Genomic DNA, 72089 nt, shown 5'->3' with positions numbered 1-72089 from the left:
CAGAGACCACAGTTTCATCCTCCGCCAGGCTTCCTTCTGCAACAGGCTCGGGTCTCTTGCTCACTGTCTTTCTGCCACCATCTTATTTCTACATTCCCTGCACAAAATGCCCGGTGAAGCCACAGAAACCTTCCCTACTACAGAACAGGAGTTGCCACAGCCCCAGGCTAAGACAGGGTCTGGAACAGAATCTGACAGTGATGAATCAGTACCAGAGCTCCAGGAACAAGATTCCGCACTGGCAACCACACAAGTCCAGCTGGCAGCAGCCGCTGAAATCGATGAAGAGCCAGTCAGTGGAGCAAAAACAGCCAGAGTGAAAAGAAGGCTCAGAAGGCTATGTCCAAACTGGGTCTTTGATAGGTTTCAGGGATTACTAGGGTCCCTATCCGGTAATCTAAGAATATCCACTTTGTCATCACTAAACAAGATGTCTACAAGAGCCCAGCTTCAGATACCTCCATACATAGTTTTGAGGAAAGCCAAGATCAAAGATTTACCTCAGTAAGCACAGCTAGCAACTGATTAAGAAATTCAAAGGTCAAGGTGAAGCTATCTCAGACATTCAAGAAAACACACAGAGTCCAACTGTACAAGAGGAGAGCGAAGAAGAAGACGTTGACGAACCAGATGTGGAACTTAAGAACATAGAACTGGTCATGTCACAAGCAACTGTGTCGAGAGCAAAGGCCGTCCGAGCCCCTAGGAATAACAGGAATGATATTGTAAATGCTATTATGGAGTTCATGTAACCAACTAAAAACAAAGACCTTTTTCTTGGTGTTTCCAAAGAGTAACTGCAGCTTGGTTTGAAATTTGTACTGTGTCTATTATTAATAAAGTTATGGCTTCTTATGGGATGGGGGAAAAAAGAGAGCACAATCTCCAAAAAATGTTTTAATTTAAACAAAGTAGACCATTGTCTCTCTACTCTTCATTCTTCTCTTAACTTGAGTTTCTTGTTTTGCAAAATCAGGTGGTTAGACATGATGACCTCTAAGATGACCACTATCTTTCTAAGTGTCTATGATTTATGAGTCCATATTTCCATACATAGGACCTGAAATATGGAGAGCTCTAGAACTGCCTTCTGATCTCTTTAAAGACTGCTGATATGCTCTCAAGAGCCCTAAATTTTTTTTTTTTAAAAAAAAGGTATAATATAATAGAAAGATTTAAAGATTTGCTAATTCCACAAATCACAATTTTTTAAATGCTCAATAAAATTCATAAAAACCACTGGTACATTTCTCTACCACCCTGTGGTTAAAAATCATCATTTAAGTCAAATGTTAATTCCTAAAGTTGTTTTAGCTAGATGGAGTCCAAAGGTTTGTTTTCATTGTTTAACCCATGTGTATACATAAAAATAGTTATTTTCCATATACAATGACCAACAAAGTTGCAAGCAAACAAATGAACTCCCCAAAGGTTGTTATGATTTGTGTGTTGTTTCAGATGTGGAGAAAATATTCTTGTTCCAAAAATCATGCTGAAAAAATGATTCTAACAGTGAAAAAAATTTACAAGTAACGAAATGAATACAGTAGATGCCTCTGAAGATTAGACTGGAAAATATGTTAGAAATGTGTGCATTCAGGAAAATTACATAGAACTTACGAAAGAATACGCTGCATCTTAAAAAAAAAATAAGTAAACAACAACAGCTGACAAGAACTTGACAAATAGTGGTATGAAGGTAACTGACGTCAGATAGTTACAGCCCAACGGCCCAATTCCCCTATGAAATGTCTGTGCCATTGTCAGTATCAGAGTCCCCTACTTACATCTCATTTTTGTCCTGAGGGCCATTGTTCCTTCCTTGACATAGTCTAACAATGGAAAAATGGAGAGGAAAGGGAACTCAGAGCATAGTGAATCGCAGGGAATGGGAAAGGAAGAATTGGGGCTGATTTAATGAAGTGCCTGCTCCAGTGACCCAGTTACTTTTTGTTTATCTAGGTTAGGAGTTGGCCTTAGAACACCACAGGATACTGTTCCAAAAAACAGTAGTTTTGGTAACTCACTGTACATTTCTGTTTTATTAACTCAGGGAATAAACTTGAATTGTCCAACACAACAGCCCACTAAGCAATACATGGCCTATTAGTATCTATCAGAAGGTAGCTATGCTCACCACGATACCACCAGGCTACACATATTAGTGTCTGTTTTGGATGAATTGTTTTTTCCTTCCCTTCAGTTTGTAAACACTGGAAAATAAATTTTAAAAGTCAAACACATAGTGCTAAAGATTTAATGTTTGAAACTTGATTGTTTAGAGGTGGTACTAGCCCGCAGAATTGCAATACCCAGAGTTAACTAAATAGCCGGAGTGCCTTTTTAAACATTTGATCTCTTCCGGGCCATCTTTCAGTGGGATTTTATCTGAAAATGCTGGAGGGCATGGACACACACACACACACACCATCTCTGAGGTTCTTTTCTTGGAAGGTAAACGAGGGATAAGATAAAAAAGCAATCACAGAATGCAGCCCAGGAGAATGAAGGGAGAAAAATAATATCCTTAATTCTATATGGAAGCAAAAACAAGTCATAGACGATCTAGGCTCTGAACCAAATAGGGGTGGGTAATTCAGAGAAAACTTTGGATATCGATATTTAATTAAGGAGAACAAAAGTATTGTTGTTGGGAAACATTTTTCATATCAGTTTGGTCTGATAGTTCTAGACTTATCTCAAAGAAATAATAATTCAAGATGAATGTATTCTACTCAAATTTACAGGAAACTCAGATTAAGCAATGATGAACAATCAAAACTTACTGATTTGAGTCACTAATTGGGCTTAGGTATTGGCGTTTCCTTGAATCTTCCTCTAGATTGTCTATCTTATTTTAAATTAATGTGTTAATATGTTTTTAGAGTAAATAGCCTTTTAATGTGTATCTTAAGTAGACACATGTAGGAGAAACCTAGCTATTTACTGTAAGGCAGCTTAGGCAACACCATTCACCTAGGGTTCCAACCACCTTCTAGCCCTGTAACTGGAGGCACTGGCTTGAGCCGTGCCAGCCTCACAAAAACACATAAAAGCAAAACCACAGGCAATACTGGACGTGCAGATCACACAAAGGAGATGAGGGAAAGCTGCTGACAGACCTTTGTATTAGTTCCCTATGGCATTGTAACAAATCACAAATGTAGTGGCGTAAGACCTCACAAATGTGCTATCTTACCGTTTGGGGGGTTCAAAATTCTAAAGTGGGTCAGCAGAGCTGTGTTCCTTATGCAGGCTTTAGGGAAGACTCCAGGGCCTTGCCTTCTCAGTTTCTAGAGACTGCCTGCATTCTTTGGCTTGTGGCCCTTCCTCCATCTTTAAAGCCAGCACTACAGCCTCTGCTTCTGTGCCTGCCTTCTGTCCCTCTTCCAGAACTGTTGTGATTACATTACCCCTGGATAACCCAGGCTAATCTCCCCATTTCAAAACCCTCAATTTAATCACATCTGCAAAGTCCCTTTGCCATGTCAAATAGCATATTCACAGGTTTGGGAGATTAGGACATGGGTATCTTTTTTTTTGGGGGGGGGGACATGATTTAATTGTCAAAATGCTAATGAGAATATAAAGTTGGTTATAAAGCTCATTGACAATAAATTATTAAAAAGAAAAAGGAAATTATTAGCCCAGGATACTTAAATTCACCCTTGATTTAAGTTTGAGGAAAAAGCGTAACTAGGCAAAGATTCTGAAAATGAAATCTGGAAGGAAAAATTAAAGAGTGCTGACTCAATAAATTCAAAGGTCTAAGTTAGTCATGCTGTGTATATGTTTAGAAAGATAAGGAAGAAAGAGATAAAGAACAAAGAATATTTAGCCTTCATTTACCATAAAAAGTAAATTTAATCTATATTAAGTCTGTTCCTTATTATCCTAATGTGAATATCTTAGTCTGCTTACTAAAAGAAATTTTTCGGGGAATTTTTTGGGAATTTTCCCCCAAAATTTCAATTTTTAATATGTTTATTATATTTATATTTAATATTTGTTTTATTAGATGTGCTCTAAGCACTGTTGACCTTAACACTATTTTGTTTCTGGAAAGCAGTGTTTGTGAAAATATTTGTTTTAGAGAATGTTCTTCACTTAAAGTAGTAAACAATGTTTGTCTTAGGAGGTTGACTTTTCTCACCAGCCTCATGATAATTACTGTGATTTCATTGATCCTGTTGGAAGTAACTCAGCAAAAAAAAAAAAAAAAGTTTAGTTATTTAAATTAGAAGAGTCTTCTAGCCTTCTTCTTTGTACAACTTGATTTTGCAAGTAAATATTCTGTTGATTTTAAAAACTGTTATTTTTTAAATGCAACAAAAAATTCTTTATTCCTCAGGAGCCCAGTTTTTATGAGCCTCCTGATCCTGCTGTTAACGCTCTCAGCACTGTGCAATTAAATCTTAAATGTGGGTATCCAGTTGTCCCAGCATCTCTGTTAGTTCTTTATATATTTGAATGTTTTCATAAATATAAATGAAAAACTTTAAACTATGTTTATAACTGTTCTAAAATATACATTTGAAATTATATTTTCAAATCTTAATGGCATTTCACTTCTTCCATTGACAAATGTAATATTGAAATTTCTGTGAGAATGCAAATGGACTTCAAATCCATGCCAATATTTAAAATATCAAGTATTTCTAAATAATATCGAAGCTTTCATTTACAACATGGATTTTAGAGCAGCAACATTTCAGCTAACCTACACCACATAATGTATACCATCAGCCATAAATGGAGGGAACACACAAAACATAGGATATCTCAAAAGTCTTGGTGAGGTTTTAAGTTTTAATAATCTCAGAAGTATAAATGATTCAAAAAAAAAAAGAAAAGGTAATTGTTTCTATTTAGTCCACTTTTATTCAGTTTTGAGAAAGTTTGAATAGTAAATTTTTTATTGTGGTAAAAACCCATAACATAAAATTTACCATTTTATCCATTTGTTAATGTGAAGTTAAATAGTATTAAGTATGTTTGCATTGTTGTGCAACTAATTGCCAGAAGCTTTTCATTTTGCAAAACTGAAACTCTATACCCATTAAATACTAACTACCCTTTTTAACTCCTTATACCCAGCCCCCGGCAACCACCATTCTACTTTCTAATTCTATGATTTTAGCCACTCTAGATACCTCATATTAGTGGAATCATACAGTATTTGTCTTTTTGTGACTTAGCATAATGTCCTTGGGATTCATCCATGTTGTAGCATGTGTCAGAATTTCCTTCCTTTTTAAGGCTGAATAATATTCCATTGCATGCATAAACCATATTTTGTTTATCAATTTATCTGTCCATATTTATGTGGGTTTCTTTCTGGATTTTCAATTCTATTCCATTGATCTGGATGTCTGTCTTTCTGCCAATACCATGCTGTTTTGATTAGTGTTGCTTTACAGTACAAGCTGAGGTCAGGGAGTGTGATACCTCCAGCATTGTTCTTTTTTCTTAGGATTGCTTTGGCTATTTGGGGTCTTTTGTGGTTCCATAGAAATCTGATGATTTTTTGGGTTCTATTTCCTTAAAAAATGCCATTGGGATTTTGGTGGGGTTTGCATTACATCTGTATATTGCTTTGGGTAATATGGTCATTTTAACTATGTTGATTCTTCCAATCCATGAAGATGGAATGTCTTTCCATTTCTTTGTGTCTTCAATTTCTTTTAAAAATGTCTTATAGTTTTCAGTGGATAGGTCCTTCACATCCTTTGTTAAGTTTATTCCTAGGCAGTTTATTCTTTTTGTTGCAATTGCAAAAGGAATTTGTTTTTTGTTTTTTGTTTGTTATTTCTTTTTCTGAAATTTCATTGTTAGTACATAGGAATGCAATGGATTTTTTAATGTTGCTTTTGTAGCCAGCAACTTTACTGTATTCATTTATTGTTTCTAATAGCTTTTTGGTGGGTCTATTAATTTTTCCACATTCTTACCTACACTTGTTATTTTCTCTTCCTTCTTTCCCTCCCTCCCTATTTCCCTCCCTCTTTCCTTCTTTCCTTCTTCTCTCTCTCTCTCTCTCTCTCTCTCTCTCTCTCTCTCTCTCTCTCTCTCCCTCCCTCTCTCTCTTCCTTTCCTTACAGTAGCCATCCTAATGGGTGTGAGGTTGCATACCATTGTGGTTTTGATTTGCATCTTCCTAATGAGCCTCTTTTCATATGCTTGTTGGCCAAATAATGCATTTTTAATTTAATCTTTTGTTTTAGTTAGTGTCTGCCATCTTCCAAGGGACTAAAACAAACAAACAAAAAATTAAACATTGATTTTTCAAATATTTCAAAACTATGTAAGTGTAAGAAATTAACTAGTCTTCCCAATGTTGCTCATTAAGTTTGTAACATCTATTCTACTGAAGATATTAAAACTTAAATAGAACTAAGACTTTTGGGATACTGCGGATGCGGAAAGAGAGATTCAGGTTGACTGAAGCTGAAATTGGCCAGAGCCCCCACTGTGCCTCTGGGCTTCATGGCCCCAAACGGCTACACCTGGAATTACCTGTGTGACTTGCTTCCACCTAGATATACCAAAACTCGAGCTCCTCCCTGGGCAGCTTGTCCACAATGGGCAGTGCCACCTCTGTAGCTGTCCACTTGTCCCGGTGGGAGAACACCTCATGGACATCCTCACGGTATCAGAGAGGAGCTGTGAGTACCCAGGTCACTCATTTTGCTCATTGGTTTGGCGGACCATGGGCAGGCCCTTGAACTCTTCTTACTTCAGAAGCCCCTGAGGCAACCACGCAGGGCTGAGGCCACCAGATTGAGGACTCCAACACCCTCAGAGCCTGCCTGGTCACAAAGGAGCTACAGATGTCCTCTTGTATTACATAACTGAGTCCTCTTTCTTTCCTTGTGATTATTACTTAGCTCTTAAATTTTTAAATTATCAACCTAATGCTTCTCTTGCAAGCTGGGAAAACTTTTAGAGCTTGAATTTCTCTAACCTTTTGAATGCATATACAGAATATTTCCAGCATCTTCACGGCTTTTGATCTCATCAGAGACCAGATTAACTGGCAGCTTTCTCTAAAGATGAATGGATACAAAAACCAAAGAAGTAAAACCAAAATAGTGTTTGAACTTACTCTGAGTCATTGTGTGCCTGTGGGCCCAAATCTGTAGAATGTTATTTGCTATTCTTTCTAAGTTATTTGAATACCCTGAGTGGTACATAAATAATTGAATAGTGACTTTTAATTAAGGCTCTGTAGTGAAAGCTGCTTTATGCAAAATTAAATGCTTTTTAATAGCTAATTTAGAAAGCACTTTTAAACACTGGAAGTACCATATTAGGAAACTGAGCAAATTGCTAATTTCGTTTGTCCAAGTGTTCTCAGATGACACTTAAAATTCTGTTTCTTTTGGTAAATGAATGTTCCTTTTTGTTCACCAAGCTTGGAAATTTATTTCAATATTGCCAATACTTCTTACAGAAGAGACAATACTAAGGGAGAAAACAGACTCCATAATATATCAAACAATATTTTATATTAACATGAAAAAATAATATAGCCTATGAATATTTGGGAGCTCAATAATGTTTCATATCCTTACCTTAGTTTTGTCGATATTAAAGGCATTATGAATTGAATTGTGTCCCCTCCAAATTCATGTTGGTGTCCTAAACCCCAATACCTTAGAATGTGACCTTATTTGGAAATAGGATCATTGCAGATATCATTAGTTAAGATGAAGTCATTCTGGAGTAGGATGAGCTCCTAATCGAATATGACTGGTGTCCTTATTAAAAGGAGAAACTTTTACCCAGAGACACAAACAGAGGAGAAATACAATGTGAGGATGAAGGCAAAGATCAGGGTGACGCTGCAGAAACCAAAGAATAGCAGTGCAGGCCAGCAAACCACCAGAAGCGAGATCGTGGCCTGGAACAGATTCTCCTGCACAGCTCTCAGCAGGAACCAACCTTATGGACACATCAGTCGAAGTGATTCTGTGCCAGTCTGGAGGACTACCTTTAAGAGGACTGGCGACTTCCACTTTGTCTCTTGGAGTACCAAGCAATTTTGTGGTAAATTCACACAGAGACCACGTGGCGTGGCCTTGAAACTACGTGGAATTAGGCCCAGGTGAATCCCAGACCAGCCTGGCCACCACCTGAATGTTACCAAATGATCTCGTCAACACCATATGGAGCAGAAAAACTGGCCAGTTAGCATGCTCAAATTCTTGACCTACAAAATTGTGAGATATAATAAAATGAATATTGTTTTAAACTACTAAATTTAGGAATAATATGTTATAGAGAAATAGGTAATGGGGGTTAGGGGTTTCCTGAAGTTTATGTTTCATTACCAACAAGGAATTGTGACTGTAAGTGTTAAAGCAGAAAAAAGTTCATCTAAATTATTGATAATAAAAGATAATTTCAATTAACTATGCTAGAGGAAAGATTGAAATATCTTTCTAGTCTCTCTGTGGAAAAAAATTATAGTATTGTTGTCATATAAAGAAGAGTAAGCATCCAAAAAAGTAGGAAAATGCATTATAATATTATGTAAGGCAGTTAATTAATAAAAATTATGTGATTTTTTTAAGGACTTTGTGAGGTTTTGTAGTACTTATTTATCTTGAAAATTTATAATTTGTTGTGTTTTCTTTATCCATTTTAGACAAACATTTATTTTTGCACTTTGGTATTATTTTTCTTAAAGAGTTTCTCCAAAATTTCAGAACACAGGTCAAAGAGAAAATTCTACAAACTTTCAAAAAGAAGAATAAAAAATACAAATTGTCATAAAGTATCAGGAATCAGAATGGCTTCGGACTTTTTAACAGCACTACAAGATAAAATGTAATAGCCCTTCAAACTTCCAAGGGAAAAACACTTCCAACTTACTCAATACACTGGGAAGCCCTCAATAAAATGAGAGAGAAGAATAAAAGTGTTTTCTCATCAATGTGTAAAGTCTCAAAAAATCTACCATGTAACTTATTTCAGGAAAGTGCTAAACAATGTGGTACAGATTATTTGATCTTGTGTAAATAGGATATGACTTAGTTCTGACACACTTTTATTTCCAAAAAAGATGTCTTTTTGCCCTAAATTGTACCTGGTAGAATTTGCCAAAAATATCATGAAGACAATTGGCACTTTATGGCAATAACAGCCAATATACAAAGCAATGACAGAGGTCACTTAATCGGTCACATTCCCTAATAAACAGTTACTGTTATAAAGAAAAATTTGCACAAGAAAAAATTTTGAAAAATACACAGTTTCACTATTTTTATATATATAATAACATTGTTTATATAATATAAAAATCTTAAATTATGGGTACTTCGGGCTATAAGTATTTATCTCCCCCCTTCAACTCTTTTATACTTGAATTACAACTTGGTCAACACCCCAGGCGAACCCCCCTCACCTTTTTTCAATCACTATTTCCTCAAATTCATGACTATCTTGAGCTTTACAGTTATCAATCCCTAACTTTTATTAATAATTTACTCTTTAGCATTCATCTCTAAATGATGTCATTAAAATTTAGGTTTTTGAGTTTTATATAAATGGAATCATACAATGTACATGCTTATATTTCTGGTTTCTTTTGTTCAACTCCATGTTAGTAAGACACATTCATGTTGTTGAGGTAGCTGTATTCGGTTCATTTTTGGTTTCGGATAGTCTTCCATTGTGTGAAGTGTACCAGGATTTCATTATCCATTTCTAGTATTGATGGATATCTGAGTTGTTTCCAGGTTGGATGCTATCCAGTGCAGAAGGAGCGCCATTAGACTATATCAATCTCACTTTTAGAACTCATAAACTGTTTATAAGGGAGAGGCAGAAAGATGTTTATATAAAATTTAAGAACACTTAGTCATCCTTATAAATGTCAGGTTTCCTTCCATTTTCTCAAACATAACGACAGCTTATTCTAATAAACTCAATTGACCACTCTAATTGCACCTTTTCCTGTTTATTCTGATATATTTGTATTAAGTAAGGCAGTATCATTACCTTGCAGATACAAAACATAAGGTATTTACTGAAGTAGCTATTAGACTAAATAAATACAACACATTGATCTACAATGCTCAAAATGGAAACTGACGCATGCCTCAGAATCAAAACAGGGTAGATTTCCAGGAAGTATTTTTAGGTGTGATGTAATATTAAAAATATCATCAATTCACTCTAAGTTGTAATCCCATTCATGCACTGTTAATATAGTGAATAAAGGCAAAATAGAAGGAAGAATGTGGGGGGGAAAGAGGCAAAGAGTAATCGGATTATCCTGTTTTTAAAGCTGATCACCCCCCTCAGTCAGCTGATAAGTGCTCAGGTTGGATTCGTCTGGCCATCAAGCTGGATTTGCCCATTAGGCCCTGGAATTGTACATAATGTGGGAATAGTGGAATATGCCACTAAAAAGAATCACTTACAGAAAGTCAGAATTGAGATTTTAGTGCCATATCATATGATTGTACAGTCATATATACGCACATGTTTTAGTCCCATGGGCATCAGATCGAGGAGGGAAAAAGCTGGTAACAGCAAGAAGAAACTTCAAGTTTAATTTGTGATTAAAAGAAAAACGTTCTGAAATTGAATTATGATTTGAAGTCCTTGGCGTGGATAGTGAAACAGCCTGCACAGCAAAAAGGAGGCCGAATATCATTGTAGGAGGGCAGAATGTGTTGCATTTAAATGCTAAAATTTGGCAAAACATCAAAAAGGATAACATAGAAAATATAGAGCAAGAGACAGACTTGGAAGGAGAGAGGGGGCTATTGATCCACTCCTTTGTCTTATTCTTGGCTAAGAAACTCTCTTCTCGTGATTCATTGAATCCAAAAGATTGCAAATCATTGCAAAGGAAAGTTTCTACAGTTCTTTCCTTTATTTCCCCGGGACACAGAATGATATCAGAGGAATAATGGACAAAAAAACTTGTAATAAAAAAATCTATTTGTCATTAGAAATAATTGAACTGGATCAGTTTTATTTTAAACCACTGACAAACATTTTTAAAACGGGCATTTAATTTATTTAATAATAAGATTTTATCGGCTAAGGAAATATACTAGGGTTTAGCTATGGCAAGGTGTACAGTTGTTGAAGCAATTTAAAATTTTTTTGTATCACGGATATTTTATGTGACTATAAATTGTGCATGAATGACTATGTTTATCTAATGTCACATTTATATTTCTGAGAAGTCTAGAAAGTCTTTTGGTAGGGTAGTTAACATGCTGTGCAATGGCTTAGGAGTGATTTTGCTTAGCATTTATGAAACACAATCAAGTCTTGGTGTTGAATTATTAAAAAAGAAATGTTGACCTTAAACTTGAATCATAAAAAAAGAAATTAAAGAAATTTGAGATAATATCAAGCTAAGCCAAAGCCATGAAGAATTTTTAAGTAAAGATTGTTAAAACCTGAAATGGATTACCCAAATGAAGTTAGAGAATTTCCTTCCCTCTTAAAATGGTGAGGGTTGAAAAATTGAAAGACAGTTTGAAATGTGACTAGGGTAATATTTTTAGGACACAAAGGAAAAATTTAGTTAGAATTATTTTTCAAGAAAACGCACCTCTCAGATCTACTATTGTGGGGAATGTAATTGAAGCCAGTCCCAATGTTATACTCTGACACCCATCATTGTGTTTGTACTGAGGTTTCCAGCCAGTGACTGAATGGGGCAGGGATGCTAAGGCAGGCTCATTACAGGGAGGTGTGTCGGATTTCTCTGATATCTGACTTCGGCCTAGATGCCCTGCTGGCCCTGCCAATTTTCTTAAAACTGTACTGCAGTCTAAGACCTTTCTCCCTTCCTCCCTCTCTCCTTTCTTCCTTCCCACTCTCCTTCAGGTCAGACCTGAATTGCACTTTAGCTCTCCCAGACTCCTACAGCTCCTTTCCTGTTTTCCCTCACAGATGATTCTCCCAATAAATCGCTTGCACATTTAATCCAGTCTAGGTATCTGCTTCTCAGAGGACCTGATTAATGCACAAGAATTCTGTTTGCCTTGGCTCAAAAAAAAAAAAAAAAAGTTAAATGAAGGAGAAATGACTATAGCAATCTCCTAAATTGTTAGAAATTCATCTCATAATAACGATTATTTAGGGACTAAGAAATTACACGTAAAACTGATTAGATTTAGTTTGTCTCTGTTATTCCTATTTAAAAACTATTAAAAAACAGTTTGCTTAGAAGACCCAATTTTCAAAAAATAAATTTCAATTATCCATTCTATTGATTTTATGGACAAAGACAAATTTATTGTACAAACATAAAACTTCCTTTTGTACTTACCAAAATGCACAGTCTTTTAGCTTAATCTCCATGTAACCCTTTGAGAACCACAGTTAAATGTTCTACTGTTTTTCTTATATTAAAACAGGCACTTTATCAGCAAAAGGGCAATACGGAGACATAATATGAAAAAAAAAAAAAGGACATTACCTGTGGCAGGTTTTATTTTTCAAAGATACAGTATCATCTGCCATCCTATGTGCTCTTCTGCAATGTGGCCTTGTAACCCTCCCATAAGAAGTGGAGTCTGTGTTCCCCTTACCTTGAATCTGGGCAGGTTTGTGTTCCTTGGACCAGTAGAGAATGAGAGGTAACTATTGTTGGATCTATGAGTTGGTATTTCTTACTCACATTGGAATATTCCTTACTATTATCCTTCACATATTTCTTATGTCCCATTTTCTTTCTCTTCTCCTTCTGGAACGCCAATCACACACACTACTTGATTTTGACCCACAGATATCCAGGGCTCTAATCCATTTTTTCACTCTTTTTATCTCTGTCTTTTAGTTTGAGCAATTTCTATTCACCTATCCTACAATTCACTTTTTTCTTCTGTGTGTCCAGTCTGTAGAAATCACATTTAAAAAAATCTGATTGTATTTTATTTTTATTTTTCCAATCATTTTGATCTTTCTGCTGAAATTCCCATGTGTCCCTGCATATTTTCCACTAAATCCTTTAACGCATTCATCAAGTTGAGTTTTCCGGACCTGTCTGATAATTCTGACATCTGGATCATCTCTGGTTCTGCTTCTATTGACCATTTCTTCTTTTGACTATATTTGTCTTGATCATCCAAGTCTTTTATAATGTTTCATGTGTGTCAGATCATGTGTAAAACATTCTGAGACTGAAATAAAAAATAGTTACCCCCAGAAAATAGTGCGTCCCTTCTTCTGTCAGGCTGTTACTATGCATGCCTAAGTCAGTCCAAACTGTAGTTGAGTTGGGTCATGATTTGTTACAGGCTTAGTTAGATTCAATTTAGCATTAGCTTCAACTATTTTTGAGGGCACTATCTATCAAGACTTTTCTTCTACAGGAAGGAGGTCTGCATAGAGATCGCTGTGTCTTATAGCCCAGCCACCAGCTTTCTGAGCCTTGGGAGATTTCTGTGCCTTACAACCTAGCTGTTATTTTTTTCTTTGCTGGGGAATATTCTTTGATCTCTAGTTATGTCCTTGGCTTTCAGTCATGTCCTGTATGTTCTCCCCCTATCCTGCTGTTCTATCTTAGCCTTGGAGGGAATCTTGCAGTATACCATAGAGGGAATTTTCTCTTCTGCTACTCCGTTAGCCTTTGGCAGCCACTGTCTTGGGTAAAGACCAGTTTAGGAAAAGACCCAGATTGCTTTGTAGAGATTTTTCTTGTCTTTCATGTCCTGAACCCTGATTTTAGCTACTGTCATGTACTTGGGGAAGGCCAATATGCCATAATTTAGCTGGGGAGGGAGCACTCTTTTCTGACCACAGCCTTTGGGATGTATAACCCTTGTACTAAGTGAAGACCCATGGGTTAGAGCTGGCAAGTAGTTGTAGTCTCACTCTGTCTGGGGATCCTTGTTTAACAGATCAAATGCTCCATTTCTCTAACTCTACCTTGTTCAAGCCTGCTTTGTTCCTATGGCATTCAGGCTAATAGCTCCTGCTTAGTCTTGCATGTAGGTACAACAATCATTAGAGGAATTCTGCTTGCAGCTTGAGGAGATAAGGGAAGTATGCACAAAAATAATGATTGTTTATCAAAGATTTGCAGGAACCTCTTGATCAGACTCACATCAACTAGCACAATCTTCCTCGAACCCCCATTGGCCCCCAGATAACTACGGTGGTCAACCTCTTCTTGCCCCTCCCTTTTCCCTCTCCCCTTGACATAAAAGAAGACTGAACTCTACTTTCTTCAGATGGATTTGAGGTAATCACTAGGGCTCCCATCTTCTCAGTTGGTGCCTTCTGGATCAATAACCCTTTTCCTACTCCAGACTCTCACATTTGACTTTTGGCTTTTTGAAGTTTTGGGCACACTGACTTTGGACTGGTAACACTTGGATTATAAATTGTCACACTAGTGCACATATGGGCATTAAAAGATGGTTAAATGATCAACTAGTTTCTCTTTATCCCTCTCTATAGCAGTCTTCCTTTGATAGCCAATCCACAAGAGATAAAAGCAACCGTGGCTTTTTCTTCCTAAGACTGTCTTGTTAATTCCTGGATTTTATTAGTTCCTTGAGATGTCTTTGGAGCCTCAGTTCTCTGACACGTTTTTTTGAAAAGCTAAGATTTTGTAGCTTATCTAGCTGCTTGTTAGCGTGGACTAAATGGTCTTTTGTAAAATTCTATTTTCCAATACTAAGGAGAAATCCACTATGGTTGTTTTCTTTACCAATTTGCAGTAGTTTCTCTATTTTCCTTATTAAAGGCCACAACTCCTGTCAGACAGCCCTCCTACAACTACAGCCCTTATCTAGCTTATGTAACTGCTGCCTTAAGTTGCCCCTCAGACTTAAGGGAAATCATAAGCACCTGTTCTTGCTAGGTCTAAGCTCATTCACCATCCATTGTTGACTTCCTTTAATCTTGTCCATACTTTTGAAAATAGTCCCTTAATTATACTCTTCTCAATTATGCTATTTGAATGATCTGTCTTCTTCCTGCTGGATCCCTGATAGGTGGCATTTCTTTGAGAAAAAGAAAGAGATTAAACGTACAGGGAGATCGTAGATAATATTATGAAGAAGGCAAAAAGAGAGTGGCTATAGTTGGTTGAGTAATGTTGAAGTGGTGGCAATGTTGGTGACATCCAGGAATGGGAAGAGAAAGAATAGATCTCCCTGCTAATAAGCCTTTTTTTAGTAAGCCTCTGGCTTTTAAAACGGAAAGCCAAGCACCAAAATATTGTTTGGGATAGAGGGTCATTTTCCAGATTGATTTTTGGAATACTTCTTGGTGTATACAAAAGGCTAATGTGGAAAACAAAAGCTAAAGAATCAGTGGAGGCTTCTTAATGTGGTGGGGTTTGGGAATGTAAGAAAGGGATAGAAGAGGGAGCAGAGAATTCCAAGGAGACAAATTACTTTAATAAGCTGCAGTGTTTTATTTAACATACATTTAACATTTGCTGTCATATAATTTACTTAACATGAACACTTAGGTTCCTTGTAAGATTCTGAAAATGCCTTTATAAGTACCTTTTCTGGTGGAAGGTACTATGAAATAATCAAACCTTTATTGGTTCCTGGAACACAGTTGGCATTCAAAAACTGTTAGATCTACTAATACTAGTTGACATTTATTGCCAGGCACTGTGCAAAAAGGTTGACATATTGTTATTATTCCAATTTATAGGTCAGGAATCTGAGGACATAAGATGCATTTCTACAGTAGACAATAAAGTGACAATGAATATACTGAGATGAAGACTGCCATTTAAAATTTTTCAGTTATTTGTGGAAAAAAAGTTTATTGAAATTCAGAATTGGATGACAAAGATAATCTCTTGATTTTCTTTTGCATGCACTTATTCATAAAGTTTATTAATATTTTGCAAATCCCTGTAGGATAAATCTGACCTGATAAGAGTCACAATTATCTTACCAGTTTTCGGAGTCAGGAATTTCATTTTCTTCTTTTATTCTTTCACTAATTACCTTCCTTTCATTTTTCTCCATTTCATTCTCTCTTTTAAATCTGACATTCATTCATTTATTGCTTCATTTATGCCTTCCTTCCCTCCTTCATTTATTTAAACAAGGCCAGGTGCTTAATTTTTAAATCTCATTCGAAATGGTGCCACGTCATCCGCCGGGCCGAGAACTGGGAGGTGCTGTCACGTTTCTCTCTGCCTGCTTGATCTCCGTCGAGCCCCGCCCTCTTCCCTTCACCTGCTCCCCAGGAAATGCCAGCGAGGCCAAGTCACAAGCTCTGGCCTCGGGCTTCCTACCCTTAGCCCCTGGGCCGCCCCGCCCCTTCCAGATCCCGTGTGGCTGAGCGCATTTATTTGCATATTTCTACCTTTGTTCCTGCTGGCGGCCAATCAGCGCGCGGGGCGAGGTGGGGGGGGGTGCTGGGCGGGGCTCGGGCTCCAGCTGCAGCGGCCGCAGGTTCCGGAGCGAGTCTGAGCCGCCACGGGTGCGCGGCGCACTGCTATCCGAGCCCCTGGCCCCCCACCGGTGGTCGCACTGCTGCCTCTCCTTGGCTAGGCCCGGAAGACAAGGACAAAGAGGCTGTCCGGGAGGGTCTCCCGGAGCCAGATTAACCTGCAGTTGCGGGAACTACAGGCTTCAAGATGGTTTGCGGGGGTTTTGCGTGTTCCAAGAACTGCCTCTGCGTGCTTAACCTGCTCTACACTGTGAGTATCTCGAGCCCGTTCCTGTGGGTCTGGGGGCTTTGCACCTGCTCTGGTGCTTCTTAGCTTCCATGTCTAGCCAGCGACTCGCTCACTTCATCCCGCGCCCCCTTCCCGTCTTCCCACGCTTTGCGCCCCCGGGCCTAGCCATCAGTCCCCGCCCGCGACCAGGAGCCGGCGCTTGTCGCAGTCTCCTGCTTTCTCTCATTGTGAAGCCGCGGTCTTTCTAGCTGGCTGGCCTGGTCTCTGCCACATTGCTTTACCCCGCCCCCTCACCCATCGCCTTGTTTTCAGTTATTTGACCAGACCTTCCCACTTTCCTCTTCTGCAACTCGCTCCTGGCTTCCAACCCCATCTGGGACGGGTTTGGAGGCGAGAGAGCCGCCTCGGGTTTGAGGACAGTTTTGCAAAATAGCTTGATCTGAAATTGGCAAGGAGGCTTGTGGACCCTGTGCGTTTAGCGTAGCTCTACGTGCTCCTGTGATTTTAATTGAGGCCGTAGAGGAGGTTCACAGGATATCCGTACCTTCCGAAGTTTGTTTCGTGCTTACATAAAAGGATGTCTGTGTTTTGTTTTTTTTTTTTGGACTGTTTTGCTCACACTGGATGCTTTTTCCATATGTCTTCCCCCCTTATCAATATCCTAACTCCATTTTAAGCAAAATCTTCTAGTAAATCCCGAGCCTCCACCCAAATCGTTTTCCCCCTGTTAACCAGCGTGGGCCTTTTAGTTTTAACGTTGCAGTCTATCTTTGGTTTTTGAGGAGCAATTGTGGTTGAACTGGAGGATGGGAAAGCAGGCTGCCCTTTATTGATTGCCTACCACGTCCCGGGTTTTACATTCGTGATTTTCGTCCATCATCACACCGAGGACCGACAAAGAGGCATTGTCTAAATTTTACCCTTAAGATAACACACCAAAAAAAAAAGGGTCTTAATAAAGTTTACATAGCTGGTAACTAGCGAGTCAGGAATAGAACCCAGGCTGTGGAATCCAGATCTTTCCACAGGCCCTACCAGACGGAAGAAACTTACTCTTCTGTCATCATCCCTCCATCATATAGTCTTGCTCCTTTCTATAAATACACCTGGAGTTTTGCAGCACCCACCCTGAAAACAAACCCAGCTCCTCTGCAATAGCGGTGAGCTAGGCCATCTGTGCAAGGTTAGGTTACATATTTGGAATGGAGGCTGCCTTGTGGTCATCAACAGGAGAGAGGCTGGGTCAGTTTACCATTACTGTATGTGAACAGGATTGCAAAGCTTTCAAGGCAGGACAGAAACTGGAATCACGTATGCTGTTCTGGTTAGTTAGGAATCTAATCAACATGGTCACTAATGGTAGACTTGGGGGGAACAATTCTAAAACACCTGGTGGTACAACTCCTTGTAACTGGAGATCCATGGCAAGTTTCAGATCAAAATCCACCTTTGTCTTATCTGAAGCGTGCTTATCACATTGATTATTTATTAAATGCTGACCAATTCTCCAGGTATTTTATTAGCATGGATGGCCTGCTTAGAACTTCAGATTCCCCATTTTGTGCCCTGACTTTTCACTCACCTCAATGATTTAGTGACCTGTTCACCACTTAACCTTGTAGTGTCTGCTTAACACACAGTACAAGGTCTACTTTGCATACTTAACTGGACCTAGGGATCTGTTTAGGTTAATTTGCGATATGTATATTCTTTAAAAAAAGGGAAGTTATTTTTAAATCTAGTTCTGTTGCTTTCAAGGTATATCGTTTCTTGCTGTATTGACTGTGTATCAGAAAAGCAGGAGAAAGGTGATTCTACAGGAACACATTAAGACTTTTATATCTATTCTTAATTATTGACCTTCAAAGTGTATCCTATTGATTTTAATAGCTATGCAGTAAAACTTAATTGGATATTCGTAATACTATAAAAATGGTTCGCCTTTTTAAATCCTAGACTTTTTAGACAAAAGGATATTTCTTTAAATGAATTAGTGTCTACTTCTTATACGTTGTGAACAAGCTAAAATAATTTCAGCAGTTTAAATTGGTAGTAAACAAAAGGTAAAAAGTTGAATCAGGTTTTAAATGGATGCTGAAAATGTTCCACAGTTATTATTTAGATTCTGTGTTTTTCCTGATCGTTCCTCAGCATTTTAAGATGAGAAATGTTAGGTGATTTGGGGTGAGGTTAAGGTTGAAGACTTGGGAGACATTTCTTTTTAAGGCAGGAATAGGAGAACCCTTTGTGGGTTTCAATCCCACCTGAGCCACTGCCTCAAAAATATGTTCCAGGTTGCAGGGTTAGGTCTGAGTTCATTTCTAAAAGTGTTCAGTAAAACCAGGGTTGCATACAGAGTGGCAGGGGTAAAGGCCACAGCCTCCCTTAAGTGTCATTTCTTTTGTGTTGAAGCATTTTCTTGAGGAACTTAGGACTCTGTTAGCCAGACTGTTCACATACTCTGGTGGCCTGCTGATGAGCCTGATAATAGAGCAGAAATTCTGATCCGTCCAGGAAGCATGTCACTAAAATAGGTTGGAAGGACCATTCCCCCAAACTTGTCATGGATCTTTGATCACAAGCCAAAGGTGCAGTTGATTTTTAATCTTTATTGTTGCTATTGTTTATGGTTTGGTTGTTTAATAAGATCCCTAGTACTGAGCAACTTTAAGTGTAGTGAATATAGTTTATAGGTATGGCAGGCTCTTCATGCACCTTCCTGGTGTTCAAAAAAAAGAGAATGACTTGCTTCAGAATGTTCCACGTTTAAAGAAACTGAAAGTTTCTTCACTCCGTGAATACTTATTGAGTGTCTACTATGTGCTAAGCACTCTTCTCAGTCTGGGAATACAGCAGTGTATCCAACTGGGCTTTAAAATTAATCCTTTATGCACCCTCTTTTTTATTTACTGTCTTTTCTACATATGTTCTCAAGAGCTTTATTCAGTCAATAAATATTTTCCTCCTGTGTGCATTCTGCTGAGAACTGTGGGAAATAATAAACACATACAAAGAAAAATACCTACTCTGTTAAGATAAGATCTAGTTGAGATTCATGGAGTGGGAAAGTTAAATGCTACCCTATAAGGGAGGGACTGACTCTAGGTGCCATAACATTTAGGAGAGTTCTCTGTGGGTCCAGGAAATCAGGGGAGTGAAGGTCTGATTGAATCGAGGAAATGTATAATAGAAGTAACGTGGATCTTTTTTACACTGTTTAGGGTAGAAATACAAATTAAAACTACTTTGAGAAAATGGTTTATTTTATCTTTAATAGATTATTTAAAAATTGATTGAAAATATTTTGACAAATAGTAAAAACCAACTTTTTAAAATTATGCTTAGTGATTTGTGGGGAATTTTAGGAAATATAAAGTAATGATATATTACAATATGTAACATTTTGAGATGTATAATATATCTCCTTGTACTTGAGCGAAGAAAAGACTTGTAGGAATTGCACTGTTGAGATATACAGAGGGTGCCAAAAAAATGTATACACATTTTAAGGAAAGGAAAACTATTAATATTGTAATACTCAATATACTAGTATACCAGTAACAATAGATGAATGCAAGTCACGTTTGACTTCTGCAATTATAAGAGATGCTCAAAGTGGTTACCATCAGCATCAAGACACTTCTGATTACAGTGAACTACTGCTTGAGCAACGTTGACCAACGTGTCCACTTGTATACATGTTTTTGGCACCCCCAGTGTGTGTGTGTCTGTGTGTATGAATAACTTTAATTAAGAGTATAAGGAACAGAAAATAAGTTAAAATGTGGTCTTAACATGAAAAGGGCAATTTCAGAAGTTTCAGTTTTGTCTTTTTCCATATTCATTCTTTGTTCTAAAATTTTTCCACGTTTGCTTCTATTGATTTTTTTCGTTTGCAATTTTTTTTCCGATACCTTTGAGTGCTTTGGTAAAAATCCCTATGCAGCATCAAAAATAATACTGATTTACATTCATTCTAAGACATACATTTTAATATCTCTGAAATTGAGATTGTCTTAGATAAAACATTACATATTTATCTGATAAAAATAGATCTACTTATGCAATCTGTGAGGAGAAGAAGCGCTGGATTTGGGAAGAAAGCTCAAGTTTGAGTACTAATTCTACAACTTTCTTGGAATGTAATCTTCGGCAAACAGTTTACTTTATTTGAGCTTCAGTTTTTTGTTTTTGTTTTTTAGTTTATAAACTGGTGATGATATTTTTTATTCCCTTATAGAGTTGTAGTGAGGATAAAATGAGAGAATGTAGGTAAATGCTTGGGATGTACTACAGAAAAAATTAAGTTTTTACAGTTTCAAGTGGAAAAAGTTGAATTATTTTACATTTCGAAATTATAAACCTGCATGTTACAATAAAAACATTTTCAGACTATTGGGATTACTAACACTTAAGGCTTGTGTTAATTCAAGCAGGTCCCACATAGGCAAGAGTTTATACCCTCAAAATAGTAATATTAATCTTTCTGTTAATAGGAAGAAAAATGACTGACATACAGTACATATAAATTTCTGTTAATAGGAAGAAAAATGACTGACATACAGTAAATATAAATTTGGAATGATTTACCTGAACTTTTTTTGTTTTTTTTTTGAGTCTTACTTAGGTAGACTGCTCTAATTTTGTTTAGTCTCAACTCTAAAATAAATGAAAAGCACTAGTTTACTTAAGCCAAAGAAAAATCTACTTGTTGTAATTGCTTCAAATTTTTGCATTATCATTTTTCAAAATTATCATCATCATCATTTTTGAAATTTATTCTTTTTTGATATTTTAGTGTGTGGTTAGGTTTATGTTATTTCTCTCTCTGCCTTTGTTCAAACTACTGAATGAATTTAAAAATGATTTGTTATTTACAGAACCTGGAACTCCCACATGATATTATTGTGCTGGTATTTATAGACCGCCTTTGTGCCAACTATGTTTGTAAAATTTCCCAACTTTTGATTTGAAAACACAATAACAAAAATGTGCCATTTATGCCATTTCTTACTTGAAATGAAGTTATCAACTTTTCACAAAGTTTAACTATGTAATTAAGAGGCATTTACAAAGAAACAATTAATTTTGGGAAAAATTGTATTTCAGCCCATGTTTGAAAAGGGAGATTTGAACATCTCAGTGGCTTAATATTACATACAGTTTTTAGGTGATTTAAAAGGCCATCGTCACTTCAAAAACATTTGAATTACTGGTGAGGACAGGCAAGGTTGAATTCCTCTTCCTTTTTTTTATCACATTTCACGTAAATTCATCCTCCAAACTGTCTTAACATGGTAAAATGAATAATTCAAGCCCACTTGGAATGATGGTTGAAAACTCTTGGAAAATACACCCAAATTCTTCAACATGCCCTTCGTCATCATCTGTCAGCATCTACTCCTTCCATTTGCATCTCTCTATATAGTTCAGCCACACAGGATTCCCCACGTAGCTTGCCCTTTCTTGCCTTTCTGTCTTTGCTGATCCTCTGCTGTTAACCTATAATCCCTTGCTTTGTCTTTGTAAGGTTACTCAAATAAAGCCTCCTATTTCTTTAGTCAGAATGAATTGTTTCCTTAAATTTTCACTTGAGAATCTTAATACTTGAATGCCACCCCAGCCGAATTCAATTAGCATTTAGGGAGGGCGGGAGGGTGTGTGGTTTTTTTCAAAAAGCTTTTTGATAGCTTCCTAGCTAATTCTAAAGTACAGTGAGGTTTTACTTTGTCTTTGCCATGGACCATGCCAACGTTCCATGTTGTAGGTAGCTTTGTGCCTGTATTTACCCTCTAACTGGTCCATTAACCTTTTCTTGGCAGAGATTGTAGCTTTCTCTGTTGTGTCCATCAGTGAGTGGCATCTTATTTTTTTTTTTTAACACAGAACCTGTACTGCCTGAATACTTCTTGAATTGAATTTGCAAATAGGCTGCCCCCCTTTTCACCAGCAGTAAAACATACCTAACAGTGTATAAAAACGATAATTTGATCAAAATTGTATCTAGAAGACAGCCAAATATTTTAAAACACGAAAGTTAGCATTGGGTAAAAAACAATAAGTACGAATTACTTTTACCGCTCTACTGTAGAATCTAATGTTTCTTCAAATGCTGTTTTTTCCTCCCTCGTTGGCCAACCTTCTGAGGTTTTCCTATAACTTTTCCCATGAGCAAAGCTACTTCCTGTAAAATTGTACTACAATCCTAATTGACTCAGGTTCTTTATATTAGTCTGCTATATTATTGTTAGTGTAATATAAATGTATTGTGACAATTTTCTTTCTTTTATTCATTCCAATAATAAATGCTGATTGAGCATCAACAGCAGTGGACAAAACCCAAACCACAATATCCTGCCTTCATGGATCTTACATCTATGGGAGGAAGATAGATGACAAGCAAAAAAGGAAATACATTATACATTATCTTATAAGGTGACAAAGTGCTATGGAGAAAAATGGAATGAGAAGAGTGAAGAGTGGTGGGGCAGTGGAGCAGATAGGGGAGGATAAGTGCTTAGTGGCATGTGTGGTGGTCAGGATTAGCTTGTTTGGAACAAAGACTTGAAGGAGATGAAGGATAAATATCTGAGAAAAATATTTAAGATAGAGGGAACGGCCTTTGAAAAGAGCCTGAAGGAGGACTCCTCCTGGTTTGTGCGGGGGGACAGAGAGGAGTCCAGTGTGAATGGGACAGAGTGAGCAAAGGTTGGTAGGAAATGAATCAGAAGTTCTGGGACCCAGGTTATGAAGGCCTTCAGAGCACTGTAAGGACTTGAGCTTTTACACCAAATGAAATGGGGAGCTATTGGGGCCTTTGTGCCTGATTTTTATTTGAAAGATTGTCTGGCTGCTGACCTGAGAATAGATTATAGCTGGCAAAAGTGGAAGCAGTGAGATCATGTATCAGGTTATTCATTGCAGTACTGCAGACAAGAGGAGATGGAGGCTTGGTCTAAGAATGGCAATAGAAGTAACAGAAATGATCAGATTTGGGGTGTATTTTGAAGGTGGGGCCACCATAATTTCCTGATGGATTCGAATGGGGTATGAGAGACACAAGTCATAGAGTACTCATGATTTATGGTCTAAGCGACTGGCAGGATGGATCTGTTGTTAACGGGAATGAGGAGACTGTGTGTGGAGCAGGCTTTGGGAGGAAAAGAAGGGGTTCAGTATTAGATGGGATGCCAGTCAGATACCTAAGTGGAGATGTCAAGGAGCAGTTAGACTAAGAACAGTGGAGTTCAGGGGAGAGGAATAGCTGGAGGTTTACATTCAGGGAGCGGTTAACATAGAAAATGGTATTTAGAATTGAGACTGGATGAAATCAACAAGTTAGTGAAGGTAGATGGAGAAGAGCAGTGGTCCATGGATTGAACCAAAGGCACTCTTAAAATAACAGTGTCAGGAGACAAGGAGAAGCCAGCAAAGGAGCCTGAGAAGTAATGGCCGGTCAGGTTAGAGGAAAACCTGGTAAATTTTGGAGTCCTAGAAGCCAAGTGCAAATCGTTTTAAGGAGATGGAATTGAACGTCTGTGTCAAAAGCTGCTAAGTAAGATGAGGACTAAGACTTGATACCTGAATTGATCAATGAAGAAGACACTGAAAAGGGCAATTACTCTTTTATTTTTCACATCATAGACTATATGGCCCTCAACAACAAGGACCTGCTTTCTTGAGTGCCCAGCACAACCCTGGCATATGGTTGGCATTTGCTTGAATGAAGGAATCAGTGCAGGGCTGTTCTACCCATTACTCCCCCTCTTGTCTCCCAGACTGCTCCAAAGGAGCGAGGGAGAGGGTGGGTTGGAAGTTTATTGGCAGGTGTGGGAGCCACCTCAAACTAGTCATCCTTGGAAAATGACAAGTCAAGGTCCCTGACTTTAGATTCCCTTTGTATAATTTCTTCTCAGCACATATTACATACTATGCATTTTGTGCCTAATAAGTATAAAATAATCTGCTTGGCACCATGGAGAACGTAAGAAAAATATATGACAAAGGCATTTCAGGCTTCCTGTGTCATTTGAAGAATGAAAATGACACCATCAAAGAACTGAGGTCTTGGCTTCCACACTAAATGTCTGGATATTTAGCAATATCTGGATTTATTTATAGAATTTTCAAATGTTCCATCCAGATGTTTGGCATCATGGAAACACATGCTTGATCATCATTGAATTGTTCTTCAGTTTTCCACATTAGGCAGGCGTGCAGAGGGACAGACAGTTCCATGTTCACGTGTAATTTCTCATTATGAATGGTTGAAGCGTATAGAGGGCAGAGCGTCTGGGGCCTTCGTGTTCTTTACACATCTGAGGAAGCTGTGTTACATTTTGGCGGTGGAGCCCTACATCTTATTACTGTTTTACATTTCTTACCCTCCACTACTACCACAACTTCTCTTTTGCTTTTGTGCTGAGAAAACATTCTTGAATAATTGAACTACAAAATCAAATCCAGTGTTTTCAAATGTTCCTACATTCCTCTTTTATCCTCAAAGTGATTCACTTACTCTGATAGAATTTGGATGCTCAAAAAAATGTAGCTGTTGTAGAAATAATTTCTTTGCATCTTGTTTTTGAAATGTGCATATTTGATGAAAGAATGAAAATCTCTTTAATCGGTTATATAGAGACGGAATAATCTGGAACGTTATTAGGTTGGATTTCTTCTCCCCAAATATTGTACAGGTTAGGGAATTGTACAGGTATGATCTTTAAAGCATAATAAGCAATATCATGAGCTCTTTCATTCAGCAGTGTATTTGGAGTACCTCTTCTGTACCAGGCTCTTAGCCAGGTGCTGGGAATATCAGATCAACACGTGTCTTGATTGTGCGGCACTTAAAGTATAGAGGGCTTGTTGGAAGAATTCAAAGTATGGCTGGAGGTGGGGAAGAGTGGTTAGTGAATTACCCTGAGAGATAATCCAGACTCTTTACATTCTTGGATTTGTCAGCCTTGGATTTGAACTGTGTTCTAAGGTTAGAAACAAAAGATAGCCAGTGTGGTATGATCTCATCTTACTGGCTTTAGAAAAAACACCATCAAAGACCACCATATTAGGAATAGAGTCCAGGCACAGGTAACAGAAACTCAGTTACTGCACCTTGAAACAGTAAGCTTTATCATTTTCATGTAGCAGCATGTCCAGAAGTAGGTAGTCCAGACTGGGGCATAATTTCAGGCGTGTTAATCAAGGCCTCAGTCGTCATCTATTTTCGTACCCCATCTTCCTTGGTGTGTAACTTTATTCCTTGTCACCAAATTACATCTGCAACTCTAGGCATCATGATTTGTTCCATGCCCGAAGAAGGATGATGCTGTAAAATGGTTTCCCTTGTAAAGCTATCTTTTTTTTTTTTGGAACTGTTTAATTGATGTATTTTGACATACAGTAAGTTGCCCATTAAAGTATACATTTGATGAGTTTTGATACACACACACACACACACACACACACACACACACACGCCTGTGAACCGATCACCACATTCAAGACCGTGAACATATCCATCACCCTCCAGAGTTGTCGTATCCTCCTTTGTAATCCCTCCCGCCTGCCCTGCAACCCCTGCTTCCAATCTGCAGGCAACCACTGACCTGCTCAGCAGTAAAACTTAGGCTGGAATTAAGTTTGGTAAGTGTAAGAAGACTGTTTGCAGAAAGAAGATAGCCTGGGATGTTCTCGGGCTCATTGATTCCCTTGTTGTTTTGTCCTTATAGTAAGAAGTTTTAGGGAAGTCTTTTCAGCTAAGAGAGAGTGCTCCAATTTTTTAAAAGCCCATTGATGCGGTGAAGGATTTGGAGTTAGTCTAGATAGGAAAGTGGTCACGGTGGTGAAGTTAGAGTCACTGCAAATTTGCAGGTATTAAAACATTTATGATAAGCTCTTGCAAGATGGAGCTTGTGTTAACCACAATTCTTCATAGGTTATAGATGAGCTTAGAAAAAATGTGTTGGCAAGATAACACGAACTCTTAAAAGAAATCTAATTTGGACATCCAATAGTTGGATCATCAAGTATAGCTGGAACGAGGGGCTCAAAAAAGGTCAGAACTCTCTTGCTCCTTCTATCACTTCTCAGCCCACCTTGTCTCTGCTTAAATTCTTTTTGAGACTAGATATTTACATGTGCAACATGGCCACGGGAAGATTCAGTTTTATTGTCCTCATAGCTTGCTATGCCAGAAGAATCCGTTTTTAAAAATCTTTCTATATCTCTGGATTATTGTATGAGACATACTGACTGACGCCGTGGATTTATCGCCCAATCCCATGGACCAATCACTGTGGATAAGAGGATGCGCGACCGTGATTAATAGTCTTAAATCTTGTGCCTCTGCTGCTGGTAGTGGTTGGAGGGGGACAGTTAGACTATGTTTAAGAGTTTTATAAGAAATGTATGTGCTGGGTTGTAATGGTAGCATATGTCTACTACAGAAGTCATTTCTCCTCTGGGCAGCAATTTGGCTGGTTCTTCTATTTCTAATCCTAAAATATTCTGGCAACTCCTTAATCATTTGAAAAGGTTAGTGTAGTGCTTTCAGCACTCACTGAAGCTGTATTATAAAGGACATGCACACCATCTTTTTTTCACTTTGTTCTGTAATGGCATTGCATGTATCAGTCCAAAAGGTGCATAAATACCTGTTTATTAGTTTTAAACAATTGTATTTGCTAGAGTGATCTCAAAGATAAAGACTTTTCATCCTGCGTAGAATTTCTTTCTTCCTTACTCCAGGCAATGCACTGTGTGCTTTTGTGTGAAGGTAGGCATATGTGACAAAATTTCTAGGTCAAGCAAAAGAAAAAGCACAAAATGAGTATGGTAGTCAACGAACAGAAAAGTCATGTGAGTTAGAGGACTTTATTGTCCTTTTATACATGACTGCAGCTAGGTCTCATGGTGAGTAAGATAAAGAGATGCTATTCAAATGCATCTTAATGTGGCTACAAAGCAAAATCCACAATTTGTTATGCATTATAATTTTTTCTTTAGTATTATATCTAATGTTAAAAATTACTTAAATATATTCTTAGGCACGATGGTGTAATCCTACAGGGAGAAAACAATGCACCAAACAAAAAGTTTGCCACAGTTCTGCCTCTGTGTCATTGGGTATGTTATTTGGATACTCTGAGTTACCACCTATCAAATGAAGAGACTAGATTAAGATCACTGGCCATTGCTTTGTGCCTCGGTGTTCTGTGAGTTTGTACTCTGCTGCGAGCCTGTGTTAAGAATCACTGCGTCCCTTCCACTAGTGCCCACCTGTTTCTTCACCTCCATCAGAAGCTATCCGTGTGTGGACCAGTAGTGTTGTCCCCACCTCCACCTTTTAAGATTTGCTTGGGAGAAGCAATGCCTGTTGTAGACACTTTTATAATCTTGCTTTGGCGTGATAATAGCTCTTGTAATCTCTCTTTTAAAAGCTCTTTTTGTATGATTCACTTTTGTTTTTAAGAGAAAACAGGAAAGGCTGGCGCTTCCTGTTCATAAAAACATTGCTATCAATGAGTTAACAGATCCATCATCTGTTTTTATCAGCATTCTGTCTCAAAGGAAGGAAATGGTCATAGGTCTAAATTTACTTTATTACAATTGGTCCTGTAAGGAAACTATTGTTATTATTGAACAAAAGATTCTTGCAGTTCCTTTGTCTACCAAATTCTAGTGACAAACAGGCTTTTAAATTATTCAGTTAGAATTAATTTTATTGGAATCAGTAATTTTTAAGTCACTAGTTTGGAAGACTTCATTATAATCCTATTCTCTTAAAATTACAAACCAACCATAACATACAATTGCCACTACTCAAAAATAGTTTCATTATTATCTTTAAAGGTTCTTTTTTAGTAAAAGTTAAAGAAACACTGATAAGCAAATCTATTTAGAAGGATATCATAATTCTTCGGGTGTATTTTTTCTACATTTAAAAAGTGAATTATGACTACTTGGGGGATTTTTGTTATACAATGTGTTAGAAATACCAGTCATACACAGGAAGACAAGAAAACATTCATGTTTTTTTCAATTTTTTAATTGTAAAAAACCTAACATATTTTGGGTGTTCATCAGAAAATTGATTAGCTCAAATAAGTTTATGTTTGGACAGTTTCACTGTCCTGGTAATAAATTCAATATTTGTTTTGGATCGGATAGTTAAACCTATCTTCTTTTCCACCTTACAAATGAGAATGTGTTTGTGTCCATGTGTGTGCTTGGGACTTGGGTTTGAGAAGGGGATGATTGGTGTCTTGTTTTACATGTAAGAGTACCCACATGTGACACACCTAGAGCTTTGCTTTCTGTTATAAACAAGTGGAGGTTCAACAAAGTATTGCCTACTGACTTCAGGTATATACCACTTTCATTTGAAAGCCTTCCTGTTCCCTAAATTATAGGAGAGAATGTGGACAGTACTTGGAAGATGCACAGATAGGCATTAATGTGAAGTATTTGAGAGAGAAATGAGATCTTGTTTTAAGTAGCTGTGTTGGAGGAATAGTGAAAGGAAAGGCTGGATGAGGAAAGTTGGACCAATTTACAGAGGAAAGCAAAGCAGAAGAACTTAGAATTGGTGCTCTAGTAAGAAAAAGGCTGTTAAATTTTCAAGTCTAGTTCTATTCAGGAAATATTTCATATACACAGAAAATAATGTGGTGGACTCTTGTGAACCTAACAGCCTAATTTTACAGATGCCAATGTTTTTCCACGTCTCTCTCTTTTTGAGAAGATAGGCATTAAAAATAGTCATAGGTGAAATGCCCATCGGTAGACGACTGGATTAAGAAACTGGGGTACATTTATACGATGGAGTATTATGCAGCCATAAAGAAGAATGAAATCTTACCATTTGCAACAATATGGATGGACCTAGAGAACATTATGCGAAGTGAAATAAGTCAGACAGAGAAAGACAAATACCATATGATCTCACTTATATGTGGAATCTAAAGAAAAGAATAAATGAACGAACTAATCAGAAACAGCCTTAGAGATACAGAGGAAAAACTGAGGGAGACTACTTCCTTGCACATAGTAAATGCCCGTTTAGTATTTTACATGCTTTTGGGGGTTCTTGTTTAAGAAATTCTTCTTACATGGCAAAGTCAAAACATTTTTCTGTGTTTTTTCCTAAAAGCTGAAGTTTTACGTTTTTATATTTAGGATTTAAATCTACGGTGTGAGGTAGGGACTACTACGTTCCTGTTTCAAAATGAGAAGGTAATGGTCACGCGGCTATTAATTAAAGCGTATTCTTTCCCTACTGATTTAGAATTCCATCTCTCTCCAAGTCCACACTGTTGGCTTATTTAGATCTGTGTCAGTTACTTGGTTTTAATTACTGAACCATTACAATAAGTTCTGATATTTGTTGGGATGGTGTTTAACTTGTCTAGTTCTTTTTTATTTATATATTTAATTTTACTAATTTTACAAAACCAAACACATTCAAAAGAGGTAGAATCAGACTCAGGTTTTGCAGAGCATGGTGAAAGCAGCAACAAAGACAGTTTGAGACAGTTAGCTGGAACCACTGATAAAGGTTGATTTGCTACTGGGAGCATTTTTTATACACACATGGTGCTGGTGACAGTGCAGCAAACACAGGCTTTACTTCTTAATCTTAAAAATGCTTTGATAACATTTGTTCTTCCATGTACATTAATGGATCATTGTATAAAATTCCACCCATAACCCTATTGAGACTTCGACTAGAAATTTAATTTGTAGGCTAAATTGGAGGTGCATTAATGCTTCATTATTATACTGAGTGTTCCCACCCATGAACGTGATATGTTTCTTCATTTAGTTTAGATCTTCTTCATGTTCTTCAATTTATTTCAGTTTTCTTCCTGAAGATCTTACAATACTTTTGTTAGATTTATTTATATGTCTGAGGTCGGGGGTCTATTACAAATTGCATCCTGAAAAATGCATTAAGCGATTGTTTTTTGGTGCGTCAGCATTCTTTTGATTTTTGTATATTGACCCTACTTTTAGCAACTTTTCTGGTTCTTACTAGTTTTAATAATATTTGTATTTTCTTAGATTTCTTGTCTAGCAATTCCTATTAATTTGAATCCTGACAGCTGTGTCTTCTCCTCATTTTTGTTCCATGTTCACTCTTATTCAGTTGACTAAAACCTCTACCACAATGCTAAATATAAGTGGTGATGGCTGGGACCCTTGTCTTATTCCTAAATTTTAGAAGAAATAGTTCTCAGTTTTTACCATTAAGTATGATTTTTGCTTTGGGTTTTTGATAGTTATTTTTTATCAGTTAAGGACATTTTGCAGGATTTATTCTTATTCTTTTCCTTCATATATAATTTTGGTGAAGGCCTGTCAATTTTTTCTTTTTTAATGGAGCTTTCGACCTTTCTATTACACGTTTCTCTTCTTTTGGTTTTGCTCTGGTTCTTTTTCAAGTCTTCATTTTAAAATATGGTTTTGTTTTTTTGTATTGTTTTTATTCCTTCGTTTATCTTTTTATTGCCTTTAAACAGGTTAATTTTAGTCTCATTCAGTTTTATTACCTCATGTTTTTGGGAGTGCTAATCTTTTGCTATGTCTTTTGTATCTCTCATGGTAGATTTTTTTCTTTTTATGTGTTTTGTGATTTTTGATTGACAACAAAGTTTTTATTTTATTTTTTTGGGGGGGAATGGTGTGAGGGCTGGGATTTGGAAGTGTCCCTCTTGAGTCATTTTGGATTTGCTTCTGTGAGTTTCCTCCCCTAACCCCTGCCATCATTCCCTGTGGTTAGCTTTTATCTGAATTGCTGGCTTAATGATTGCTGCATGCCTGAGTAGTGTACATTTTAAACTCCAGACATGGTCACGGTAGGCTTGGTGTTCCTCTTTCTTGCAGAATGCTTTTTGAAGAGACTCAAAAATCTTTGCTGTCTTCCTGGATGTCGTGGTGTAATTTTTCCGTAACCCCTTACACTGAAAATACAGCTCTCTGGAAGTCCTAGCTATGCAAGTGTCTTAGTTTCACTTCCCAATTCTGCCTGGTTTAAAACCCAAGTCCTTCCCCTTTAAGGGACTGTTCTGATCCAAGAACCTGTTCCCACCGTCTCCTGGGCCACCGCAGCACCAACTGTATGTTTTTAGTTCTGACTTTCAGTTCTTTCTTCCTTTCTGGCCCGTGGGAATTTCCCATGGTTTCCTTGTGCTCATATATTTAAATCTAATGTTACAGTCTTTTTCAGTATTTTAAAGTATTTGTGGCAGGAAGGATTCTATGGTAACTCAGTTGCCCATGTTCCCAAAACCCTCTCTGGTTGGCTGGATAATGCCCTTTTTCTCACAAAGGTGCACATCCAATCCTTGGAACCTATGAATATATTACCTCATATAGCAAAAGGGACTTTGAAGGTGTGATTAAATTAAGCATCTTGAAATGGGGTGATTATTCCGAATTATCTGGCAGAGACCTATGTAATCACAATAGTCCTTATTAGGGGAATGCAGGAGTATTTACACAAGGTTTACACAAAGAGACGTGCTTTGGGAAGCAGTTTGTAGTCTGAGGTATTTGAAGATGCTACACGGCTAGCTTTGGAAATAGTGGACTTTAGGCCAAGGCATGCAAATAGCTTCTAGAAACTGGAAATGGCAAAGAAATGGATTCTCCCCTAGAGCTTCCAGAAGGATTGCAGCCTTGTACCATAATTTCAGCCTAGTGAGGCCCATGTTGGACTTCTCAACTCCAGAATTGCAAAATAAGTCTGTGTTATTTTAAGCCACTAAGCTTGTGGTAACTTTTGGTAAACCAACAATGAGAAACTGATACCCTCTTCAATGTTTTTGGTATTTGTGATGGGGATACACTGAAAACTACTGGGGGTGCGAAAAAAATGTATACACATGACTTGTATTCATCTTTTGTTATTGGTATATATTGAGTATTATAATTTTAATATACAGTTTTTTCCTTGCTTAAAATGTGTATGCATTTTTTTGGCACCCTCTTTATATTAGAGTATATTACAGCAGAGTGACCTAAGGAATACTCTTGACAGAGAGTTATATAAAAGGGTATTTGTTGTCTCTTTCTTCCCCTACATAGGGAAAAACAAAATCAGAGCAGAGATAGTTTTCAATGTTCTAGATAATGTTTTCAGTGATAGCATAATGCTTAGTCTGAGACCTAGAACTTCTTGTAGAAGTGATAAAGTACCCACTTTTTAGCTGTAGCTATTATTTTTGAAAGGGTAAAAGAGTCTCATTATTAACAAACCTATAGGTTGGTAGCTGAGTTGAGGACAGTTTCCTCCTTTTCCTGAAATTCTGCTATTGTAAATAAAGAGTTTGGTTTCCTGGGAGGGTGCTGATAGGATACCCGGATTCTTAATTCCAGCTACATGTTAGAGGTTCTACTGGTGGTAAAACATCAGACAGCTTTCTGAAACAGTTGACTTGTTTCCTGACTTGTTCAACTCAAATGTATAGATTGTCCTCTATTAGTTTCCTAGGGCTGCTGTGACACATTTCCACAAACATGGTGGCTTAGAAATAAAGTTTATTTTCACAGTTTAGTAGACCAGAAGTCTGAAATCAAGATGGTGACATGGTTGCACTTCCTCTGAAAGCCCTGGGGGAGAATCTGTTCCTTGCCTTTTCTGTTTTCTGGTGGCTGCCAGCATTTCTTGTGGTCACATCAACCCCTCCCTCTGTCTTTACATTGCTCCTCTCCTCTCTGTCTCTCTCTCTCTCTAATGTCTCTCTGTCTCTGTCTTATAAGGGTTCTTGTGATGACATGTAGGGCCCACCCAATAATCCAGGGTAAGCTCCTCATTTTAAGATCCTTAATTTAGTCACATCTTTTGCCATATAAGATAATATTTATTCCTTTGCTAAATAAGGCACTGTTAACAGGAAGGTCATTTTTTTCAGCCTACTGCCTGCTCAGCCTACTGCCTGTTTCTTTGGTCTTTGGCCCATTCTGTTTATCTTGATTTTTGGATTATTGTTCTGTACTCTGTCTGACTCACCCTTGAGAAAATGCGTGATAGAGCAAGTATTTGTCCCATTGTAATTTTTCATTCTTTCCTACACTGACTTGTAGAACAAGAGGCAGCAAACTACAGCCCATGGGCCATATTCATTCCACTGCCTATTTTTGTATATTTTGCCAACTCAGAATGTTTTATGTTTTTAAACTGTTGGGGTAAAAAAAAAATCAAAGGAAGAATATTTTTGTCACACATGAAAATTATATGAATTTAAGTTTCAGTATCTGTAGAGAAGTGTTATTGGAACACAGACCTGCTCATTCATTTATGTGTTGTCTATTGCTGCTTTAGTGTTACAATTGAATAGTTGTGGCAGAGACTATGTGATCCACAAAGCCAGATGGTAAATATCTGACCCAACACAGAGAAAGTTTCCAATCTTTATTCTAGTTGGGATGTTTTGTCTCTGGCTTTAGTGCATAGTGGGCACCAACCGTTTGTTGATAAATATTTGACTTGTGATAAGAATCTCATTAAAATACTAAGAGTTTGGTATGAGTCCCCAAAGGATTCTTTAAAACTATGGGGTTAGAAGAATTTTATGTATCATATTATTTATGCTTTGCATCCTCTTGGCCCTAACACTCAAAGAAATGTAGAGTAATAGTCCTGCACCTGAATTTAATTGTATTAAGAAATAGACATCATATCCAGGACTTGAAGTTGGCATGTGTGTTGGTTAATTTTATATGTCAACTTGGCTAGGCTATAGTGCACAAATGTTTGTTCAAACACTAAGCTAGATGTTGCTGTGAAGGTATTTTTTTACATGTGATTAACATTTACACCTAATTGACTTTCCATAAAGCAAATTATCCTCCACACTGTGGACCTCATCTACAACATGAAGTATAAAAGCATTAAGAATAAAGACTGAGGTAGGACTTGTCTCAAGACTGCGTCAAAGAAATCCTACCTGAATTTCCAAACTGCTACCCTGCCCTACAAATTTCAGACTTGCTAGTCCCCACAATTACATGAGCCAGTTCCTTAAAAATAACGCCCCCGCCCCCTCCTCTAAATACAGATCCTATTCTGTTTCTATGAAGAACCCTGGCTGATAAGTAGTGAGTCGGTCTGATGTGTTGGAGTGTGGGCCGTCTTCAGTGTTTGGGACCGTGATGCAGTGAGGATGCTGAGCGTAGCCCTCTAACCTCACCGAGGTGCTTCTTTCATCACACCTCCTTCAGGGTGCCGACTTTTACACCTCGTGAAAGGACCATGTGTTATGTTTGGATACCACAGAGTCAGAAATACGCTCACTTGGGATGGGTCAGAGGACTTTTTCTCAATCCAACAGTGTCTGAAGTTGGGAGAAGGTGGTGAGTGAGATGATAAAAATGACGCAGAAGCAAATGGACCTGCTGATAAGAAGCAGTTGAGAAAATGAGAGGGACTGTGCAAATTTCGTGGTGGCAAAATTTGTGAGAATTTTTTCCCTTTCCCAAAGTTTTCATTAGGCTTTGAAGTGATGCTCAAAAAGTGTATTTTATATATTTTGATTCCTCCCAACTGGGTGTTATATAGTCATCTTGTTCCAGAAAATGATTGACTCACCATTGGATTTGAAGATACTGTCTCCTTCCTGTTCCCCAGCTCTCTATCTGCCACATACCTGTTTAAGTTATATCTTCTATCAGCTAATGATTATCTTTATATGGCGTGCGATTTATTTGTGTTATTTTAAAGAATAATTGTAACTTTGATTTTTACAGGTAATGATCGATTTTTGAGGCATGTATTCTCCCTCTTCACTTGGTTTTTCTTTTTTATAAGTATATAAATAAAATTATTGGAATGTAAAGTAATTTCTTCTTGCTCAGAATACCATTTTACTCTAAATAGCTAAAATCTCTTACACTCTTTTCATCCAGAAGTTTCAGTGGTCTCTCTCTATATAGTTGACCGTTCAACAACACAGGGGTTAGAGGTGCTGACCCCCTATACTGTCAAAAATCTGCATATACCTTTTGACACCCCCCCCAAATTAATAGCGTACTGTTGGCCAGAAAGAGGCCTTACCAACAGCATAAATAGTTGATTAACACATCTTTTATGTTACATGTATTATATGCTGTGTTCTTACAGTAAAGTAAGCTAGAGAAAAAGAAAATGTTAATAATAAGGAAGAGAAAATACATTGATAATACTGTAAGTATTTATTGAAAAACATCCACATATAAGTGGACCCCCACAGTTCAAACCTGTGATTTTCAAGGGTCAACTGTATATGAATCCTAATAGAATAGATAATGACACGTAAAGCAACTCATTTCAGGAACAGCCCGGTGAGAAATTTTTGACTGTTCCCAATGGCCAAGTTCTTTGATAGGTTCTGGGGAGATAGGTGAAAAGATGGGGTCCTTATGCTCAAGTTGGACAGAGAAGGGGAAGATTCGTTTAGTTTACTGGGGACCTGGAAAGCATAACAGAGAAGGTTACAGTCCAGCTGGATTTTGAAGGAAAGATTAGTGATTTCCATGTGAAGAAATTCAGTAAGTTGGACTGAGATGTACGAGTATTGGCATCTAGAAATTTTATGTATGCTATTATTTCAAAAACTTAAGTAGAACTCATTTAGGCTCAGTAAACCAGGTGACTTCTGAGGCTCCATAATAATTTTATAGGCCATGGTCAGTTTTTCTTTAAAGCATGACCAAGGATTAATATAGTTTGTTAAAACCATACTATCTACTGAGATCTTGTGTGTAGTCTATTATTGTGTGTATTCTATTATTGTGTATTGAGTCTGAGCAATCATTTGTAAGATACTTTGTGGGTCCCTGAAAAAAATGTTCTTGATATTATTGTTCCAAATTGACGCTTTCCCCCCCCTCTCTCTCCTCCCTTTTCGGTTGTTTTTACAGTTGGTTAGTTTGTTGCTAATTGGAATTGCCGCATGGGGCATTGGCTTCGGGCTGATTTCCAGTCTCCGGGTGGTCGGTGTGGTCATTGCCGTGGGCATCTTCTTGTTCCTGATTGCCTTAGTGGGACTGATCGGAGCGGTAAAACACCATCAGGTGTTGCTTTTTTTTGTATCCTTTTTAAAAAGGGGCCGTTTACCCCCATTGGGTTTGTTCTTACCTTTGTTGATTACTTCTTAATAACTACAATGAATTTTAAATTATCTTTAGGAAATTGTGAGACAAACTCCTGGCGAGCACTGTATGTATTTGTTCAACCAACATTAGGAACATTTCTTAAGGTGAAGTTGTTATATGTATACGTGTTCCCACCCTTGCTTTTCACATCATGAAGAATGTATTTTGCAAGCTCAGTATAGTCCTATTTATTTAGTATTGCACATTCAGAGTTACGTTGAACTGATTCGGTGATCTCTCAGTCCTTTCCAACACGTTCAGATTTGGTTGAGAATTTCACAATTCTCGTTTATCTGTACTTATTTCCTATTTCCTATGATCTATACGTTTATCTGTACGTATTTCCTATTTTATATATGTAAGAATTTTTATTTTAATCGAAATGAAATTCTAATAGATCAGAGTTTAGGTGAAATTATTATTATTATTATTGTCAGTATTTTTCTATATGAACTTACAGCTACAGTGTATTGTCAAAATAATAATTACGTGTCTTCTTTTTGCATTTTCTCTAAGTGCCATTAGTTCTATTTTCAGGGTGAATTCCTTCTAGTGAATTCTAAAGTTGTCAGTACCTCTGTTTTATGTTATTTTAAGAGTATCAAGAGATAACCTTAACTTGTATTCTCAGTACATGATCATTCTCTTACTTGTATTTATTGTTCAGTTTTCTGTATCATGTGCTTGTTTAGCCCTGAACCAGGAGCAACAGGTAAGCAAAGACTTTTTCCTTCTACTCTATTATGCCACACTATATGTGTAGGAAAAAAGGGGGGAGAAATGAAGGGGATATAAAATAACTTTTTGTGTGTGCAGAATGCCATTTCACAGTACCTGCTGTGTTTCCCTGAAAATAAGATTTAGCTGGGCAATCAGTTCTAATGTATTTTTTGGCGCAAAAATTAATATAAGACCCGGTCTTATATTATATTATGTAAGACCCGGTCTTTTATTATAGTAAAATAAGACCGGGTCTTACATTATAGTAAAATAAGACTCGATATTATGTTATATTATGGTATATTCCCGGTCTTATAATAAAATAAGACTGGGTCTTATGTTAATTTTTGCTCCAAAAGACGCATTAGAGCTGATTGTCTGGCTAGGCCTTATTTTCAGGGAAACACGGTAGCTGAAAAATCTTTTGTTTCTGATTGCATTAGTGTGCCTGATTAGAGCCCTAAAACTGTTGCTATGTTATTGCATCTTTTAAGTAGGATTTTGCCTGCACTGGGGAATAATGCTACTGCTAACAGATGTTCCAGATGTTCACCCAGTCTTTTCTCACCGTTATGGAGTGAAACATTTGCTCCAGAATATTGCAGTTCCATTCTAGCAATTACCCTTTTCAAACTCGAATTTGTAGAAGAATATGGGTCTCAATTTTGGGGCAATGGAAAATGTTTCTCGTTACACACTAAGGAGTATTCTTTTCAACCTGGGGCTGCTTTTAAATTGCATGTAAAATTTAAGACTTTTCATTCTTGGATAGGAATAGTGCCTTAATTTTGGTTACAGAGTGAGGTATAACCCTTTGATCAGTTTTAATGGTCTTATAAAAAGTATTTATTTTAGGTACACTCAGTATTAAAAGTTGCAGGCCGTAGAGTTATACATTTTGTGCAGAGATGACACATTTTCATGTATATATTAAATTTTCTAGGGTCAGCTTCTGGAAGTTGGTTGGAACAATACAGCAAGTGCCCGGAATGACATCCAGAGAAATCTAAACTGCTGTGGGTTCCGAAGTTTTAATCCAAATGACACCTGTCTGGCTGTAAGTACAAAGTATAAAATCTTTTTTGGAGATGTATTACATTAGACGAATAATGATGAACATGGAAAAAATGGACTTTCTGGTATTGAATTGTATTTCTTAAATGCTTTACATACACCTAAGTTATATTCCATGTACACTATTGTATCATTTGTCTTCAAATATCCACTTCTGAGAGTACTGCTTATCCAGGGTCCTGTCAGACACATGCTTTTGGTTCTTTGTCCCTAATGCCTTCCCACTTAGCTTCTTCTATTAGGTTGGTGCAAATGTAATTGCGGTTTTTGCAATTATTTTTAATCTTTTAAATCTCAATTACTTTTGTATCAACCTAAGAGAACAAATTGTGAAAGAGAAGTAACAGCAGATCAGCCTTAGAGATTCAGAGGAGGTGTCTAAATATCTTTGTTTTGAGGCATATCCGGGAGGAGAGTGGTCTATACTAAATGGGGCTTCTTAACTAGCTCAAGTCCCTACGGTGGAGGACTCATGGAACTAGCATCATTCCTCTCTCCCTTCTTTCCCATCACAACTCTTGCTCTTTCGCTCTGGGATCTGAGTTAGTGATGAACCAGTTAGAGCCATTCTTTTGTCCCAGGCCAGACTCCTGACCTCCAGGTTCCAAACCAATCCTTTGTGAGGATGGACTTGGAGCTTGGTTCTCCTACAAAGTTCAGATGTGTTTATGTTTTGGGGAAACTCCTATTACCATCTCTCTGAGACTTGAGTTGGATATCTCCTCAGCGAGGCCTTTTTTCTTTTTTTTTTTTTTTGGTGTTACTAGTTTTCTATTGCTGTGCAACAAACACCTGATCACAAATTTAGTGGCTTAAAACAACACCCATTTATTATCTCAGTTTCCATGGGTTTGGCTTAGCTGGGTCCTCTGCTCAGTATCTCACCAGGATGAAATCAAGCTGTTGTCTAGGGCTGCAATCTCGTCTGAGGCTTGAGGTCCTCTACCAAGCTCCGTGGTTGTTGGCAGAATTCAGCCCCTGGTGGTTGTGGGACTGAAATCTTGTTTTCTTGCCGGGTGTCTCTCAGTTCCTAGAGGCTACTCTCAGGTCCTAACAATTCAGCCATTTCACAACATGGCAGCATCAAAGTCATCATGAGACCCTCACATTCTGTTAGGATTGTGTCTTAGCAACGCCACATAAACATGGGAGTGACCATCCATAGTATTTAAAAATCCCATCTATACTCAAGGAGGTGATTCCTCAGAGTGTGGACACTGGGCGTGGGAATCTTGAGAGCCCCCTTAGAATTTGGGACACTACTAAAGAACTGAGGCACCAAAATGAATATAATATTCCAGACACTAATTTTTCTTTCTTTTTTTTTTCCAGACAGCATAGACTTTATTTTTCTTATTTATTTTTTCACTTTTATTTATTTTTAGTTTTTCATTTTTTTATTAGTTTTAGGTGCACAAAACCATGTAATAGTTAGACATTTATCATTTATATCCCTCTCACAGTGACAACCCCCGTCTCCGTATCCACTACCCCTCTGACATCGCACACAGCCATTACATTTCCACTGTCTCTATTCCTAATGCTGTACTCCGCTTCTTGTAACTATATATATATATATATATATAGTTTATTATTATATATAGACATTCATTATTGTTCAGCTTCAGGTGTACAGTGCAGTGATCAGGCATCTACATCATCCCTTAGGTGGTCTTCCTAATGAGACAAGTGTCCATCGGATACCCTACAAAATCTTTACAACATTATTGATTACATTCCCCAAATTGACTTTTGCCCCGTGGCCATCTTTGGGGTTACCGACTGTGCTTTCTAATCCCCTCACCTTCCTCCTTATTCCCATCCCCCCTCCTATCTAGCAACCTTCAGTTTTTCCTCTGTGTCTCCGAGACTGTTTCTGATTAGTTCATTCATTTATTCTTTTCTTTAGATTCCACATACAAGTGCGATCATATGGTATTAGTCTTTCTCTGTCTGACTTATTTCACTTAACATAATGTTCTGTAGGTCCATCCATATTGTTGCAGATGGTAAGATTTCATTCTTTATGGCTGCGTATTATTCCATTGTATAAATGTATCACAGTTTCTTAATCCAGTCTACTGATGGGCATTTCGGTTGTTTCCATGTCTTAGCTATTGTGTATAGTGCTGCAATAAACATAGGGGTGCATAAACTTTTTTGAATTAGAGTTTTGGATTTCTCCAGATAGATACCTAGGAGTGGAATTGCTGGGTCATAAGGTAGTTCCTTTTTCAGATTTTTGAGATATCTCCATACTGTTTTCCATAGTGGCTGCACCAATTTGCAGTCCCACCAACAGTGCACAAGCGTTCCCTTTTCTCCACATCCTCGCCAACACTTGTTTGTTGATTTATTGATGATAGCCATTTAGACTGGGGTAAGGTGGTCTCTCATTGTGGTTTTTATTTGCATTTCTCTAATGATTAGTGAGGTTGAGCATTTTTCATATGTCTGTTTGTCGTCTGTATGTCGTTTTTAGAATAATGTCCAGACACTAATTTTTATGTGGGTGCAGTTTTTAATCTGCTCTTTACAAATGTACTTTGAAATAAAATTTCTTGTCTTTAATTGATACAGAGCTGTATGAAAAGCGGCCACCCATGCTCACTGTGTGCTCCGATAATAGGAAAATACGCTGGCGAGGTTTTGAGATTTGTCGGTGGCATTGGTCTCTTCTTCAGTTTTACAGAGGTATGTGCAAATAACTCAATATCTTTCCTCGTTTCTCATAGGGATTCTTGTGGTACTTGGCAAGAAGGCATAGCGTTTTACCTTAGCATCTCACTTAACTTTTGGAATGTATCGATGGATATTTTCACTGAGAACTAGTATTGTAGTAGCAGGAGCCCTACCTTGAGAGTCCTGGAAATCAGAAGGCCTCACATACCTAGCATTAACTTTATACAGGGTGAGATGTTTGATCATTAACTTGTGTAAAATGTAATGAACAAATGAAATGAGATCAGACTGGGGTATATCTAGGGTCTCTCCTGTTTCTTGAACTATATGATAAATTATCATTTTAAATTTGATTTTGGAATAGCTAGGACATTAACATTGTTAAATATATATGTTAATATACAATACATATACATAAAGGTACACTTTGAAAAATTTCCTTTCAACCTATCCTTTATTCCCCTTTGTTACTAGCCTTCTAAAAGTGGCAGGTAACCACTGCTATTAATTTCTTATCTATATGACATATATTTATACTGTATTAGTATATTATATTACTTAATACATTCATATATAATATATGTGTTGTAAGCAAAACCACAAAAAAGATTTTGGTAATTTTTGAGGAATGCTAATTCCTTCCTCATTGTCTTTATTAAGCTCTTAATAACCATGGACATTTTTTGATGCATTTGAGTTGGCGATATGTATCAAAATTAAAATTTTTTTTCTTTAACTCATGAATTCTACTAGCAGTGCTTTATTTCATGGAGATACTCATATAACTGTAAGATGAATACAAGAATGTTTATTGTCCATAACAGCAAACCTTTGGGCTAACTTGTGTTTTTCAATAATGAGCTGATTAAATTTGAGTATATTAGACACGAGCAAATAGTTAAGGAATACACTATCTGGCATGGAAACCTATGTCCACTGCTTATTCATTGTATGACCTTGGGGCAAGTTACTTAACCTTTCTCTGCTTCTGTTTCCTCATTAAAAAGCAGATGTAATAGTGGAAAGCCCCTATTTCATAGAGTTGTTATGATGATTACAGGAATCAGTATACTTGTAAATATACTTGTAATACTTAGAATAGTACCTAGTACATGGCAAGGGCTGTGTGTTAGCTGTCATTTTGTAGCCATTAGTAAATTATTGATGTATAAGTCACCATGTTACACCTCATTAAGAAAAAATAATGGGACCTCAATTGTTGTCATGGTAGTCACACTCCTGCTTTAAGCAGATAATAGAATAGCATGTATAGAATAATGCTATTAAAAATAATCAGAAAAATCCTAAGTGTTTTGTATGATTGATGTTTAGTGTGTTAATTTAATATCTTGGACGTTTAATTTTTCCTTCAATATGTCACTATAATAAATAATTCTATGGTTAACTTCCTCCTATGTAATTTTAAAATCTGTAGTCTCAAGTGTTTTTTTTTTTTTTCCTTAGATTACATCTCTAGAAGTAAAACATGACACATTCAGTATGGACATTTTAAAAGAATTTGATAAATATTGTTAAGTTGCCTTTTGGGGAGATTCTATCAAATTTTGATTTGACCACTAATTCTAGATATTTCTATTTTAATAAATATTTGCCAATTTGATTGGTAAAAATAGTATTACTGTGTTTCCCCAAAAATAAGAGCTAGCCGGACAATCAGTTGTAATGCGTCTTTTAGAGCAAAAATTAATATAAGACCCGGTATTATATTGTATTATATTATATTATACCCCGTCTTATATAAGACCCGGTCTTATTTTACTATAAAATTTTACTATAAAATAAGACCGGGTCTTATATTAATTTTTGCTCCAAAAGACACATTAGAGCTGATTGTCTGGCTAGGTCTTATTTTCGGGGAAACACGGTACAGTCCTCTTTGTTCTTTTGAAAATGTGACTAATGAGTCTGACAATGTAGTTATATGTGTTTTGGCCATTTGCATTTCTTCTTTTGTCTTTTTTTGTAAGATTTTTACTAAAATATAGCTAAGGTACAATATTATATTAGTTTCAGGTGCACATCATAGTTATTCAGTAGTACACACCTAGCACCATACAGAGTTATTACCACACTATTGATTGTATTCCCTATGCTAATGCCCACTTTTGTCTCGATCGAGGTCCTCTGGATTGCATGTAAGAAACTCAAAATAGCATATGCACAAAAGGAGAATTTTGTATCAGAATCTCAGAGTGGGGCTTAGGGCCTAGGTGTGTGAGAAGTAGGCAGGAAGCTGGCCTTCCTGAGAGGGTGAATCCAGGTGCATAAGAATGGTGCGCTCCCCTTTTATTTCCTTCTTTTCCTTCCTTTCTTCCTCTCCCTCTTCCTCCTCACTTTACTTGGTTTCTGTTTCGCTTTTACTTTCTTTGGCATTCATTTAACTTTTTAATGACTTTTAGATAAAATGTATAGACGGTTTCAGTTTTCATGTAATTAAATTCGTTGCAGTTTTTTTTTTCTCTCTGTGGTTTATCCAGTTGATTTTTATGCTTGGAAAGACCTTCCTCATTTTGATTATATGTGTTCAGAAATGATTAAAAGAGACAATTCAGATGATACCAACTTTCACACTTCATGAAGTGGGCAGTCTCCTTTCGGAGAACTGCAGAATGGGGCAGAGGCTTAAAAAGTATTTATAGGATAAGTAATAAAGAACAAGGAAGAGAAAAATAGAAAATATCTTATTGGCTGGGGCCACACAGTCAACCTTGTTTGGGGTGAGAAAGCCCAAAGTCGGCTTAGTGTTTGGGGACTGGCTGACTGAATATACTGTTTGTGGTCAAGCGGAGCATTTGTAGGGACACAAAAGCTATGTAAGTTTTGGTTTGCTGATGTGGCACCCTGGACAGGAGCAGCTCCATCTTAGGCCTAGAAATTTATATAGATACAGATATTTTCAGTTGTATGGAGGTATAACTGGCACATAAAATTGTAAGATATTTAAGGTGTACATCATTTGATTTGATTTGATATATGTATACATGGTGATACTTAATTACTACCTATTTATCATTATTATTTTTTTGTGAGAACATTTAAGTTCTACTCTTTTAGTAAGTTTCCGTTATACAATAAGGTATTATAATTAACTATAGTCACCATGTTATACATTAGATGCTCCCATTTTGATTGTGTGTGTGTAACATATACATATACTGTACGTATTGCATTTGTGTATGTAATGTATACCTAATGTAACATGAGCAATACAGAGTACATTTTATATACATATACATGAGTATGTTATATATCTTATTCTAATTCAGTTATTTTTTTTCCCCCTCGCAAAAAATCTACACTTGGCTCGTATTAACAAAGTGGAGATAAAGACCAAGCTTAATGTTCACTTGTTAAAGAGAAGTTTTCTCTGATATCCCTGTATTTTTTTCGTTTTACTTTTTCTTGGGAAAGAGCTGTCATGTGGGTTGATTTTGACATTGATTCAAGAAAAGGCTTATATAGCTTGAAAACGATTCTGTGCATTCTTCCTTTCTTTCCTTTTAAAAAAAAAAAACATGAATTTTTGTCATGAGAATTTCAAAATGTAGATAGAGGAAAACTGGAACGAGAGATCTCCGTACACTCCATTAGCTAGAGTTTTGCCACATGGTTTCTTTTTTTTATATCTGGAAATTATTTTACGAATTTTGTTCTGCTTTGTTTTGAGCAGCTCCAGTATTTCTCACCAGATCCCACTGCCTTCAGTTATGGCTTTTTTTTTTTTTTTTTAAGAGCAGTTGGAGGTTCATAGCAAAATTGAGGGAACGGTACGGAGGTTTCCCCTGTATCCCTTACTCTACACATGCACAGCCTCGCCCATTATCACCGTCACTTCCCAGTGCTGCATTTGTTACAGTTGATGAACCCACATCATTCTCACCCAAAGCGCATAGTTTACATTAGGCTTCACCCTTGATATACATTCTATGGGTTTGCACAAATGTATAAGGACATTTATCCATCACTGTAATATACGGAGTATTTTCACTGCCCTAAAAATCCTCAGTGTTCAAACCATGCATCTCTCCCCCTGCTTTTTTTTTTAATACCAATTCTTTAAGAATATAAACTTATGAATCTTAGATATCTAACGTGTTTTTTCAAGGAATCCTGTTCTATATTTTATATACCATGTCCTTTTGAAACCTAGCTAGAGATTTTAATAATAATTTATCTAACCTGATATTTTCTGGATAATGAATATTTTATAGGCTCTCTCACTTTAAAAATTTTTATTTTATTCAGTATTTCAGAGAATCACTGATTCTTGGAGTCTGAAAGGATGAGGCTAACTAGCTGATGATTTCCTACCATAGGTGAAACGGAAAGATTTGATTTGAACTGTTAATACCTGAAAATAAATTTAAACTATCAAAGTAACATTGATTTTGAATCTGACAAAAGTTATGACAATTAGTACATGTTCTTTGTAGAAATTTTAGAAAATACAGAAAGTTATTAAAATGTAAGATTAAATGTATCTACTAACTAAATTGACCTATTCAGAAATAGTCAACATTTATATTTTGGCATATTTCTTCTGCCTTTCTATATTTAATAGAACGAGCACAGACTTATTACATACTTTACATGTACAGAGGGTGCCAAAAATTTATACACATTTTAAGAAAGGAAAAAACTGAATTAAAATTGTAATACTCAATATATGCCAATTAACAAAAGATGAATACAAGTCACGTGTATGCATATTTTTGTCACCTCCAGTACATTTCTAGGTGTCAACTATACTTTGGTAACTTACTGTATATGGGATGTGAATTCTAGAATCAGCAGAGTTCATGATCAGGGCTAGTCAAAGTTACTCTTGACAAATTTTAAATTATGAGCACCTTTGTAAGCTTAAAATCCAATAATTGTCTAATTTTGATCTTTTTGCATTTTGGGTGTGGCCTCCCTTCCATGCTGTCCCTGGGAATGAGGGAGGAGATAGTGATTCAGCAGTGGGGCAACGGAAGGGATTGTCCTGTTTTGTCACTTGCAGCTGAATTGGAGGAAAGAAATTTTCTGGTAAAACATGGCTCCAGGTTATAAGTATTTAATTGACTCAATTCCTTTTTTCCCCTTAAGAACCATAACTTACAGCATCAGCACACCTAGGGGTGATAATCCAAATATTGAACAATTTCAAAAATTCTAACCAGAAGCTCCTTGGGTGCCAGCATTTCCACGGCAGGGTCAAGGACATGAGGCTTGGACAGGTTGTGGGGTGGCAGAGAAGTAGCTGTTTGACAACAGGCAGGTGTTGTAGCCACCAGCATAGTTGAAACGGTAGGTGAAATATTACCCTGAGAACGGCCAGTGACACATCAGCATCTCATGTAAAACCACAAACGTGGTTAAGAACAGGTTTAAACCGAGTTCTACCACTCATGACGTGTGTGACTGTTTATTACCCAGTCATTTAACCTCACTGTGCCTCGGCTCCATCACTGATAAAATGAGGGAAATGTAGGGTTGTTGGGAGGAGTGTATGAATTTCTAAAGTGTATAGAACAGAGTCTGTCCCAAAATACTCTTTGTGTATTTAAGTAAATTGCTTTTTATCCCTGTCGTACAGCCTCCAAACCAGACTTTCCACTTCCTTAAATTAGGCTTATTTTTCCTTGATTCAGTTCCCAAACCATAGTTCCATAAGCCTTCATGTGTTTTTAGCTATAAACATTGCCAGTCTTGAATTATACAGTAACTCAGCAATTATTATTGTGGTAAATGGAGAAAATTTGGGACTTACCATAATTCTTTAGAAGTAGGTTAAGGGGCTAATGAGTAGGTAGTTATAAACTAAATACACAGAATTTAGATTATAAGTTGGCATAGATCTAAAATGGGAAATGTAATTTGGAATTCATTTTGTTCCATTAAAATTGTGTCTTTTTCAGAGGGTTTTCATTATTTTAAATAAGTCAACTTTGAGGTAACAGGAACATAATGGACCTATTTCTTAGTTTAAAGGATAAGTTATATTGGTTAACTCTTTAGTAAACCTAGTGTGGGACATGGTGCAATAACAACTTATTTTCTAAAATTGTAGCCCCCACACCTCCCTTGGAGAGGCTGCCTGCGCTCCTTGGCTCATGGCCCCTTCCTCCATGTTCAAAGCCAGCAGTGTAGCATCTTTTCCCCTGACTCTGCTTCCTGCTGCTTCTGTCATCACAGCACCTTTTCTCTGTATCTCTGATTTTGTCCTTCTGCCTCCCTGTCAAGATCAATCACGTCTGTAAAGTTCCCTCTTATCATGCAAAGTGATGACATATCTGCAGTGTCTGGGCATCATGATCTGGACATCCTTGGAGAGCCATTATTCAGCCTACCACAGTGTTCATATTAATTTTTCTTTGGGCCTCTCTTTTGGATTATTGACTACGTTTGAAAAAGAAGAAATCTTTTCCTCGTTGAACAAATAATGCAAAATGCTTCAGAGGTTCCAGATTATTGTAAACCGAATAAACATACACGACAGTGACTTTTTCTTTCTTCCCCTTTCTTTTTTTCCATTTCAGATCCTGGGTGTTTGGCTGACCTACAGATATAGAAACCAGAAAGATCCTCGTGCTAATCCTAGTGCATTCCTTTGATGCGATAACAAGGAAATGTTTTTCATAGTCTGGTGGTGTTCACAGCTAACTTGAAGTTATGCTAATTTGCTTGTTTAAGGAAACAGCGTCTGGAAAATTACATGATTGACAGTGGAATTATATATTTTTACTCTTATGTTTCTCTAACTATTATTTTTCCCCATTGCTGAAAAAAAAAAAAAAGGAAACTTGTGGTCTGAACCTCAGTTGTCCCTGTAATCTACTGTATTCTCAGTGTCTAGCACTATCCTCTGTGGCCTTTCTTAGCATTTTAACTGCAGAACAACTTTGTATGGCACTATGCTGTTGATCTTATTGTGAATCTAAGTATACATCTCACTGGAATAATTAATTGTATGTAGCACTGTGCTGTGTAGATTACTTTCCTACAGGGAAAAAAAGAATTCAAGTTTATTAAAGCCAGTAAGTATAAGTTTCTATTAATATTGTGTTAAGTTCAGAATGGGAAATCTAAATTCCCTTTTTTATTTTATTTTATTTTATTTTTTTTGTCTTTTGAGGAGGTATGTATTGTGGTGAAAATTGTTAACATAAAAGTTATAATTTAGTTCTAGTAGTCTTTTATTACACTAATGTATTCTAGAAATAGCTATGTCTTTAGGAAAGTGTGGTTTAGTTTTTGATTTTTATAGGTAAGTACAAAGGAAATGGTCTCATGAATCTTCTCATGTGTCACATGGGCCTTCAGCCTTCAAAATGGAATGAGTTTGAGAAATTCAGAAAGTGTATCTATATAATGTTGATATTTTATAATTGAAATCCAAGACTGCATTTTTAAACAAGCTACTATTATTGCATTGGCCCACGTAGCAAAAAGATATTTGATTTTCTTACAAATTGTCAAATACCTTTTTCATGAAATTTCTCAGTATTGTAACAGCAAATTGTCAAATACAAGCATATTTGAATGTGAATTCCCATCATTTGAAATTGAAATAGTATTGTGGTCCTGTATATTATGTTAAAAAATTAAAGGATGGAAACCTTTCTTCATGTATGAGTATTTGAATTAAAAAAAAAAAAACTAATGGGAGAGTTGATACATGAATTAAGTTAAGTGGACTTCGTTGTTGTTGTTTTTTAAATTTGGGTTCTCTTTGACCTAAAGCTGAATATTGATAGTTTAGTGTATAATCCACCCATGGAAATGAATTTCCAGCACTAATGTCTACTGGTAGTCATCCCAAAATCCTTTCTTAAAGTGTTTCAGTTTAATATTTTCTCCATAGTGAGAATTGTTTTTTAAAAGAGAAGTTATTTATATTTATTTGGGGAAAAATAGGTAAGTTCGTCCTGTTACCGAAAATCCCTAATTTCTTGTCTTGAATTCTATGTAGTATATGGTATTTTATCGGTAATTTTCTTGATGGGTTTTAGACCAAGAAAGATGGTAAGTGATTGATCTATAGAATTTTAGAGTATTGTGTGTGTGTGTGTCGCTTCCATGACGGGAAGATGGCTAATCTTTCAAGAAAACTAAATTGTGACATTCCCGTGATGTTGTCGGGGAGGAAGAATAACTTTCCCTCTACTGTTCTGAGTTTGGCTGAGACCCTGCGTAATAAGACAGATTAACAAGAGAAAAGCAAGTTTATCCACATGCCTACCTCAGGAGATACCCAGAAAAATTGAGTAACTTCCCTAGATGGCCCAAGCCACCATCTTAAATACCACCTTTAGCTAAAGACAAAAGAAAGGGGTGTGTGTGTGTGTGTGTGTGTGTGTGTGTGTGTGTGTGTGTGTGTGTAGGCTAGTGAAGGGGTGGTTCCCAGGAACAGCGCAATAAACACAGGTAAGGTTTGTTATGTAGAGTTATTTTTACATTGTTAAGTTTCTTGTGATTTAGAGTCCTTCCCATCATACAGAGAAGGAGACAGCCTACAAATGGAGACTCCCTTTAAAAATGTGAATTTCCCTTACGTAAGGGTAAACTTCTACTCTTGTTTTCAGAGCTTCTCCTTTGTGTGCTGTTTCTCAGAAATAATCAGCTCAAAAGAATCTTTATGCCTAAGAGGTATGTTCTGGGGTAGCATATTCTGCTATCCTTCAGTGTCATGTTGAGTTCTGGACAACCTGAACACAGTTCCCACTTATACATAAAATGAAATTGTGAGTGACGCATAAAGGAAGTGAGACTTTTGAACTCTTATCTTCCTTTAAGGCATTTTGTTTGTTCTCTTCCCTATTTGCTTTGTGATATTTTGAACTTCACCGGAGTTTCTGGAATCTTCTAATACTTTTCTTGGTACAAAGGATTATATGTGGAAAGGGCAATGGTGGCAAGAACCAGCACATAGCCTTGATCTGTGCTCTGATTGCAATGGCCTTTATTTGGGTCCACCTAATTACAAATCAAAGCTTTGGAGGCATGCATCTTTAGGGCTATAAACTATAGCATTGTAAGAGTGAGTAATAGCTGGTGATTAGCCACTCAAGGAATAACATACCAGGGGTGCCAAAAAAAGTATACAAGTGGACACTTTGGTCAGCGTTTCTCAAACAGTTGTTCTCTGTAATCAGAAGTGTCTGGACTCTGATGGTAACCACTTTGAGTACCTCCTGTAATTGCAGAAGTAAAACGTGACTTGTATTCATCTTTTGTATATATTGAGTATTACAATTTTAATATGTTTTCCCTTTTATGTGTAGACATATTTTTGGCACCCTCTATTTTTAAGTATCAAGGACAGCCTTGTTTGGTTAAACTTTCTGTTCCCTCAGGCAGATTGAAAGTTGATAGATTCTCCAGCGTCTTGTAGGAGGTCTCCTGTGATCTCTGTGTCTGGGTACAGAGATACAGCTCCCATTCCATAGCGTATTATAACACTTGCTGGAAAGGCCTCTGAATAGGTCTATCCTGAATCCCAAATGGCTTCTGGTGAGCATGGGGAGGTCAGGCTGATCCCCAGCCAACTCAAAACCCTGGAGCTCCTTTTTTTCTAAACCTAGCATTTATTTGAAAAAAGAAACGGCTATAAATTTTATAAATTTCTCTTGGTCCCTGTTTACATGTTCTAGTTAGAAGAATATTTCTTTGAAACATTCGCCCAGCCTTGATGTTAAAGGTGAAATTTTAGAGAATATAATGCTCATACCAAGGGAAAATATTAGACTATAATTTCTAAAATCTGAGTGCACGTGGCATAAATTCCTCCCAGATACTCTGTTTTCTAAGCAGCAACGAGTTGGGTATGAAAACCAGTTTTGCGTGTTCAACCTAAGTACTATGCTGCTGAATGGAACCTTTCAGAGAGAGGAAAGAAACCAGGGTGTGGCTTTTAGTCCTTAGTTTCCTTAAGTCAAAAGCCTCCTCCTATAATTTTCTTAAATATTCGTGTAACCCTGTTACAGTTTATTCATCTTTTTGAAAATGCTCTGAGTAAATATATGAAACTACTTTTTAGCTGGTACTGAAAAGTTAGAATCACATTTTTATGTAGTATATTTCATAGGAGAAAAACACTTTCAGGCATTGTGATCAGACAAATAGGATCATTCACATGTCAGTTGTTTTGTTAGAGATGATGATCAAGTTAAAGACAAAGCTTTCCAGGTTTCTGGGAAAGTGAAGGGATTTGTGGACAGTTATTCTGCACTTGGTATATTTGGGGCTGGCGGTTAATTTTTACTCCTGGCCCTCTATGCCAACTACAATTACAGTATGTGTTAGTGAATGTTTTCTAAACCATTCTGCTGGTGGAAGCAACCAGCAGTGCCCTGCTTGCTTCCGAGAGAGAGAGAGAGAGAGCGAGAGAGAGAGAGAGAGAGAGAGAGAGAGAGAGAGACCTGTGTGTTGAAGTTTTTCTGGAATGTCATATCACAACCTGACAATTGCAGTCATTGAAATACCTCTGGAGACTAGAAAAGGGGAAAATCAGACCCTCCTGCCATGTACGAGGCTACTTCTCATCTACTCTCCTCAGGAAAATCAGCTTTTGGAATTCATTTTCAAGTAAGGGCTTGAGGGAGTTGCCTGTGTGTTAAAATATACACGTCTGTCAAAGAGTGGACTTTGATATCACTTGGAGGTGAAACCACTTTTGCTTACTTTCATATCTTGCTTTTTACAAGTAGATGAGGTCATAGCTTGACAAGTGGCTATTTAATAAGTTAGGGTGACTTCATTTGGACTTTGAATTCTGCCTTTTTGGTAAGGCAGTGAAGAAAGTTCTGTTTCTGCCTTAGGGTTTTTTTCTGTTCTCCCCCCAGCTCCCATTCTTGCCAGTGATTACTAAATATAAGGGCTCAGTAGTTACTTAGGATTACCGATTGCACAAAACAAACGAAAAACCAAAGCAGAGATAGATGGTCATCATCGGTCGTTTGAAGAAGACTGGCTCTAAAACAGGTAAATATGGTTTAATCAAACACGTTGGTCATCCATGTAAATGACTCTTACAGATGATTTATATTACCAACGTTTTAAAAAGTTGGTTCCTCTGTTTTCCCCCTAAGCTATGGGGCCTCAGATAAAACTGATATAAAAAAATGTTAATGTGGTAAAACATACATAAAACTTGTCACTGTAACCATTTGTATCTGTATAATTCGGTGTCATTAAGTATATTCACATTGTTCCACAACCATCACCACCATCCATTTCCAGAACTTTTTCATCTTCCCAAACTGAAAATTTGTACCTGTTAAAACAGTAACGCCCCTTTCCCGTCCCTCTTGTCAGATCTTGGCAACCCCCAGTCTACTTTCTGTCTCTATGAATTTGACTACCCTAGATACCCCATATAAGTGGAATCACACAGTATTTGTCCCTTTGAGGCAGGTTTATTTCACTTACCATAATGTCTTCAAGGTTCATCTATGTTGTCGCATGTATCAGAATTTCCTTCCTTTTAAAGGCTGAATAGTATTCCATTGTCTGTATATACCACCTTTTGTTTATCCATTCATCAGTGGATATTTGGGTGGCTTCCAACTCCTGGCTATTGTGAATAATGCTGCTATGAACATGAGAGTACAAATATCTTTCCCCTGCTTTCAGTAGATAAATTATGTAATCATATCTGGAGGTGGCCAGTTTTGGGGGGAGGTATTTTTAAATAGCATTGCCACTGGCATCTTCACAGAACTCTTTCTCTGGAATGGTTTTTTTAGGACAAATTCTCAAGTTGAGGAGACTGGGTCATTGTCAAACTTTTTTTTTTTTTTTAATGACTTTTGCTCTGTGTTTAACAATTTTCTGAGACTCATTTTCCTTGAACCTTGACATTTGACTTCACAGAGATTTCTCGATATTTCCAAAATTACATGTATTGTGAAACACTGTTTTGTCACTCAGTAAATTTCAAGAACTTAATCTTATTTCACATTAACCCAATAAAAATGAAACATTATTTTGATGTATGATAGATGAAGATCTTAGAAGTTGTCATTCAAAATATTTGTTTATACATGTGAAAAATATTTTCTCCTCCCATTAACCCTCAGAGAACTTTCTAAATGGAATATTTTACCTTTTTAAGCACATGTAGCTACTGACTTATGAGAAGGAAGCCCAATTCCTCTGGTGATACTTTTGCTGAGGATTTTTATGTTGTTAAATCAACAATATATGCTCAGAACCTATTCGTGAATAGCTCCGTCAAACTACTGTGAAAGAGAAAAGTATTTAAAATATATTATCTGCCCTGGAAAAGTTAATGATGCCAAAGGACCTATTCAGAAAAAGATCTATCTATAAAAAAGTTATTCAAGACAAGCAATAAATAATCAATACGCAAAGTATTGTACAGACCACCACAGCCATTCTGGGGCTAAAGCAGTTAATGGGGGCTGAGTAATAAAAAGAATTCCATATAATCATGAATGTGAAATTGCTCAAAATGTAGTGAAGAAACTAATAGAGTTCTAATTTTTGTGAGGGAGAATAAAGAGTTAAAGTGGCTAAAGCTGCTCCCCTATCTGATGCTATGCTCTTTCTCAACTTTTCCAGATAACTAGTGACCTCTCATCTCTACCTAATAGATAAGATAGCACTGTCCTTTGCTCTTCTCCCAGTCACATTTTAATGAAGAAGATGGGAACAATTCAACTGAATTGATTCCAGGTCAGGACTCTTAACACCTTGAGAGACCAAATGTAAGACTAAGTCTCAGGATTTCTTTAGTGTATGTTCATGAGTGTGGATGTTCTTTGAATGACCTTTTCACAAAATTATTCTTCGGAAGGGGGAAGCTACCTGCCAGAGCCTTTCTGTGAGAGCATTCAGCTGGGCAAAATCTAACTAAACTTGAATTAGGAAATTAAGGTGTGGGCATAGATAGGAGTTTTAGGCCAAGGTGGGGAGGGGTTGTCTTCAATTTAGGTACCTGATTTTCTTGTGATGCCGTTCTTCTACCTATTCTTTCACACTAAAGCGTGTGCTGTTTGAAACGGCTGTTGATAAAGCTAATATCTTTTAGTCACCCAGTGAGAAATTATAGTGAGCTGCGATGAGAACTTGGTCTTCATTGCTTGAACTAGTTTTGTCCCCTCTATGAACATTTTGTATCCAAAAGTGAATGAACCAAATAGGTTTTCTATGAAAGACCAACTTGGGGGAAAAAGATAACAGTTTGAACACCCTCAAAAGGATTTATTTTTTTAAAAAGTTTGGCTCACTGTGGTAGCATACAATGTTGTTTTCATATATGCATACTTGAAACCAAATTAAAAAAAAAAATAGCTGTTGTAACATTAAACCATAATCTATCAGCATGGCCACCAGTGCTTCTGCTTTCTCCAGAGTCTTCTGAAATCTCTGGTTCCAAGTCGCAAGGCCTAACAGAGTGAAGAGCTTGCAAATTTTGTTTTTGCTCTACAATTCAGTCTTCAGCAACTTGAGAGCTTTCTTCATGTTGTCGAGCACTGAGGGGGGAAAGTTATGAGTCAAGACGTGACCAAAAATTATATTAACAGATACAGTAAACCCCCAAACTTGAAGACTGTTGCTTAATGGGGTGCTATTTTATCAGGGGGTGAATAGTTGGCAATAGTATTGTAGATTTTTTTCCTAAAATTAATGGCTCCTGTTATAATTCAATTCTTTTCCAATATCTATTAAATGCCTTTTCTACAAGGCACTATGCTATTGCCTACGAAGGGAACTTACGTTTAAGGAGTCCAAAGTCTTATTAAGATACCGGCTGTGTTGTTATCTTGGGAATGGTCAATACTTGGACTATGCTTCCCCTGGTCTTCCCAGCACCCAAATGAGGCATTTCTAATGGACCGTGATTCTCTTTCTGCCACCAAGACACAGCCTCAAAATCCTTCCCCACAGAAGGTTCTAGGTCAGTGCCCCTCGATGGGAATTTCTGAGATGGCAAAAAATAATTCAGTGCCTTGGTGATGAGTACTTGAAATGTGGTTAGTGTGACCGAGGAACTGAATTTTAAACTGTAAGTAATGTTAATAGTAAACAGCTACATGTGGCTAATGGCTAACATATTGGTCAATGTAGTTCTAGGAGCCACTAGTCATTGAGCAGAATTGGTTCTTAGGACAAAACCCAGTTTTCTTTCCAAAAGGACTAATTAACAGAGACAAGTAGGTACAGTCGCCCATCAAGGTACCTCATCTTCCTGGAGTCCCACCCCCCCACACGCCCTTTTTGTTTCTTTGTTTTTTGCCCCCCCATTTTATAGCAACCCCAGGGGAAGTGTCTTGGCAACAATTTGCAGCCATCTTTACTACTCATCTTTAAAATTGAACTTGATTTTAACTTCAACAAGCTGGACTAAATTATTTTACTTTCATTATTTGGGGAAAAAATATTTAACAAAGCATGCAGATTACTACAGCTATAGTAAATTCTATGGTAGAAGGATTTGTCAGTGTGCCTAGGAGAAAACCTGAAAAGCAGGTAATACCGTCATTTCCAGAAAAAAATACTTAATCTAAAAAATCCATCTTCGATTGAGATTTAAAGAAAAAAGGAGATCACAGTGAATGTGATTTGCCTGAGGACGACCCTAGTTAGAGACCGAATGAGTCTCTGGCGTGGCTTCTAGGATTCTCTAGTCACGTGGCCTCTTCCCCGCCCCGCGCAACGGAGAAGTTCAAAGGAGGTAACACTTACGTAGAGCTGCGTCCGAAGGTTCATACGCATAGAGACGATTTGAATATCTTCCAGTGATGTCGGCTCTAACTGTCAGGGATGGGTCTACAAAGAAAGCAAAAGGGAATGGAGTGCTCTGTTTCCAGGTAACCTCTTGTTTGATGAAGATCACGTATTTTTCCATGTCCTATCAAAGGAACACAGCGTGTGTCCGTCGGATGCCATTCTACTCCATCTGCGCTGCAACCCAGCCTCGGGCCGGCAGGACCCAAGGTGGGGCTGGGCGTGGACAACAGCTGCGCATGGCTATTTGTGGAAGAGGTTACAAACCCTGCTGCTCTATCTATAGCAACCTGAAAACAGGATGATGTATCTTATTGGGGAAGTGTTTTGGTTTGATTGAAAACATTGGCGTTCTCTACTATGGAATATTTTAAACTTTTGAAATGATATGTTGTAACTGAAATGTGTTACCAAGAGCAACCAAATAATTTGAAACCCACACACAGTGCTAGGTAGTGTTCAAAACCCAATGGTTTCTTCTTCTTCTAATTTTTTTTTTTTTTTGATGAATAAAAGAACGTAAGCCCTTAAGAGCAGCAAAGGTCAAATAAGCACGTGGGGTCCCTTTTTACTTTTCACTTATCGTTAACTAGCTGCATTTTGAAAATAGAGACTTAGTAATCATCCTTTATGTATTGCTTAAATCTGATTTTTCACGTTTTATATTTAACTTGACGTTATCAATGGGGCAGAAAGGTAGTTTTTAAAATAAGGTAGGCATCCAAAAGGAAGGTAGGTAGTACTGGGAATGCACAGAGGCCTAGAAACCTTACCTTGTGATTGAAGGAGCCTAAAGTGCATATCCTGAAATCTAGGTGAAGTGGATGCGTGTGAAGCACCTGCATGTTTGCAAAGTCTGTCACCAGTATTTGGATAGTCTCTGCCATTTCAGAATATTGGACTAGGACCAACATAAATTACATGGAGCAGACATTCTTTTGTTCAACAAAGACAAGACCTGCTATTGCTGGGTGCAGAAGATACCAATATCTGGTCTAGATAGTAAATTAGTAAAAAAGTAATAAATTAGTACATTAACGTAAAGGCTTTTAAATGCCCAACCATTGGTTCACAACCCCGGCTGCCCAATGGAATCACCTGGAGAGCTTTAGGAACTACTCATGCCTGCATTCCAACCCCAGAGATTCTGATTTAATTTGTTTGAGGTGTGGCCTGAACGGCTTGACTCTCAAAGTCTTCCAGGTGATTCTAATGTGCAGGCAGCAGGGAGAACTACTGAGCTGGAGAGAAGCTGCAGCAGAGTTGGAGTTGGTTCTTAGGACTGAAGGGACCAAACGTGGGTTAATATACCCTTAGATGGGAATACTGTGAACCGAATTCCTGCACAAGGTAAGACTGGCTGACCTATTGGTCTCTTTCAATTTCAAGCGTTCTAAATTTCCTAAATCCTAACAAGCCCAAATCTATAAAGCTCTAGTTCAGCCGTCCTCCTTTTCTTCCTTTGCTTTTTCTCTCCCGTTTTGTACATTTAGTGTGAACTCGGAGGGATTGCATAGGTGAACTGCTGGATTAGGGTGAGCTCTTTTATGTGATGGATTTGATTATTGACTGTCTTTAGATCAATGTGATTTTGCTTAAAGCCAAACGCAATTAGTTCAGTCATTTAAGAAATATGTATTGTGAGCCTACCACAGGGTAATGCTGAAAATTTGATGGTGAGCAGAAACAGATACACTCCCTGCCCCGTGGAGTTTATAATCCCATGGGGGAAAGTATTTATTAAACAATCACCTAATAAATGTAAAATTATACCTGAGGAAAGTACAACCATTGAAAGAAACATTGTGCCACAAAAGCACATAGTGGGGCTTCGGCCAGGTCAGTGAAAGACAGTGATGACTGAGGAGTTAATTAGGTGACGAGAAGTTGCAGAGGGGAAGCAGAAAAAGTTTTCCAGCAGAGGCAACAACATATGAAAAGGACCAGTGGCAGGAAGGAACAGCTCCTTTGATTTTTTTTCCCCCCAATTCGTATTCCTAATTTTCCTAAAATAAGTATCAGCAATGTCAGAAAGAAAAATCCAACATACAGATTGAAAGTTTGCCAGATTAAAAATATGAATTCATAGACCTGGTGTATTTAGGAAAACGATTAATACATTTACACACTTAACGGGGTGCTTCCTTTTCAGATGTATTTCTGGCAGGAGAAGAAAAGTTAAAATTAGCATGTGAGAAAAAAATGGCATCTGTGGAAATAGCTAGAAGATCACAGTTTCTGATGAAAATGTTTTGTGAAAGTGAAAGGAATGTTGTACCCCTCTCTAAAGCTTTGTGGTGGCATTGGCCATGGTAGAGTGGCAGATGAGGATGGGGAAAGACAGGAAGAATTACAGCAGCACTTGTGTAATTATAAGAGTGTGTTTCATCTCATTGTTACTTTTACTTACCAACAAACATAATCCTGGGGACATATTGGCCATCAGGAGAAAGGTGTTTGTCAGTTGTTTCATACTAAGATTAAAAAAAAAAAAAAAGCAGCTTTTAGTTTGTTTACTCTGTAGTTATTTTCAAACTTGTTAATACAAAAATGTGTCCATTACTGGGGTAGGCACCTTAAGATACTGTAAGGCACACCTGTTCCACAGTGAGCTTATAATATAGATGGAGAGACAAGGTATGTCCATGAAATAATAACTTAGTGCAGGATGTGATGCATAACAGGAAATAAAGAGCTGAATGTATGGGATAAAGAGCAAAGACGTTCAAGAAGGAAGAGTTATAATTGTACTATAACTTCTTTGGGGAAGACATCTTGTATGAGGTAGGAAGAAATAAATTAGTGAAAAAAGCAGAAGTAATTTTTGGAGAAATAACAGAAATAGGACTATCCTGAGCATTCATCTATCATCCACTTACCAAATTTTTATTTAAGAGTTTGTTTATTTAGCAATGTATAGCACTTATCTCTCATAGGTGTACAGTCTATTGGTAGACACAGGTAGAAAAATGAATACTGGGGATTCAGTGGATGAACTGTCATGATGGAGGACACGCAGATGCCATGGGTACCCAAAGGAGGACATGTAATCTAGTATGCAAGTTTGATTAGGACTTTCTGAAGTGGGTAAAGAGGAATCTTAAAAAATAAATAGAAGTCAGTTACATGGAAAAGGAGGTCACTCCAGGCAGAGGGGAGAAATTATGCAAAGGAGAAATGCAAACCACTTTTCGGATATGACCCAGTGTTTGGAAAGGGCTAAAATCTTGGGGATGCATGAGGTGGTGAGAGAAGATGCTGGAGAGCTGCTTCAGGGGCCAGCTCATGCGTGACTTTGCACACCCTGCCGCAGTGTTTGCATTTGTTCATGAAGATAAGAACCAGTGGAGGAATGTTAGAAGAGGTATCATGATCTCATTTTGGTCTTCAGAGTGATTATCTTGACGGCCATGTGGGATTAGATGGTATTTATCTGGTAGGCAGGGAGCCATTTAGTTAAACTGCCACTGCAGTATGCTAGGCAAAGTGAACAATTCTCATGGTCCTCAGTTTACAGAGAAGTGACCAATAACCAAAGTATTTAAAAGAACCACAGGGCTTCTTGACTGCTGGCGGAGAGGAGGTGAGTAAAATCAAGAACAACACGTTCAGTGAAATAGGGAATAAAAAAAGAAGAGCTATTTGAAAAGCCTGGATAAAGCTGATAAATTCAGTGTTGAACATGTTGAGTGTAAGCGAATGGGTGATCTGAAGCATGGTTGTATGCACAAGTTGGATGTTGTTGCATGTTTGTGTAAGATATGGGAATTATTACTGTGTGGACATTGATTCAAGGCAGATGTAGATGACGTCCACAGAGGATATAAACTACGTAAAACAGAGAGATGTAGGTCAAGTAGAGATTCACCAAGTCACTAATACTAGGGGTAGGAGAAAATGAGCCTGTGGAGGGGAGGGGAGGAAGAACTATTGGTGTAGATGCTCTTTGAAGAAGCCAACCTGTCAGCCTGTGACGAGTATGAGAGAAGGCGTTGGGGTGGCAAGGGGCAGGGGGGCTGACCCAGGGGTTACTGTAGAGTAAGGCAGAAAGCTTTAATCTGCCTTAGGAGAGGCATCAGGAGATGGCTCTAAAATCTCTTGCTTTGGTTTATTTTTTTATTCCAAGAACATATCTCTACCTGAAATTATTAGATACATATTTGTTTACTTGTTTATGATGTCTCCCACACAAGCATCAGGAGAGGTGGTGATGGTGAAGTGAGTGGGAATGCATGAGGCTAAAAGTACGATGGCATGATTATATTTGAACTGCCAGAGAGCTGTCTCTTCCAGAGAGAGAGGAGACAAGCACTAAGAATGGATGTGGAATAGCCAGGACTGCAAGAAGGGGCACAGGAAGTAATTTGCAAAAATACAGAAACCTTCCAATTATGACAGCAACAGAGAGAATCCCAGCCACAGGAGAGTTATTTTTCAGACAACCTAAATTAATTAATTACTAAATAAAAACATTAGCATGAAAGACAGGTTATTAATAAAATAAAGTATCATTTTTTTCTCTCCAGGCTTTGAGGTAAGATATTTGGGACAGATCCCAGTTCATGCAGTATGATTAGGACATATAGGAAAAATGAATCATCCCTTTCAAATCATGATCCGTGGAGAAATGTCAGTGATGATGGAAAGTAAACTTACAACTAGATTGAGAAGGACGAACTGCTCTGCCAATTTCTGGATTTCTTTATTTTCAGCAAACACTTTCTTTAGAGCTATAATATAAAGAAAAGTCGTTAAGCATCCATCTCCTCACCAGTTAAAACCATTGTTCTCTGTTATATTTTCAGTTGAACTTAAAATATGTTTTTATTTAAAAATGTATTTTTAACACAATATTCAATTTTGCCCTTTCAGCTAATGATTAGTGAAGTAATGTCTAGGCCATTGACTGCCTTTGCTTCTTGCCATTCTCTCATCCATCCATCCATCCATTCATTCATTTTTTTCAGCCCATATATATTGAGTGGCTACTCTGTGGTAGGCACCATTTTATGCCCTGGGGGTAGAGCAGTGAGAAAAAATGTAATGTGCTTTCTTCATAGAGCTCAAATTCTTGTGTGGGAGACATCATAAACAAGTAACAAATATGTATCTAATAATTTCAGGTGGAGATATGTTCTTGGAATAAAAAAATAAAGCAAAGCAAGAGATTTAAGAGATATAGAGTAGTCAGGGTAGACCTCTCTGAGGAGATGGCATTGAAGTGACAGAGTGATCCATTCTGAGATTTTGGGGGTATGTCACAGGAGGCAGAGGGGACTGTAAGAGCAATAGTCCTGAGGCAGAAATGAGCTCAGATGTTTGAGGAAAAGCACAAAGGACAGGCTAGATGGAGTACAGATAAGACAAGGGGAAAGTGGTAAGAAAGGAAGGAGCCAGAGGCCAGGAATTTGGATGCAATTTTACCTGTGATGAGAAGCCACTAGAGCACATGAATGAAAGGATCTCTTTATGTTTAACAGTTTGATTATGGCCGTCTGTATGGAGAACTGACTATGTGGTGACCAGTTAGGTGGCTGTTCAGGTATTCTAGACAAGATGTGATCTTGGTTTGGACCAGGGCAAGTAGCAATGAGACAATAGGAAGTGCTTGGATTTGAGCAGGACCAACGTAATATAGGGACCCCAGTGCAAAATAAAACATATGGAGCCTCTTGTTCAAAAATCATAAAGAATTTGAAGACAGCGACAACAGAACTTGAAACAAAGCCTGGGAACTTTCTAAGAACTGGTTTCTGTGTGACTGCACAGGTTGCAAGCCCACGAAGCTGGTGCTAGCTTTAGCATATATTTGTAGGTAAAGCCAACAGTATTTGCTGATGCATTGGGTGGGATATAAGAGAAAGCAAGACACCAAAGATGAATCCTAGGGTTTGTTTTTTTCAAAATATGCACCAATGGTTAACACAAAACATGGAAATATTAGAAGTTACTTTAAAATACCTTTTTACTACATGAAATACTATGTTTTATTCAACTGTGTTAGGTACTAAGGATATAAAGATGAATCACCTGAACCTTGTCCCTAAAGCTAGAAGCATATAAAGGAAATTATATTTAGAAGAATAAATTACCTTGGCTGTGTGGACATTCATCCAAGTGATGAATAATCATCAGGGGTTTGTTGCTTTAAGAGAAAGAGATTGGATAATTTTTAATGAGTAGGATTTCATGTATAGCTAAATATCACTAGATGGTGCTCTTGAGAGCTTTGAGCTCTGTGTTACCCTTGTCTTTACCTTGTCTTGGATTTGTATAAAGCTTCTTCATATGTCTGAGTCCAGATGAGTTGATCACCCCAACCTGGAACAAAATGAACCAGTGTATGTAAAGCTATCAGAATTTCAGATTCAAAGCTGTTGAAACGCAATGAAAAAGACTGGGATAAATATATATTTGATATTAAAGAAGAAAAACCTCTACAGAAACTAGAAATAATTATACATTTTGATAAATCTAGAAGGAACACATACAAAAATATATTCAGCACACAAGTCTCAGTTTCCCAATTTAGTAGCATTGGAAACCGATGAGAAGCTGTCTCCTACCTCTGGAGAGGGTCTGGGGCAGTTTGGGTGGGGAGTCCTTTGTGTTCTTCTTAGCACCCGGTCTGACTGTGGTATCTTTAGCCAGAGTGTAGGAGAGAGCCACAAGGAGTAAGAATGTTGATAGTGAAATCTTCTCCATGGCAAATCTGATGTGGAAAACAATCAAAAAGTCAAAAAAGAAGGGAATTAGCAGTCTTCAAAATCTTCAGATTGGATCACAACCATGGGATACAACGGGAATTGAGGCTTAGCTGATGTTGAAAACAGGCAATCTCATTTGAAAACATGAAAAATTCCACAGAATTTTCTGAAGAATACATAGTGTCGATCTATCTATCAATATATATCTATGCAGACATAAATATACTGATGTAGCTCTCCATAGAAATCTATAATATAGAAATAGATACAGATCTATTTTAAGAAAATAAGTAGCTGTATACACTCTTATAGCTAAGGGAATTTACATTTAAATTTTATATTTTAAAATGTTTAGTACTGGAAGGCACCTTATGGGTTACCTCCTCTTTTCCCACCTCTGCAGTGCTTCATTTTATAAATGAAACTGAAATTTAGAGAGGAAGATTTGTGGGATGGGTGCAGAACCACGGCTCCTGGATCTTGCCCTTTTGCAGTGCTGGTTCCCATTTTCCCATCTTGAAACAATTACCCTAAACGTACATATTTCTTTAGCCTTCTGTTAAATGGGGACATTGCCAGTGAAGAAAAAGATCTGAGTAAAATGGTTCCTTATTTAATTTAAAACCTGCCATGTTTGTCACTTAACTGAAAACTTGCACCCACATAACTCTTTCCCCAGTGTAACATTGACTCAAACTCAATGTGTTAGTTCTGAATTGACTAAAATATGTCATTCAAGCTCCTTCTGCAACAATTCTTTGACCCTCTGTGGGCCTCTATAGGTGGGCAGTTGTGGGCATGCACTTCTGTGCACAGAAGTATTCTGTGGGACCCGTAATGCAGAGAAAGTGTCTGTTAACTTTTTACTTTTTAAAAAGTTAAAAAGTTTTACTTTTTAAAAAGTTAAAACTGTTTTACTTTTTAAAAAGTTAACTGTTAACTTTTTTTCTTTTCCAGTATTCCACAGTTAATTCTTAAGGAACAGGAATGTGAATCGCAAGATAAGATCCATGAATGACTGAGGGAGAGAGCAAGCTAGCAAAGAGAGCTGCACTGGTAAATCACTGTTTAACTGGGGCCATAACATGCCAAGCTGGAGACTTGGGATTTTAGTAAAGCCAAAGACTGAAATTGCTTAAAAATAAATGTCTAGTATTAGCATGGGTTTTGTATTAAACTCTGCAAAGGAAGCAGGATAGACTATCAATGCTTGGTAGTTTCAAGGGGAAAAGTTTCCCATGTTCTGATAGCTTTAGTGGGACCCTTTGCTGATTTTAGCTGATTTTAGCTGATTTTAAAAAAGGCTGATTTTAAAAAAAAGGTTGGCTAAATCACCAAATCCAGATGATGCCTTGTATTAAACTATCCAATGACTATCCAAGCCATAGTACGTAGCCACAGAATGTCTTAAAAAGACAAAAACGAAAAGCAAGGATACACTTTCTTCATTTTCTACACCGATAAACATGTGGAAATGCCAATAACAATTTTTGTATCTAAGTGTTTTGCAGAAACAACTCAAGTGTACTACAAGTCAACAATTCCCAGCCCTCTTAGTACAAAGGTTTATTTTTAATGTTAAAAAAACAAGAACGTTTATGTGAGAGTAATTGTACTGTTTGAATATTAGTTGATTCAGAAACATCATGGCAAATAGCTACTTTGAATTTATGAACAAACATTTGATTTTGTATTTTAATTGCAGCAACAGCATCTATGTATATTTAAAAAAAAATAGTCGTAAAACATAATTGAAGCATTTTACCTATTTAGTCCATTGACAATTCTTGCTGTGAAAGAGGCGATTAAGAGCCCTTGCAATAGCTCCACAGCTTACAGGTTGGAACTATTGGTATATTACACATGTTTTATGGCATGATGATTCAACAAAGCCTAATATAACTCCTGTACAAACATCCTGCTGTGCTGTGGGCTTTCTGAGATTCATTCTATTGAGTTTTCATAATGTGAATAGACTCTGCTCTGCAAACTTCCTGCTTAAACCACCTCAAAGTGGAACGCCAGCTGTGGAAGATATTGACAGTTTGGTGCTTCCCTCTCTCTCTCCCTCTCTCCCTCTCTCTCTCCCTCTCTCCCTCTCTCTCTCCCTCTCTCCCTCTCTCTCCCTCTCTCCCTCTCTCCCTCTCTCCCTCTCTCTCCCTGTCTCTCCCTCTCTCTCCCTCTCTCTGCTTCTCTCTCCCTCTCTCCCTCTCGCCAGCATTTTTTACTGGTCACTCCATCTCTGTATTCTTACCTTGGGCAAGGAGTGAAATTGCAGGAGCGTTTTCCCTGGTCATAAATATATCGGTAAAGCACCCATATCTCTCCCTTTAGAGTCTGTCCCATGAATTGAAAGAAAGATTGAAGATGCAACAAGAATATCTTTACGCCAGACAGAGAAAGGGAACTGTTTTTCCGATTTGCCATCATATTCTGAACTGCAATTCCAAGTGGGCACTCTGAGCCGAGGTTTCCCAGTTCTTTGCTTTAGGCAGTGGGAGAGAAGCAGAGCCTTCGGTGGTGACTAGTGCACGGTGACAGGAGACCCTGGGCCCTGTCCCAGGCTTGAAAACACTTGGAGTTCATCTATTCTTGTTTTCTAAGAGAGAAAGCTTTACTTTGAACCAGTTCAGGAACATAGATAGCACTCTGCCAGCTCTGGGCAAAGAAAGGTCCTAGTAAACCTTTGTTGAGAATTCCATTTATTTTCTCTCCAAATCCCATCTCATTGCCCTTGAAACTACCTTTACTTCACTTATCTGACTGTTGATTGCCTGCAACTTTACACAGTAATCAGAGGCTAAAGCGACGCTAGTGAGTGCCCTTCCACCACGATTGTCAGGGGCCTTACCTGGCTTTCCCCACTCACCTGTCTGTGTGAGTCAGATGGCTTCGTTGTTTCCAAGGTTCCTAGTGTGCTAGGTCAGCCCAGCTTCTATTTATGCACCGGAGCACACCTCAATCCCACCCACTAATCTCCTATTTACATGTTACAAACTCAGAAAGGAACTTTGCTTTTCTCAAGCAATTGTCTTCCCTGGGCTAAGGATTTCCTTGTTTTTTTAAAAAATAATGTTGTAAAGGGCATGCTTCTCAGTATGCATGATTCTTAACTCTTTGTGAAAGTATATTGTTAAAGGATTTGGAAAAGATGGGCAGAATGCCAAATCCAGGTAAGCTTTAAAGGAAGACATTTGATTTGCCTGACGGCTGATTTGTCTTTACGTGATTGGATGGAGTGTGTGGTTTGTAGATTTTTTTTTTTCTCTCCCTTGAGCAGACTGCCTTTACTTAGTTAAAAACGCACAAGAGATGATTCACAATTCCGACCCCTACAGTCATGTAACTTGCTATCCTCCATTTAGTGCAAATTATGTTCCGTGATATGCTTCCCTCTTCCTGGCAAACAGGATATACATTCCCTATACATATGAACAACATACAAATGAAGCACTTCTATATTTCAAAACTGTGGGAGTTAATTGAAAAAAACGTATCCCAAAACAATGAGTTTTTATTAATTACTTTGCTGCTGAATATATGCAGCACCTTCCCTCCTAAGAGTACCAAGGTATTTCACAGATACGCTCTCATTTAATGGCAAACTTTCCAGCTAGGCATGCAGGAAGCCATTTATTCCATTTCTCAGACCTAGAAACTGAGGTCTGCAACTGCTTTCCTTTTTTCTCTTTTCCCCACCCCCCACTCAAGATAATATAATTATTCACTAAAGAATTTAAGCCCGAACTCAGATTTTCTGTTAAAAAAAAAACTTCAGTCTTGTGTTTTGTTCATGAAGCTATGTGCAGTTCTTAAAAGCTCACAATGGAGAAATCTTAAAAAAAAAAAAAATTAGCTAGTGAGATGCAAGCCCTATAAAAATTACTTTTTGTAAGTCAGTGAAATTCACAATACATATTTTAAAGCATTTTTAAGTATATGTATTTTTTGATAGAGATGATTGCTGTGGGCAAAATAGTAAGTGATTTCCCAAAATATTGAATTTTCTTTTAACCCTAAATGAGTTTACAGAGAGAATTTCTTTAGGAGTTTGGAAACAATGATTTGAGCTACATTTGTAAAACTGGAAAGGCTTTTATATAGACCATTAGTCTCTTCAGTTGTTATAATATTCAACCCCTTCATCTTGCAGATGAAAAAAACGAAGATGTTAAAAAAATGAATGACTCTGAAGGTCCCATAACAAGTTTAGGTCACTGCTGGGATCAAAGCCGGGGGTCCTGTCACCCACCACCTGCTGAGAATGAAAAGTCAGCGGCATCTGAGGGCATAAGATCCTAATCCGAGTTCTGGTGCTTGCTCACTGGATGATCTCACAGACAGCATTTAACATCTCTGAAGCATCAGTTTCCCTAACTATTAATATAAAATGGGGAAATATTACCATACATGATTGTCTCGAGTATTAAATTGGATATTAATGAATTAAGAAATGAGAAAGGGCTTGGTGTATTAGTGTGCAAGGTCTGCTGTAACAAAGTATCAGAGACTGGGTCGCTTAGACAACAGACATTTAGTGTCTCACAATTCTGGAAGCTGGAAGTCTGAGATCAAGGTATCTGCAAGTTTGAAGTCTGAGGCTTTTCTTCTGAGGTCTCTCTCCTTCACTTCTATCTGCCTTCTTCTCCCTCTGTCTTCACATGGTATTCCCTCTGTACTTATCTGTGTCCTAATTTCTTCTTCTTGTAAGGATACAAGTCGTCTTGGAGTAGGGCCCATTTGAATGATATTTTAACTTAATCACCTCTTTAAAGACCATATCTCCAAATACAGTCATACTTTAAGGTACTTGGGGTTAGGATTTCAACATGTATATTTTTGGGAGAACAACTCAGCCCATAACATTTGGTAATTAAAAACATCTCTGGCGTGTCATAATTAATCATGATGGTATAATTCTCCTATTGTAGTCCGGGGCCTACTCGTGTGTTGGTAAAACCCCAGTATTTCCTTTAGCGGCTAAGGTACAGCAGGGGAGAAGTAATTATTAGAACGTACCCTACACACATCATGGTGCCTGTGGCATCTTTGGCACACATACCTGTCTCAGTGAAAAGCAACGAGGGTTTTGTAGATGGTGCAAGTTTTTATTGTAGGTTATTAAGCATCACTACTTTTAATAGGGATGTCATGTGATCAGTCTTTGGGACTTGCCTGCTCTTGTAAAGATCCGTCATTATCAAGTAGATATTTTTGGTTAATTTTTTTCTCTGAGTAGGGTTTGAAATTGTGATACATAAAATAATGATTGGTTGTGAAACTAAGCTTGGTACCAATGACTCTGACAATAGCCTAGTTACGTGGTTGCTATAGCTTTGTGTTTTATATATTTGTGTCCCTGTGATTTTAGAGGCTTTTATTCAAGCAGATTTTAAAGTAGGTTATTTCCTATTTGTGAGTAAAATTTAAAGGCATAGTAATAATAATTAGCAAATATTGAGTAATATGTGCTGGGTACTCAGCATGTTATTTCGTTTTTTCACTGATTTTTTTCCCTCACAAAATATCCATTGAACCTAAATATTATGCTAGGCATTAAAGATATGAAGATGAAAAAGACTTGGTCAGTCACTGAGGTAGCCAGACACCTACCAGAATAATTTGCAATTCAGGTTGGTAAGTCCTGCCTTGGGAAAATACAGAGAAGTTGAAGACATTGTCTCTGCTCTGAGGTTACTTACAATCTGACTGAAGAATTAAAATAGAACCACACTGAAAATTAACCATCCACTATGAGAACAGTATGCCATAAGGGACAGATAAGTAGTCTAGACTTCAGCTGTTCTTGTTTCTCAGAGGAGGTAGAGATTGCTATACATTAGAATACTCAAACTGGTAGTAGAAAGCAAAATTTCCAGTTGGAGAGAATGACACAGAATGTGTAAAATATGTTTGTCGGATATTTAATGGGACTAGCCTAGCTGGAGTGAGAACCATCTGGGTGACTTATAAATAGGTGTGGAAATACATTTGGGGGCTGTTTGCCTGGGGCCTTGAATGCCATTCTAAGTTTAAACTTCACTCTCAAAAGGAAGGGTTGCCTGGTGGCTAAGATGCTAAGGTGTTGATTCAGATTGGTTTGAGTTTACATCTAACTTCATGACTATTACTTACTATCCTAACCTCTTCAAACTACCCTCTCTGTACTTTAGTTGTCTCACTTGTAAAGTAGGGATAATCTGACCTTTATAGGATCTGTGGAAGATTATATACGATGATAGAGGTGAAGTACTTAGAATGGTACATAGCTCATAGTCAGCACTCAAAAATAGTCGTTATTATTACAGAATGTTTCATTTGCTGCTCTGTATTACAATCATTTAGGTCCCAGTCTGTTTAAACTACTATTAAATCTGTTAACTCTGTGACAGCAGAATCATAGCCTATCATAAGGCTTAAACTTTCAACACATATTGAAAAAATTAATTTATCATCATAAGAACCTCCAAAGACATCATTATTTTCTTTTAAAAATAGGTAAACTCAAATGGGTGGACTTAATTGGCCCAGAGACACAAAACTGTGAAGAGTACAAAGAGGACCTAAAATCCCCCATAATTGTGATAATAAATTCAATATTCCTTTCAGTCTACCAAGCTGCTCTCTGATGTCAAGAAGTAAAGACATAAACTGTAAGCAATTGTTAACCTCTCAGACTGAATAATGATGAGCCTTATGAAGAGGAAAATGAGAATAGCTTCTGAGCACTCAGGATTTTGCCTATAAAAGAGCCTTTTAAAAACATTTAGTCGGCTTTCTCTGTTTACAGGATCTACATCGTGGATTCAACCAACCACAGGTGGAAAATATTTTTAAAAAATGCTGCTGCTGATGTGTACCATGTAGTTAGACCTATGATAATTGCTTCTGTACTGAACATATACAGATTTTTTGTCTTGTCATTATTCCCTAAACAATATAGTGTAACAACTATTTACATAGCATTTACATTGTATTAGGTATTATAAGTAATCAAGAGGTGATTTAAAGTATGCTGGAGCATGTGTGGAGGTTATCTGCAAATACTACACCATTTTGGTATCTACTGGAGGGTCCTGGAACCAATCCCCTGCAGATACTGAGGGACGACTGTATATCTAACTACAAACGAAGTTGCTGAATAAATCAGCTCTCTCTAAACTCTAGTTTAGAGAAATAGACACATAGCATGAGTGTTTAACACATAGGAAGAGTTGATGCCATTTGAGTTTATCTTAATGTCTGATGGGGGCTTTTGTGTACAAAAGTAATTGTTTTCCATTTTGGGGATTTAATTGCTATTCAGTGTATTAAAGGTAAAACTTTAAAACCTAGTTCTCTCCTAAATCTACTAAGTTTAAGTTTCAAAATATACGAATTTTTTTTATTTGTATAAAGTATACAAAATACTTTTGGACACAGTAGATTGGTATAACATTGAAATATATTTTAACTTGCTTCTTTTTCTCTCTTTTTTTTTAATGTGGTAAGAACAGATAACATGAGATCTACCCTATGAACAAATTTCAAAATGTACAATACAGTATTGTTAACTATAAACAAAATGTTGTACCTCAGATGTCTACAAGTTGTTTCTTGATGTTTAATTAAAATAAATTAATAAAGATTTAAGTTCACCTAAATTAAATAGATTTCAATAGATTAAACTCGATTGATTAACTAGCCCATTTTACAAACTTTGTTAATAATATTCCCTTAAATATTTTTGACTACATTTACAAATTCAATACCAATACATCTAATTCTCTTAAACTTTTTAAATCCTTAAGCGGGCGGATTTACAAACTTCATTAGCAAAATCTTTCTAAGCACTTTAGCAATTCTTGTAAATATTATATAAATAAAAATTACTAGATAGTAATTTGAATTTATTAATCATATAAATATTGCTCAAAAATGGTGAAATACACTTTTTAAGTTAAAATCGTAATTCTAGTCACATTTTTAATTAGAGTCACAGACTAATATTCAGATTCTCTAAAATATAAGATTCTCTTACAAATACATGAAGGTTATTTCAATATTTTCAAAACTTATTCCTCAACTTCGCATAGAAGTCTTAATACTATGGATTTAAGTAACTTCATTAGCTTAGGTGGACCTCAGGTGGACCAAGGTTCCTGGGTCTAGTTTGGGATGCTGATATGAATCAAAGACTGTGAACCAGTCATTGATCTATTCTACTGAAAGTTGTACAAGTAGATGTGTTTCTCAAGGGAAAGTGTAGGGCAGAAGGCTCAGCACTGCACCTTGGTAATACTCATCCATTTAGGAAAAGAAGTGCTAGTAAAGCACAAAAAGAATCAGAGAAAAAAGTATAAGAACATCCAGGCCAATGCTATACCCTGAATCCAAGTTTAGTAGGAACTACAAAGCACAAGTCAACAAACAGCATCAAACGCGGGTGAGAAAGTTTTAAGAGTAGAGAAGAGAACCGGTAGGCTTAAAAGCATTTGGATGGCTTCCCAAGGTGGCCTGGTACCCAGACACTTGGAAAATACATCTGATTGTATAAAAATCAATTACCTTAAGTCAGGCTCCATGAATGGCTCGTGAGTTGAAATAATGAAAAGCCCAATTCTCTGGTGCAATAGTGTATTACCTTCTTGGGTTAGAGATAAAGTAGCCACTTTATACTTCCCATTTTGCTCAAAGTCTCATTTTAAGCCTGTTGCTGAGCATAAAAATTGAGAACATTCCCTTTCACTTTTAAAAGAATTATAATGTGGACAATAAGTTAGATGGTCTAGATGATGAAATCTATCAATGTTCTCTCCAGGAAAAAAGAATGTGCATGCATGCCTGTGCACACACACACACATACACACACACACACACACACATACAATTTTGCAATTATTTTAGTGGACTCATTTACATACTGAACCTAATCCAAGGATTCCTTTGAGGCATTCATAGACGCAGGTTAAAAACTCTTCCTTGAGTGTTCAAGTCTCCATGCTTAGCCATTCCCAAGGAGCCCACAGCTTTAGAAATGGGCATTTCGCTCTCTGCACTCGTTTTATAGCACAATCTAATATTTCTTCCTGGGTATCAGAAATTTTATACCTTGTACTAAGCTGGAAGCAATCCTACTCTCACAGGCATTCAAGTCTCTCATTTTGCCTGAGTAAAGGCCCACATTCAGAAATCCTTTTAGACCATGGTGGAGGCCTTATAGGAAAGGGGGAATGAAAAGAAATTGGAAACGTGTCAACATCCAAAGTGGTTATTTCTCCATGAACTCTCCTCATTTTTGATGATAGGTATTTATAAAGGAAACGTTAACATTCTTTGGGAATTTGAAGTGAATAATCTCATAAATACTTAGAACTTTCCATTGAAGTGATACGCTA

At 37.2% G+C, this 72089-nt stretch overlaps 2 protein-coding genes and 1 pseudogene across 3 annotated transcripts; 2 read left to right on the top strand and 1 right to left on the bottom strand.

Annotated features, from left to right (window-relative positions):
- The window catches only part of LOC117012204 (nascent polypeptide-associated complex subunit alpha-like), a 771-nt pseudogene extending 19 nt beyond the window's left edge, over positions 1–752 (top strand).
- Positions 753–16378: 15626 nt separating this feature from the next.
- TSPAN13 (tetraspanin 13) lies at positions 16379–48885 on the top strand. Its single transcript, XM_033088908.1, has 6 exons — positions 16379–16657; positions 36539–36706; positions 37404–37484; positions 38436–38549; positions 41147–41260; positions 47791–48885. The coding sequence occupies exons 1-6, from the start codon at positions 16595–16597 to the stop codon at positions 47863–47865; spliced, it is 615 nt and encodes a 204-aa protein (XP_032944799.1). The 5' UTR covers positions 16379–16594; the 3' UTR covers positions 47866–48885.
- A 5563-nt stretch (positions 48886–54448) lies between these two features.
- AGR2 (anterior gradient 2, protein disulphide isomerase family member) lies at positions 54449–65725 on the bottom strand. 2 transcript variants are annotated; one of them, XM_033087992.1, is made up of 8 exons: positions 65582–65725; positions 62572–62717; positions 62263–62326; positions 62098–62150; positions 60662–60735; positions 58416–58479; positions 55964–56047; positions 54449–54750 (listed from the first exon to the last, which is right to left on the bottom strand). In XM_033087992.1, exons 2-8 carry the CDS (start codon positions 62708–62710, stop codon positions 54701–54703), a joined length of 528 nt encoding a protein of 175 aa, XP_032943883.1. In that variant the 5' UTR covers positions 62711–62717; positions 65582–65725; the 3' UTR covers positions 54449–54700. The 2 variants fall into 2 exon arrangements, with proteins under 2 accessions (XP_032943883.1, XP_032943884.1); XM_033087993.1 differs by having other exon boundaries at positions 65564–65697.
- Positions 65726–72089: the final 6364 nt, after the last annotated feature.

Source organism: Rhinolophus ferrumequinum, chromosome 20, assembly GCF_004115265.2.
Source record: "Rhinolophus ferrumequinum isolate MPI-CBG mRhiFer1 chromosome 20, mRhiFer1_v1.p, whole genome shotgun sequence".
Classification (NCBI taxonomy): Eukaryota; Metazoa; Chordata; class Mammalia; order Chiroptera; family Rhinolophidae; genus Rhinolophus; species Rhinolophus ferrumequinum.
The sequence above is the reverse complement of the archived record's forward strand: the minus strand, read 5'-3'. Positions and strand labels throughout refer to the sequence as shown.

Coding starts and splice junctions, on each gene's coding strand:
- TSPAN13 (XM_033088908.1), top strand. CDS start 16,595: ATGGTTTGCGGGGGTTTTGCGTGTTCCAAGAACTGCCTCTGCGTGCTT. Junction 16,658..36,538: donor TGCTTAACCTGCTCTACACT/GTGAGTATCTCG, acceptor TTGTTTTTACAG/TTGGTTAGTTTGTTGCTAAT. Junction 41,261..47,790: donor TCTTCTTCAGTTTTACAGAG/GTATGTGCAAAT, acceptor TTTCCATTTCAG/ATCCTGGGTGTTTGGCTGAC.
- AGR2 (XM_033087992.1), bottom strand. CDS start 62,710: ATGGAGAAGATTTCACTATCAACATTCTTACTCCTTGTGGCTCTCTCC. Junction 62,151..62,262: donor TTATACAAATCCAAGACAAG/GTAAAGACAAGG, acceptor TTTCTCTTAAAG/CAACAAACCCCTGATGATTA. Junction 60,736..62,097: donor TGAATGTCCACACAGCCAAG/GTAATTTATTCT, acceptor TTTATATTATAG/CTCTAAAGAAAGTGTTTGCT.